Source organism: Coffea arabica, chromosome 2c (assembly GCF_036785885.1).
Source record: "Coffea arabica cultivar ET-39 chromosome 2c, Coffea Arabica ET-39 HiFi, whole genome shotgun sequence".
NCBI classification, from domain to species: Eukaryota; Viridiplantae; Streptophyta; class Magnoliopsida; order Gentianales; family Rubiaceae; genus Coffea; species Coffea arabica.
In genome coordinates this window covers 56558435-56630523 of record NC_092312.1, presented here as the reverse complement: position 1 = coordinate 56630523, position 72089 = coordinate 56558435, and the positions used below count along the sequence as shown (strand labels likewise).

At 40.6% G+C, this 72089-nt stretch overlaps 1 protein-coding gene across 2 annotated transcripts; it reads right to left on the bottom strand.

Moving 5' to 3' along the window:
- Positions 1–35556: 35556 nt before the first annotated feature.
- Positions 35557–48936, bottom strand: LOC113727369 (cryptochrome DASH, chloroplastic/mitochondrial-like). 2 transcript variants are annotated; one of them, XM_027251499.2, is made up of 13 exons: positions 48415–48932; positions 47209–47348; positions 46876–47100; positions 46650–46775; positions 46482–46556; positions 46083–46199; positions 45950–45996; positions 44978–45054; positions 44742–44817; positions 44447–44516; positions 44132–44255; positions 38496–38545; positions 35557–35944 (listed from the first exon to the last, which is right to left on the bottom strand). In XM_027251499.2, exons 1-13 carry the CDS (start codon positions 48851–48853, stop codon positions 35756–35758), a joined length of 1755 nt encoding a protein of 584 aa, XP_027107300.1. In that variant the 5' UTR covers positions 48854–48932; the 3' UTR covers positions 35557–35755. The 2 variants fall into 2 exon arrangements, with proteins under 2 accessions (XP_027107300.1, XP_027107301.1); XM_027251500.2 differs by having other exon boundaries at positions 35869–37215; positions 48415–48936.
- Positions 48937–72089: the final 23153 nt, after the last annotated feature.

The following is a 72089-nucleotide window of genomic DNA, read 5'->3' as shown; positions in this document are numbered from 1 at the left end:
GAGGAAAAGCTAACAAAACACCAGTTTTGTTCATGAAAAACTCCACATAATTTCTGATTTCTTCTTTGCAATTTTCCCTTTCATACATAAAAATCCCAAGCAAAATCATGCAAAATCTGGAAAAATGTTCTCTAATTTCACAACTGTGACATTCTGGGCATACGCAAATAACAAGTTTCAACCAAAGCAACAATCTTTCTCACCAACACAACACTTTATACCACTCTCAGCATCAAACAGATCAAACTTCTTTCCAACGCAAGATTATAACAGAAACATGGAGTTAACAGTAAAAAAAACGCTAAATGCAGAGAGCAAAAGAACGAAAGAAAGTTCAGGAATTACTTCTTGGTAATATGAACAGATTCCAGTTGTTGGTGGAACGCTGCAAAATTTTCCTTTGGGACTGACGGGCCACAGCTTCGAACTCCAATCCGATTTCTCCTTCTCGTTCCAGCCCTCGGTTATTCCTTTCTTTTCCTCCTAACTCAGCCGCCGATTGTTCTTGCTTTCCCGTTCCTCTTTTCTTTCCTCACTTTCTTTCTCCCTCTTGACTGCGTTTCTCCTTTTCTCAAAACCCTCGCTGTTCTCTTCTCTGTTTCTCTCTACAGCCGCCAATCTCGATCCTCTCTACTTCAGTCTCTCTTTTCACCCTTTTTCAACCTCTCAGCCGACCTCCCTATACTCTCTACTCTGTCGCTGTTTTCTTTTCCTTTCCTTTCCAGATTTGCGGCTGTCAACCTCTCTCTATCCCCGTATGCTCTCCTCTAAAGCTGTGTTTTCTGTTCTATTTATACCAAGTTAGCAACCCTAAAACCCTCCGCTATCTCTGCTATATTTGCAGCCAAAGGGCTGGCCGAGTCCTCCTTTGCAAGCTGCGAAAATACGCTTTTTTTTAAGATAAAATAATAATAATAATAATAACAATAATAGAAACAAAATAAAATGTAATCAAAAAATGTTTGTAACGTAAAATAAAACCAACTTTCTCCCAAATTAATTTTTCCTCCATTTTTCTCTTTTTCCTTCTCTCAACTTTTTTTTTTTAAGGAAACATTGAATTTAATTAAAAAAACTAAAGCATATTTTTTGAATGCTTTTCCTTTTCTTTTCGAGAAATTCTATAAAAATAATAAAATAAAACTAAAAACTAAAAAGCGAATAAAACTAACACGACAAATAAAAAAACTAAAAAATAAAAAGTAAATGAAATTACACCAAAAATTTGGTGTCTACAGATTGCAATGTCTCGATTAATTTATTCCGTGAACCTTAGACTTAAACTCCAAAGGGGAAAAAACGGGTCAAATGGATAGGATGAAATTGATGATTTATTCAAAATCGACCGAGCACTAAAAATAGGTAGACTTGGTCAACTGAATTGGATGAAATTGATGATATCTTCAAAATCGACTCTATTGCCCTAAAAATAGGTAAATTGGCCAAATGAATGAAATGGAGTTAATGATTTATTCAAAAATGATTAGATTGTCCTAAAATTGAATGAATTGACAAAATGGATTGGATAAAATTGATAGTTTATTCAAAAAATCGATTGAATTATCTATCAATTGGTAGTTTCAAATTACCATTGTAATACATTACTCTATGAGCCTCCTAAAATCAAGATTTGGCCTCTATATTTATCATTTTAACAATGAGGAATCATTTGTGAATTTTTTCAAATTAATGTCCTTTACGCAAGGGAATTTTTTACCAATTTTGTTTAAAATGACCAAAAGATGATTGTTAGATGCCCATATTCTAATGTGCAAAAATTACTTTGCTGTTTTTGAAAATATCGGATCCTACCTTATCTCGCGCACTACCCCTTTGGATAGTACAGGTAATACAAACGTGCAAACCTCATTGGATTGTATATCCGAGACACAGGGCGTTTTATTCCTATAACGGAACTCCCTAAATGGCATTCCCTTTCTAAAGTGGATGCATGATGCCAGTTTATTAGAGTAATAAAACATGCAATTATATCATGACCAAAAAGGACCCTTTGTATGCCAGGGTAGGCCTAAAATGATGTGCACCTACAAATGCAATACATTGAAATTTAAACGTGCAATAACCTATCTAAGAGGGTAGGTTCTAAAAGAGAATCATGCCAGATCTCTTATTTTCTAGCATTTGTGAATGTAAAAGACAAAAAAACAAAGAAACATTAGTTCAACACATAATCACATAATACGTTGGACAATTAAATGATATAAAAAACAACAAAGATAAATAAGGAAAGGGGGTGGGATCCCTCCCCTCGTGCCTAGTGTCCCTAGTTCAGGATAAGGTTGACTCTACCCTAGGTGTTTCTAATATGGATGCATGAGGTTTGGCTCACTAATGTATCTAGACTCGATTTGGCTTCCGACTCCCAAGCCTTCAGACAAAGAGGCGAATGGTCATCAATCCCAAGACCCTCGGTCGGTGGCTCGAGCGATCCCTTAGACATCGCTATGGGCGCAATGCATACCATCCGCATATCTAAGAAAATCAATTCTAATCCTACAGGGAGATGTGGGATGGCGTTCACGACAAAGAAAAATAGGGTAAAAAATTATGCATGCACGTATGAAGTGCTTCTCTTTTGAGGGGAGAGATCATAATACCATTAAATGCGGTCGACGGTTCTAGGGTAGCTACCCCCCCAAGATCCAAGCGCGATACAAGTAAAAAGTAAATAAATAAACCATCCATTCATCAAATCAATCGTACGCAAATGGGTGAAGGAATGAGTTGATACACGCAAAAAATACAAAAGATCCTAAAACAGAAAAAATGCAACCCTAAACATCCTAATGTAATACATGAAAAAGGTAGAAGAGGAAAAGAATAATTAAATCAAGTGCTTGGACCCACTTAGGAAGTTCCCAGTGGAATCGTAAAACTGTCGCGCCCTATTTTTAAGAAAAAGTAAATTAAAGTAAAGTTGTTTGGAAATCATGATGTGTTGTGTGTGTGAAACATGTGAATGTGAAAAATAAAGGAAAAGACCATGGGACTTTAAAATGCGACGGTTTGGCCAAAATGATAATCTAAAAAGGTTTTTAAATAGGAGTCGCCACTTGGTATTGAGTTGGGGTGTACCAAGTCACCCAAAAAGTAGTTTTTGAAAAAATGAAGTAAAAACCTTTTTAGATGACTCTTAGTCTACGAAAATCAAATAGACGAGTTCGGGGGTCACGGTTCATAAAAGGGAAGGCAAAGACGAAGTTTAATGCACCCTTTTACCCTAGCCTAAGCTAATTGCGTGATTTAGTGACAATTTTCCTAATTTTACCCAAGAGATGTATTGCATTTTTTATGTGTCTAATATGAATGCAATCCTAAATCTAATGATGAATCGAAAGGGACAAATATCTCTTAGAGGCTCAGTTGGACTAGATCACATGAGTTGTGATAGCCAAGGATAAACCCTCCAAGAGGTCACGAATAAATGCAAATGAATGCTCGAGTAATAATGAGAAAAAAATGAGAGTGTACGAAAATGTCTTTGAGTGTAGAAACGAGTGTCAGGTACAAATATGCAAAATGGAAGTGTGTGAATGGGTGTGTAAAGTGCAAGGGCGCAAATGAGTATATAAAAGTGCATGTGTGCAAATGTGAGAGAACGTAAAGTGAAGTGACAATACGCAAAACAATAAAGTGGATAAAGTGATAGTGTGCAAAGTGGTAAGATGGTGAGAGAGTGTATGAAGTGATAGTGGGTAAAGTGGTAAGTGATAGGGGGTAAAGTGGTGATGTGCGAAGTGAAAATGTGCCTTAGGAATGCATGAGCCCTAGAGGAATGCATGAGCCCTAGAGGAATGCAAGCACATCGGGTACGGGGAGACCCTAAATCATGACTTTTGATTTTCCTTTTGGTTAGAAAAAAAACGGGTGTGCTAAGACTATGTGTAGCCAAACTCGTCCGTTTCCCTTACCAGAAGGGTAATTCCCTAACTTACGCAAGCAAACGAGCTAGTCTAAAATGAGAATGCAAACCTAAATATGTAAGGGACGGGTTAGGGGGGCATGCAAAAATGAGAAATACTAAAATGAAAATATGCATGAATTTGTAGTGAGGCATGCAGATATGATACTAACGAAAGGGGGACGGCCTTGTTGGGTCTAACATTGGACTAGCCCTTAACTAACGTTCTCTCACGAGCATTGGACTTGTAAGAGCTCGAGGGGAAGACCATGACTAGAATTGGACTAGCCACGGTAACGTACATTCCATCCACATAATCAGATATAATACTAAAAGCAAATAGACATGCAAAGCACATAGTTTCACATAGCACGTAATACATAAGCATGCTTATCTAGATGCAGAATCTTAGGAAAAGCGATTAAACACATAGGCATATAGACACACACAAACACATAGCGCACAAGCCCTATCTATTACAAAAGGGGATGTCTACTATAATCTAAGTGGGGAAGACTTGGAAAATAAAAATAATATTCTAACTATTACAAATTGGGGTTCAAATGCCCTCAAATGACTTGCTAATTAAAGAAAGCGAAATAAAAGGAAAGCGCAACAAGCAATTAAACCATTAATAAAAATGAAAGGCGCATTAAAGCATGCATATTCACACAAAACATATAGGAGCATGTAGGACAAATAAAATCAAGACGATAGAGGTTACCTCCCTTGAGTTGGGACCCTAATGGAATGAAATCACTTATTTATTCTCCAAAATAAAAGAAATGGTCAAGGTATTACTTTAATCAAGAAATAATCACATGAAATGGGAACAAGCATGAAATTGAATCAATCCAAGGTGTTTAAGGGAAGGTGAACAACCCATGTAAAATTAGAACAAGTAATGACTTGATTGCAAAAACTAAAGAAATTTGAGGGGGTCAATTTGATTGATTTGTCCAATTGTTCGGGCCATAGTAGAATTAGACAAGAAGCAAGGGATTGGAATGCAATGATTGGAAGCTTTTCATGCAACCCATGCAATCCACGAAGGAAAACAAACTTCTGCAACACTTTCTATTAAGTTTCAACAACCAAAACAAAACCTGCTGCACCTTGTTTTCAAATGCAGATTTCAAACCCGAACACACGGTTTTAAACTAAGCCACAAACTACATAATCACTACCATCCAAACAAAGCCAAAAACCTAGAAAGATATCATGCGAAATTCTGGAAAAACATGCAAACATGGTTCGGCAACCTAGATGTTTATTTTTCCAGCAATTATTCAAACATGATTCAAGTGCTTTTTTTTTAGACCCAAACACACAAACTCAACACCAAACCTGCCAATTCTTCCCTTCAACACCAGATTAAACATGCAATTTAACTGTAAAGATTCATTGAGCAGCCATGGAAAAGAAAACTGCACAAAAAATGCAATGGCTTTTTGTTTTGATGCGAATTTTGCAGCTTCAAGCTCGCCTAGATTAAATGCCGAAACATTGCATTAGACTCACCATTTATCCACCAAACTCACACACATATTCACTCACCCATTGATCGATGTTCAAGCATGGTATCTTACCTTAACTATTCCAAACGAAAATGTTCCAGGTCCAAGAAAGCAAGAACAACAACCAAAATACAACAAAAAACCTTATTACTTTGTTTGAAAACGTTTAGCTACAACATTCAAGAAAGCAATCCAACCTTGAACCAAAACCTGAACTCATCATGAAGATATAGTATTAACACGCAAGGGACAGCTTGAAACAAACACTGCTCATGGTATCACAAATAAACAGCAAACAACAACGAGGATATCAAACCAACTATCAAATTCAGTATTCAAAAAAAGAAAAAGAAAAAAAAAGAAAAGCTGCTGCATCAAGTCGTTTGTTTCAATCTTATTGCAGCAACCTGTGGTTCCTCATACCAGCGACTAGAGAATGACTCAATGTATCTAAAAAGCAAGAACATGAAACACGGGAAAGGTGAAACGTCCTATGAGCTTTTGGGGCACCAAAGTACAAAAACGACCTGACCATTTGCCAAACTTCAACCCAAATTTCAAGAAAACAAAAATGTGAATCAGAAAATGTGCATGAAAGGAAACCAATGACTTGTGTCCATGATTTCCATCTAAAAGGTTATAAACACAGCTTTGGCAATGAAAATGCAAGTAAAAGGGCTTCAAACGAACAATCAAAACTAGTCATAACTCCTCTCGCATATACAGGGCTTCACTAGACTCATTCCGAACAATTAAACTAAACTACAAGTCACCCAAACAACGATCATCGAGCATGCAAATCTGGAATGGAAAACTTTGACAGCCAAAATATCTCATGCAACCTACTCCATATCGAAATGGACAAAATTGCAGCAAGTAAACAATGACTTGACACTTATTGGACTCCATATAACCCTTATGAATCACTGCCCAAACACAAGACCAAGAAAATCTAATGTAGAAAGGCAGCATCTTTGGGCAGTATACCATGAAACAACGCAATAAACGACCCTTCAATTCTCGGCCAAATTCACAAGCTCAAAACAACAGCAGCACATACTTATCAAACACCAAACAAACCCACAATTCTCACGGCGTCATAATTTATCGAACAGAAATTATATACAGGAAAAAGGCTAGAAGAAATCTTACAGTGAGTTTTCTGATTCCGTTGAGCAGTGGTTTCACTCGGAGAACAGCCACAGGTGATGGTGGTGGAGTCAGCTTAGTTTCTTGCTTAGTTTCTCCTTTCTCTTGCTCAGCTCCGGAACCTTTGCCACTTGCTTTCTAGTTTCTCCAAAGCCCGTAACTTTCCTTAGTTCCTCTACCCGAAGCCCTTTCTTTTCCTTCCTAACCTATCCAGCAGCTACTTTCTTTAGCCCCGAAACCCTCTCAAAGCTCTCTCTTTTTTACTTTTCTTGTCTTTGTTTCCAGTAGCCTTTCTTGCTCATCTGGTTTCCCTCTCCGACTCTCAGCCGTCACATGGATCCCCTAGCTCTTTTCTTTTCCTTTGCTTTTTCCTGCCCCAGCCGCCCACTCTCCTATTGCTTCATCAGCCGTCATCCGACCCCCTTCTAAAACCTCCCTCATTTGCCTTTTATATTCACTAAACCCTTGGTTGGACGATGTGGATGAACTCTAAGTTCATCTGATTTCAAAACTGTTAGATGATTCTTGACAAACAAGAACTTAGCATTTCTGGATGGAGGCCAAGATAGCTTGTACTATGGCAATCCAACGGAGGTAAAAAAAATGAAGGAAAGCAGTGATAAAGAGCTGAAAAAAATGTAGTTGCAAATTCTCTTTCTACTTCTTGTTAGTACAAGGCTTAAGAGAAGTAGCGCGTGTGCACGTGACTTTCCCCACCCCTCTTTTTTTTTATTTGTTTATAAATTTAGTGCAAAAACATCTTACAAAAATGAAAATGATGAACCTAATTTAATAAATAAAAATAAATAAAAAATGATAAAAATAAAGTTAAAAATAAAAATAAAAATTTGATGTCTATAGTTTGCCCCTCTTTGTCTCGAATTTCGAAGAAATTCGTGACAAAAACATAGACATCAAATACTTACCTGTATTTATTCTGCCTTGAACATGAAAATGGTCAGTGGGATAACACCCGGACTTGCCATGACATCGGCCAGTAGGATAAATACCCGAGTCAGCCGAAACTTGAAATCCAATATGACAAAAATGGTTAGTGGGATACTACCCAACCCTACCGACATTCCAAATTCAGTGCAATAAAACGGTCAGTAGGATACAACCCAAACTTGCCGACATTGGTGGCATAAAATCCAAACCCAATGTGATGTTGGTGGCACAATATTCAAGCCCAATATGACGTGAACGATCAGTGGGATAAAACCCAATCCTGTCGTGGTTGGTGGGATAAAACTCTATCCCAACGTACCATTGGTCGGTGGATAATACCCGAACCGCCTTCAATTGGTCAGTGGGATCAATACTCGAGCTTGCCTTCAATTGGTCAATGGGATCAACACCCGAGCCTACCCTCACTTGGTCAATGAGATAATATCTGAACCAACCATACTATTGATGAACGGAATAACAACCCGGGCCTGCTATAGTATCGGCCAGTGGATAATATCCGAACTGCCATTTCATTGGTTAGTGGGATCCATACTCGAGCCTACCATCCATTGGTCAGTGGGATCAACACCCGAACCTGCCTTCATTTGGTCAGTAAGATAATATCTGAACCAACCGTACTATTGATCAGTGGGATAACAACCCGAGCCTGCCATAGCATCGGCCAGTGGATAATATCCGAACTGCTATTCCATTGGTAAGTGGGATCCATACCCGAGCCTACCATCCATTGGTCAGTAGGATAATACCTGAACCAACCTTACCCTTGATCAGTTGGATAATACCCGAACCTGCCATAGCATGGGCCAGTGGATAATATCCGAACCTGCCTTCAATTGGTCAGTGGGATCAATACCCGAACCTGCCTTTAATTGGTCCATGGGATCAATACCCGAGCCTGCCATTCAATTAATTAGTGGGATCAATACCCGAGCCTGCTATTCAATTGATCAGTGAGATAATATCTGAACCAACCGTACTATTGATCGGTGGGATAACAACCCGATCCTGCCATAGTATCGGCCGGTGGATAATATTCAAACCGCCATTCTATTGGCCAGTGGGATCTATACCCGAGCCTGCCTTCAATGGTTTAATTGGTCAGTGGGATCAACACCCGAGCCCGCCGAAATTTGGCCAGTGGCATCAATACCTGAGTCTGCCTTTACTTGGTCAGTGGGATCAATACCCGAACCTGCCTCAATTAGTCAATTGGTCAGTGGGATTAACACCCGAGTCTGCATTTAATTGGTCAGTGAGATAATATCTAAACCAACCGTACTATTGATCAGTGGGATAACAACTCGAGCCTGCCATAGTATCAGCCAGTGGATAATATCCGAACCGCCTTCAATTGGTCAGTGAGATCCATACCCGAGCCTGCCGACATTTGGTCAGTGAGATAATATCTGAACCAACTGTACTATTGATCAGTGGGACAACAACCCGAGTCTGCTATAGCATCGGCCAGTGGATAATATCCGAACTGCCATTTGATTGGTAAGTGGGATCAATACCCGAACCTATTTTCAATTTGTCAGTGGGATCAATACCCAAGCCTGCCATTCAATTGGTCAGTGGAATCAATACCAAAGCCTGCTGAGACTGATAAAATTCAACAAGAAAAAACGGTCAGTGGGATACAACTCAAGTCTGCCGAAATGATTGGTCAGTGGGATAACACCCGAGCCTGCCTTCACTTGGGCTTGGGTCAGTGAGATGAATACCCGATCCTGCCTTCACTTTTAACTCCAGCACAATAGAACAGTCCTAACGTCAAATTGGTCAAGGAATTGAATGTAATTGAAAAGAAGGGGGAATAGAAGGGTGCACGGTGGACGCTGAGACATCACCAACAAGAATTAAATTTGATTTTTTAAGAAACAAGAAATTGAATTTGATTTTTGATTTTTCTGTTTTTTCTGTTTTTTCTGATTTTTTTTATTTTTGATTTTTGATTTTTTTTATTTGTTGGGATTTTTCTGATTTTTTATCTTTTCGAGAGGATCTTTTCAAAAATAATTTGTCCCAGTGTAGGGCCTTTTTTTTCCTCCTTTCTTCTCTTTTTTTTCTGTATCGGCCTTCCACATCACTAGATGCTTCTTCATCGATTTCAGCCATGAATACCTATACAGGGGGCTTACCGCAGTACAACATACATTTCAATTTCTTATAAAAAAAATTAATGCAACTACTACTCGTGAAAGAGCAACGTGATTGATTCGAAAATAAATTACTTGATTCTTGCGTGAAATCCACAAATGTATTACAAAAAATTTGTCCCATTGTGGGTTTATTCTGCGAAATCTCACAAATTGCAAAAATTTGTTTGGACGACTCTCCATTTATTTGAACAAAGTACGAAACTATGTTTCCTAAAATTTAGGAGATAATCTCATAATGTGAAGAAAATTAAACGTCTTGCTTAAACTCATTCAAAAAAATTTCATGATGAATTTTTCAAAATAATATCAAATTACAAAAGATTTCTTTCTCACTTTAACATCAATGCTGGTAACGGGTCACCACTTCTTGTTAACTCATCTTTCAGGACTAATCAACTTGGTATTATTTCTGATTTTGAGGTGGCTAAAGAAAAATGAGAGGTTAGGATCTGTCTTTTCTTGTGCCCAAATTATATGTAACACATTCAATATCACATTTTAGTGAAAGCAAATAGTTTGTCACCCTTATTTTTTAAGAAAACTTAGTCAACATATAAAGCTTATGAGCTTGTAACATATAGGTAGCAATGATAGCTAAACATGTGAAAACTGATTATGGCCTTATGATCATGAGTGATTGATTGATTCTTTAGAAGTATAATCCTCACTTCAAGTTGTCATGAAAGATAAGTCAGGTATAGACTTTATGAACTTGTAATGTGGCTTGAAAACGATTGTTAAATAAATAAAATTTTTAAGGACATTGCACTAAAGATCACATTTCTTCCAAAAAAAAATTGCTCTAATTTTGGATTCGAAGATCTTGGATTTTGTTTGATTTTTATCATCACTCAACAGGGACTTTCAGCGTCGAATCTTTTTTGCATTTATTTTGCTTTCTTTTTTCTTTCTTTTTCTTTTCAAAGTTGTCCTTCCGGGTTTTCACATGATAAGCAGTGTCAACCTCACACCTAATCAATTCAGAAATACATCTAAAAAATTTTCTGGCATTAGTATAAGAGCATCAATTCCCAATTAATTACAAAATTTCTTGACAGAGATATTGCGAAGAACAGAAGTCAGGACTTTTGGCTTTTGTATTTGGTCTGGTGGGATGCTTAGAAAAGTTAATGCTTAAAAGTGAATTTTAAAAGTGATTTAAATGATCTGATATCGTATTATTGTATCAACCCTCTTTTAGGGTTAAATCAAAACTTGCTCCAATTTATTCTCAACTGAGGTTCTTTTCTTTCATTTTCTTCTCTTTTTTTTCTTTTCGGCCTTCTGCCATTTCTTTGAAATTTTCAAAATTTTGCCCCAATTTATACTTAACCAAGGTTCTCTTTTCTTCTTTTTCCTTTTTTTTGTTTTTGTTGCTTTATCACTTTTCATCTCTTGAGACTTTTCTTTCCTTTTCAACTCAAACTTGCTCCAGTGTGGAACTTGCAATTCTCAAGGGTTGCCAAACGAAGTATTTATTCTGAAGATTCAAAAGGGATAATTAGGGATAAAATATTTGACTAGAAAAGAAGAGGGCCTGACTTTTTATTATGTTCCTTACATTAGCTCTGAAAGGAAACTTTCGTTAATGCGAAATTTCTTGCATGCATCTGAATTAATTGACTGAAAAGACTCCTGTTCATCCATATCTGTGAAACATAAGTGATCCGTTGGACAATACCCTTCCTTTTCCTTTTCTCTTTCTTTTTTCAAAATTAAAGCCCAGAGATTAATGGTAGAATCAAATTTCTCCAATTTGTAATTTTCTCTCTTTTTTTTTCAAATTCTCCGATCTCTTTCCCCAGTGTGGGGTGCGATTATAAGTGCTTCGAAAAGAATCACCCATTTTAACTCAAATGAGGATGCAAGGGGTAAATAGTGTTTAAATTGTAGAAACGATGGCCAAAGCATCATTCTTAACCTTCATGACAACCAAAGTAACGAAACGCTCAATGAGAATCCATTCTCTTTTGATATTTGAAAATTTTTCAATGTAGAGTAGTGACCATTAAGCCTCTTATTTGAAACAAAATTATTCTGTCAAAGGCTCAGATGGGAGAGCAAATGATAAAATCTGTATAGCCAGGGAAACGAACACTTGAAGTATCATCCCAAATTTTCAAAACAAACAAGAATAATGTACATTTTTGCTTTCACTGAAATGTGGATTGACTCTGATTAAACACAGTAGACATTTTCAAATAAAGATTGCCCCAATTTGTAATTTATCAATCAATGTAACTGATTTTTGGGGGCTAATATAAGTGGGCAAAATATGAATTGTACAGTGAAGGAGAAAAGGTATTTCATTGGGCCTTTCGAGTGATCTCTTTTAATTTTGAGAACTCTTTTTGTACAGTTCGGATCGCCAATCTAGTGTACGTAAAGATTTTAGAAAGCATACACTTGTGAATTTTCAATCTAGAGGTTGAAAAAATCTCAATTTGGTCTTATTTCTTAAAATTCATCATGAAATCTTCAATGAGCAAAAATAAAAAATGAAATGTACATGAATATACACAAAACAATAATTGTCCAAAAACTTTATTGCTGAAAAAGTTTAAAACAAAATTTCTCGTTCAATTATAATACAAGTGAGAAGAGAAAAACTTCTGAAAAGCTCCACATATATACGCTTTTTGTCTCCTTTTCTTTTGAAACAAAAATGTATTATCAAGTCAAATATACAGAATTTTTCTTTGAAAAATAATTATGAAATCTCTTAGAGGCTTTAGCCTAATGCTTCCAGATAAATCCTTCATGTTTTCATTGCAAGGCCTGCCCAAAAATCAAGTAATACTTGAAATTTTCATATTTTATCAGACATAGAAAAATATTTTCTCCTTATTAAAGTATTTTTACGAATGCAGAGAAGGGGGAAAAACAAAAGAAAAAATACCCTGATTTAATAAGCAAGACTATAAAATTGGTATGCATGTCCTATGGGGGAACCCTTTATGCCAAGGGTTGGCCTAACATGAAAATGCAATCCTCTAGGATAGGCACCATACAATACCTGATAAATCCGATCAACTAATTGAGTGAAGAATAATTTGAAAAATTTGACCAGTTGGAGTGAGAAGAGACGTTTGCCCTAAAAATGAGGACGATGTCCAAATGGATTGCTTGTTTTGATCAACATATAAAATGATGTGTAAAAGAGATTGCAATGTCTCGATTAATTTATTCAGCGAACCTTAGACTTAAACTCTAAAGGGGAAAAAGCGAGTCAAATGGATAAGATGAAATTGATGATTTATTCAAAATCAACCGAAATGCACTAAAAATAGGTAGACTTGGTCAACTGAATTGGATGAAATTGATGATCTCTTCAAAATCGACTCGATTGCCCTAAAAATGGGTAAATTGACCAAATGAATGAAATGGAGTTAATGATTTATTCAAAAATGATTAGATTGTCCTAAAATTGAATGAATTGACAAAATGGATTGGATAAAATTGATGGTTTATTCAAAAAATCGATTGAATTATCTACCCATTGATAGTTTCAAATAATCATTGCAATGCATTAGTCTATGAGCCTCCTAAAATCAAGATTTGGCCTCTATATTGATCGTCTCAACAATGAGAAATCATTTGTGAATTTCTTCAAATTAATGTCCTTTATGCAAGGGAATTTTTTACCAATTTTGTTTAAAATGACCAAAAGATGATTATTAGATGCTCATATTCTAATGTGCAAAAATTGCTTTGCCGTCTTTGAAAAAATCGGATCCTACGTTACCTCGCGTACCACCCCTTTCGATAATACAGGAAATACAAACGTGCAAGTGTCATTGGATTGTATATCCAAGACACAGGGCTGTTTATTCCTATAACGGGACTCCCTAAATGGCATTCCCTTTTTAAGGTGGATGCATGATGCCAGTTTATTAGAGCAATAAAACATGCAATTATATCATGACCAAAAAGGACCCTTTGTATGCCAAGGTATGCCTAAAATGATGTGTACCTACAAATGCAATACATTGAAATGTAAACGTGCAATAACCTATCTAAGAGAGTAGGTTCTAAAAGAGGATCGTGCCAGATCTCTTATTTTCTAGCGTTTGTGAATGCAAAAGACAAGAAAACAAAGAAACGTTAGTTCAACACATAATCACATAACACGTTGGACAATTAAATGATATAAAAAGCAACAAAAATAAATAAGGAAAAGGGGTGGGATCCCTCCCCTCGTACCTAGTGTCCCTAGTTCAGGATAAGGTCGACTCTACCCTAGGGTGTTTCTAATATGGATGCATGAGGTTTGACTCACTAATGCATCTAGACTCGATCTGGCTTCCAGCTCCCAAGCCTTTAGACAAAGAGGCGAATGGTCATCAATCCAAAGGCCCTCGATCGGTGGCTCGAGTGATCACTTAGGCATCGCTATGAGCGCAATGCACACCATCCGCATATCTAAGGAAATCAATCCTAATCCTACAGGAAAATGTGGGATAGCGCCCACGACAAAGAAAAATAGGGAAAAAATTATGCATGCACTTATGAAGTACTTCTCTTTTGAGGGGAGAGATCATAATACCATCAAATGCGGTCGACGGTTCTATGGTAGCTACCCCCCAAGATCCAAACGCGATACAAGTAAAAAATAAATAAATAAACCATCCATTCATCAAATCAATCGTACCCAAATGGGTGAAGGAATGAGTTGATACACGCAAAAAATACAAAAAATCATAAAAAAGAAAAAATGCAACCCTAAACATCCTAATGCAATACATGAAAAGGGTAGAAAAGGAAAAGAATAACTAAATCAAGTGCTCGGACCCACTTAGGAAGTCCCCAGTGGAGTCGCCAAACTGTCGCGCCCCATTTTTAAGAAAAAGTAAATTAAAGTAAAGTTGTTTGGAAATCATGATGTGTAGTGTGCGTGAAACATAGGCAAAGGCCATGGGACTTTAAAATGCGATGGTTTGGCCAAAATGATAATCTAAAAAGGTTTTTAAACAGGAGTCGCCACTTGGTATTGAGTTGGATTGTACCAAGTCACCCAAAAAGTAGTTTTTGAAAAAATGAACTAAAAACCTTTTTAGATGACTCCTAGTCTACGAAAATCAAATAGACGAGTTCGGGAGTCACGGTTGATAAAAGGTATGGCAAAGATGAAGTCTAAGGCACCCTTTTACCCTAGCCTAAACTAATTGTGTGATTTAGTGACAATTTTCCTAATTTTACCCAAAAGATGTATTGCATTTTGGATGTGTCTAACATGAATGCAATCCTAAATCTAATGATGAATCGAAAGGGACAAATATCTCTTAGAGGCTCAATTGGACTAGATCACATGAATTGTGATAGCCAAGGATAAACCTTCCAAGAGGTCACGAATAAATGCAAATGAATGCTCGAGAAATAATGAGAAAAAAATGAGAGTGTACGAAAATGTCTTTGAGTGTAGAAACGAGTGCCAGGTGCAAATGTGCAAAACGAAAATGTGTGAATGGGTGTGTAAAGTGCAAGGGTGCAAATGAGTATATAAAAGTGCACATGTGCAAATGTGAGAGAATGTAAAGTGAAGTGATAGTGTGCAAAATGATAAAGCGGATAAAGTGATAGTATGCAAAGTGGTAAGATGGTGAGAGAGTGTGTGAAGTGATAGTGGGTAAAGTGGTAAGTGATAGGGGGAAAAGTGGTGATGTGCGAAGTGAAAATGTGCCTTAGGAATGCATGAGCCCTAGAGGAATGCAAGCATATCGGGTACGGGGAGATCCTAAATCGTGAATTTTGATTTTCCTTTTGGTTAGAAAAAAAAAAACGGGCGTGCTAAGGCTATGTGTAGCCAAACTTGTCCGTTTTCCTTACCAGAAGGGTAACTTCCTAACTTATGCAAGCAAACGAACTAGTCTAAAATGAGAATGCAAACCTAAATATGTAAGGGACGGGTTAGGGAGGCATGCAAAAATGAGAAATACTAAAATGAAAATATGCATGAATTTGTAGTGAGGCATGCAGATGTGATACTAACGAAAGGGGGACGGCCCTGTTGGGTCTAGTATTAGATTAGCCCTTAACTAACGTTCTCTCACAAGCATTGGACTTGTAAGAGCTCGAGGGGAAGACCATGACTAGCATTGGACTAGCCATGGTAACGTACATTCCATCCACATAATCAGATATAATACTAAAAGCAAATAGACATGCAAAGCACATAGTTTCACATAGCACGTAACACATAAGCATGCTTATCTAGATGCAGAATCCTAGGGAAAGCGATTAAACACATAGGCATATAGGCACACACAAACACATAGCGCACAAGCCCTATCTATTACAAAAGGGGATGCCTACTACAATCTAAGGAGGGAAGACTTGGAAAATAAAAATAATATCCGAACTATTACAAATTGGGGTTCAAATGCCCTCAAATGACTTGCTAATTAAAGAAAGCGAAATAAAAGGAAAGTGTAAAAAGCAATTAAACCATTAATAAAAATGAAAGGCGACTTAAAGCATGCATATTCACACAAAACATGTCTTCCATGTGTCTATGCTTAAATTTGTGGGGAATGTAACATACAAATTGGAATTGCTGCCGAGTTTATCTCGAATCCATAATGTATTCCATGTGTCCATGCTTAAGAAGTACTACCCAGACCCATCACATGTCTTACAACCAGAGAGTATTGAGATTGATGAGACCTTAACCTATGAGGAGAAACCGGTTAAGCTTCTGGATAGGAAGGTGAAGGAATTGAGAAATAAATAGATACCATTAGTAAAAGTCCTCTGGAAGAACCATGGGTTGGAGGAAGCAACTTGGGAGGTCGAAGAAGCAATTCGAGAAAAGTATCCAGACCTGTTCACCAATTAAGGTAAATTTCAAGGACGAAATTTTCTTAAGGGGGAGAGGATGTGATGTCTCACAAAATTTTATTTATTTTAAAATTCCATTTTCGAGTTTATTTAAACATTTAATCACCTATTTGCCCCGATTATTATTTTCTAACCTTATTAGACTTCAATACATGGATTTACGATTTCATTATATTTTTAAAGTGACTCGTTTAAAAATTTAATTTTGGAAGCTCGATTAATGTAAATAGTGAAAACGTGTCTGAAAACTTTAGCCAATTGGGAGTACAATAAGTTCAAAAAATTGGAGACATGTACAATGGTTCTAAAATAGGTAATTTTAGGTTTAAGTACTCAAGTGATAGTTAGTGGTACGATCGTTATAAGAATTTCTCGAAGGTTTCACTCTATCGCGCCTAAATTGGAAATACGCGTTTTCACGCACGCGATTAATTGAGGGACGTTAGACCATTATTTTAGGACAATTAAAAGTGAATAATATTTGTATGAATATAAGTGTACTAGAGGTTTAGTGCACTAGTGAAACAAATGCGAGAGAAATCGAGCACCAAACGAGCCCTATGCGCACTATTCTCAGTTGACTTTGGAGTGATTTTGCACCACACATTGTATCTTCCTTAGGAAGCCAAATTTGGATCAAACACACTCTCTCCTAGTCTCTCTCTTGGCAGAACCATCAGCTGCAAAATACAACACAAAAGTTGCCATTTTTCATCTTCAATTCTTGCACCAAACCTTCATAGATTCACACCGAAATTGAAGACCACCTAACTTGTCACTTGCAGAGTACATTTAGCCTCAAAAGGAGGAGCTTTTCACGGTTTTCTTGGAGCTTCTAAGGACCGAAATTTCTACCTAGTTCATCAACCAAAGTAAGTAATGATCCAACACTCTAATCTTGATTTATGGAGGTTGTTTAACACTTATGAGCTTAGTTATTCATGTGGGTAGTTTGTTATTGTTGTAAAATTTTGAATGTAGGCTCTATGAACTTCCACTCTTAAATGATGGCTGATGTGATGATTGATGATGGGTTTAATGTTGGTTTAGTGCTCAAAATGGTAGATTAATGGTGCATAACTAATATAAACTTCAAGGAGTGCATGAGGGAAAAAGTTCCAATTCTGCCCCTGTTTTAATCGTGCCCCTTTTTGCGAAATTTTGAGGTTGTAATGAATTATATATGATGTTTATATGTTGTATAGATGGTGTATAAAATTTCATTGAAAAATATTGAGATTTGGTTAGTCAAATGAATTGATTTCACAAAGTTAGTAAACCTGGAATTCTTCTCGAAATGCTTAGACCAGCTCTCTTGTTTTATCCATAACTTTGTGCTCCAACGTCGATATCGAGTGCCGTTAGTGGAATTTGAAACTAGACATTCCCATCTTTCCAACGGTATAAAATGTACATTCTGGTTCCACGTATGTGAGCCGAACCAACCATTTAAAGTTGGCTGTTCTGTTTCTCTGTTTTCCTGGAACGAAATGCTGAGGCTGAAACTTGTGGTTCGAATTCGAGCTAGTTGTGTACCGAATTTAAAAATGATTTCTTCTATGAAATTATAGCTCTATGAATGTATTTTTCAACGCCATAAACTATGCTGAATTCTGAGTTAATTTGAGTGATTTGTGATCAAAATACGAAACCTGCCCTGCTCTTGAAAACCCTAACTTTTGGACAGATTTGATGCAAGGCTTGGTGTAGACTTGCTAACTGAATTTTTTTTTTTTTTTGGTGCTAAACACTTACTAAATGTACCATGAATGTTCCTTAGGCTTTTCCTACACTAATGAACCATGTTTGGAGGTTTTTCCTTGACCAAATGTTTGGAATGGAAAACCAAAAAGCTCGAGGCAGTTCTGCCTTAGGATTTTTGAAACTTTGGTTGTTTGGTTGACTACCTTCCCGAAGGTTATTTTCGATAAAATTTGATAGAGGGATACCTTTTATATAGGAGTATTATACTGCCAAATTTGGTACCAATCCGAATCTGTTTCATTGCTTAACTAAATTACCAAAGTTTAAGACTTGATATTAGAAAACCCTTGTTTAACAAGGAATTTGGGTAACTTTGAGCTACCATATCTTGGTACTCAAAAGTCCATTTCTTGTTCTGCTTCTTTTGTTGTAAACTTGGATTACATCACTCATAGTGTTATGAATTTCAAAGGCTAGTTTCAATCAAGTGAATTTTACGAAATTTTCAAAGTTGGCCAAAAACCAACTTAAAACTACCTTGTGAACCAAAGCAGCGTCTTTGAGCTCATTTTTTAATATTTTTCATTTGGAATCTTAGAAAAGTGTATTCTAGGAACTTTTAGCACATTGAAAGACGTTTCCAACGGTACCAAATTTACCAATTTTTGACAAACAAAGGATGAGTTATGATTTTTCAAAAATTGTACCAAAAATCAAAAATTTTGAACATTTGAAATGAAATCCGCGCGGAAAGCATTTTGCTAGAATCCGGCCGTGAATCCGGCCAGATAGTCGGCCGGATTGCTATTGGGATTTGAAAAAAATTGAGGATGGCTACTGCCTCCAATCCGGCCAAGAATCCGCCCGGATATCCGGCCAGATTCTGGCTAGATTGTGACGTGGCCAGTCCACTTTCGACTTCGGTCATTCGTTTCGAGATTTATTCGCACGTACTCGTTTTCATCCAATGATTTTAAGGATAATAAATCCATTTTCACTCGAGTCTTATAACTCGTTCGAGTTTCGATTTTTAAAAGGAACCCGATCTCGATTTTCAAAGGAACTCAGATTTGATTTTCGAGATACTTCTAGACCGTGTTAGTGTGCAACTTTCCTCATTGTTTGGGAATTGGTAGTAATAGTCTATTGTTAATTGTTCAGGCACCCAAAAGGAATTTCAAGAGAATCCCACGGTGGACGCTTGAATTTCGACTGCCATTTTCTTCTCGTTTTACGTGGTGAGTGTCAAGTGTATGGCTACTTGAACTCTATGGACTTGATTCATGCTTGGCTTACCTGATTACATGTTTAGCCTACTTGATTTTGAAAAATGGAGTCGAGTGTGTACTTTATCGCACTCGTTCTCATTTGAAACAAATGACTCATGCTTAACATGGTTTGCTTGATTTACATGACCTGAAATACATGTTTAAACTTGTCAAATGCTTGAATACATGACATGGTATGCTATGGCTGCATACGTCGTTGGAGTGAATCTCCTCGACACTTATATGATACATGGGGGACGCCCAAACTCATAGACCGACCTTGGGACTCGAACCGGCATGGGTTTGGTCGAGAACCTTGATGAGTCATGAGAATTATATGATAAACTTGATATATTTGAGAGATTTTGCTTGGCATACTCGTGGAGTGTAGCCTTCTAAATGTCGTACGGGCCCGGAGCGGTGTATGGGGACGGATGAGAAATAAGTGGTGATCTACGGATTAGAAATATCAACCCGGTTGACGGAGAGTCATCGCGGGGAGATATACGAATGACATCGGCAAAACAAGTGGAACTTAACTCCTGAGAGCTACCATATCCTTGAATTGTTTCTGTTTACATTTTGTTGGCATTGTTAATTACTTGCAAGTTATCACTTGAACTGTTACTTGGGCTTGTTACCTGAACTATGTGTCTGCATGTGTGTTCTTGGCCTCACGAGCGTTTTGCTCACCCTGTAGATTTGTTTTCCTTAACAGGATTGAATTCGAAGATGTATTAGAGAAACCCTCCTGATGTACTTTTGTTTAGGATTTCTATTATATTTTGACTATGCCCTTGGTTTTGGGTTGTACTTTTGGAATTGAAATATAACTTTTGGGGCGTGATGTATATTTGATATTTATGATGTACTTTGAACACTCGACGTGCGGGTTGGATAATGGATGACTATTGTTAAGCTTGAACGCTTCCGCATTTACTATATGTAAGTTATTTACTTGTGTTGTGTAGATCGATAATAAGTCTGAATGGAATTGCTTGAGTCCTGGCGAGAGCTAGGCAAGCGTCTCGCGGATACCCTTTGGTTCGCCTTAGGGAGAAGTGGGGGCGTCACAGTTGGTATCAGAGCTCTAGGTTAGAGATCTATATGGGCGACATATTAGATATTCTACCCTTAAGACCTGAGACCGGATAATTAACTTACACCTTAAGGGGTATTTAGAGCATACTAGTGATTGGGTTAGGCATGCATAAACGACATCCGAACTAGATAGTGATTTAAATTTCTAACGCGAAAAGTGCTATTATTTTGCAGTGATGGAAAACGAAAATAGAGTTCCGGCAGCTAACAGGAATGGCCATGCAAATGGTCATGTAGCGCCTCCTAGGCCTATCTTCTACCGAGCTTTAGGTAGGGGAGCTCGTGTATGCTACTCGCTTGCTATTCAATACCCCCGATGTGCTTGTAAGGTGACCTTTGCTTACCCAAAGCACATTGTATTGGCGTTGGACGACGAGCGTCGTCAGTTGGTAAATGCCAACTTGGACTTACAGGCTGAGGTGGATGAGTTTAGACAGATGATTAGCGCTCAGGGCGAGAGGATCGCCGAGCTCAAGAAGGTGATTGAGGGCGAGGTAGTTACATCTGCTGTTGTTAATGAGGAGCTCCGGAGCACTAGGACTCAACTTACTAGGTTGAGGGAGGAGGTTCGTGATAGGGTTTTCAGGATCCTAACTGATGCCACTAGGCTAGTGGATGAGGCGATAGGTGTAGTTCAGAGCTCTGAGAAGAAGGAGGATCCGGAGGAGGATCCTGAGGAGGAGGTTTCTCCTGATAATCCTACTGTGGACTAGGTCTAGCCAGATTGACCTCTCTTTTGACCCTTTTGACTAGTATAGTTAGAATTAGCTGGGGTGACGCTAAGTGCTAAGGCCATTGTATTTTACATGACTGTGTGGCTTATTTTTGAAGCACTTGCTCTTACTTTAGTCTTCTGTGACTAAAAGTACTCTTGTGGCACCTGTGTGCTATATTTTTGTGACTACCCCATGACTTGCTAATTGTATGAACTTGATATGCTAATGAATGTAAATTATTACTTTTTCCAATGTTTTCTTGATTGGTTCCTGCTCTCTACTTTGCATCGCATAATTTATTTATTTATTTCTTGTACTAGGCACGCCTAGGTTATGAAAGAACTAAGAGGTGGTCGAAACCGTAGTCGAGGTCGTGGGCGAGGGACTAGACAAACCCAACCTCAAAGGGATGACCAGGGATCGGCAACTGGACCGACCCAAGGTCAAGAAAATATTGAGGGTAATCAAATGGCTACTGCCATTGATAGGATGACTGATATTCTAGAGCACTTAACTGATAGACAAGGTCTTGGACCGCTTAACCAACCTGAGGGTCAAGAAAAAGGAGAGGATAGAGCATTAGAGAGGTTCTTGAAATTTAACCCGCCTAAGTTCCTTGGCGAACCTGATCCTGAGGTAGCGGAGAATTGGTTAAAAAGGATTACCAACATATTCGCTACTTTAGACTACACTGAGAATAGGCAAGTGAACTTCGCTACTTTCCAATTTGAGGGAGTAGTCCGTGCTTGGTGGGATCTGATAAAAGGAAAATGAGAGAGAACTCAAACCCCTTGGACTTAGGAGAATTTCACAAGGGAATTTAATGAAAAGTTTCTTCCGCCCTTAATCCAAGAGAAGAGGGAGGATGAATTTATCAAGCTGAAATAGGGAACTCTTAGTGTAGCTGAATATGAAGGAAAATTTACTAAACTTTCAAAGTACGCTCTCAAACTGGTGACCAATGAGCGAAAAAGGATTAGACGGTTTGTTCAGGGATTTAATGTGGAAATACAATAGGGTTTGGCTGCTGCCCAGATCTCTACGTTCACTGAGGCACTAGAAAAAGCTCAAAGGGTAGAAAATGCAAGGACGCAAGTGAGGGACTTCCACAATAGAAAAAGAAACTTTTCTTGCCATACCTCTGGACAAGCTAGTAAAAGTACACAGCCTTCCAAAATGGGAAGAGGAGCGGGAGGACTGAGGACTGCCGGAGCTTCGAGAGAAACTTTATCTAGAGGAGGTCATAATGGACTGACACAGGCAAGAAGAGCACCTTCTAGTGGTTCAGCGGTGATCCCTCAAGTTACGTGTGGGTACTGTGGAAAACCCAACCATTCTGAAAATGACTGTTGGAGGAAGTCTGAGAAGTGCTTGGCCTGCAGCAGTACCGAGCATCAGCTCGCGAACTGTCCAAACAAAATGAAGATGGGAGGTGATACCCAGAGACCGGAAAAGTCAGCCTCTAAGCAAACCAGTGCCGAAGGGAGCCGACCGAAAGTATCGGCCAGGATTTATGCACTTGATTATCAACAAGTTCCTGAGGCAACTGAGGTGGTAGAAGATACAATTCCAATCTTTCACCGTTTAGTTAGGGTTTTAATTGATCCAGGTGCTACCTATTCTTTTGTAAACCCTAACTTCATGAGTGGGATAGACTTGAAACCAATTAAGTTATCATATGATCTAGAGGTTAAAACGCCTATTGAGGATCAAAGTCTAATTGCTAACTTGGTGTATAAAGATTGTGAAGTCTGGATTGGGGAACGAAAATTATTGGCTGATTTGATAGGTTTGACGATTAAGAGATATGATGTAATCTTGGGGATGGATTGGTTAGCCCGTTATAATGCTCAGTTGAACTGTAGGACGAAAATTGTAGAATTGTGTATTCCAGGGGAGGGAACCCTGAAGCTGGATATAAGGGATAAATTGGCTTCATCTGCTCTTATTTCAGGAATTCGAGTTAGAAAATTATTAAGTAAAGGAGCTCAAGGGTATTTGGCTTTTCTTATTAACACCCCTAGTGATAAGGTGAATTTGGAGGATATGCCTGTAGTGAAAGACTTTCCAGATATTTTTTCCGAAGAGTTAGAGTCTCTACCCCCGGAACGGGAAATAGCCTTTAAAATCAATGTAACTCCGAGAGTGACACCTATCTCTAAGACGCCATATCGGATGGCTCCAGCAGAATTAAAGGAGTTGAAATTGCAACTGCAAGACTTGCTGGAAAGGGATTTTATAAAAGAGAGTGATTCTCCATGGGGAGCCCCAGTTTTGTTTGTTAAGAAAAAAGATGGGAGTTTGAGGCTATGTATAGACTATAGAGGATTGAATGAGGTCACCATTAAAAATAAATATCCACTGCCCCACATTGACGAGTTGTTTGACTAATTGCAAGGGGCGGTAGTATTCTCGAAATTAGATTTGAGACAGGGTTACTATCAATTAAGGATCCTGGAGAAAGACATACCCAAGACTACTTTTAACTCGAGATATGGGTATTTTGAGTTTGCCGTGATGCCATTTGGGTTAATGAATGCTCCTGCTGCTTTCATGGATTTAATGCATAGGGTTTTTAAGCCTTATTTGGACCAATTTGTGGTAGTGTTCATTGATGATATTTTGGTGTATTCTAAGAATGTGAAAGACCATAAGAAACACTTGAGGGTTGTTTTGCAAACTTTAAGGGAGCATCAATTGTATACTAAATTTAGCAAGTGCGAATTCTGGTTAAAGGAAATGACTTTCTTAGGGCATATAATCTCTAAGGATGGAATTAAGGTGGATCCAGCTAAGGTTGAAGCTGTTTCAAAGTGAAAAAGACCGAAAAACCCAACGAAGGTTCGAAGTTTTATAGGATTGGTAGGGTATTACCGGAGATTCATCCAGCATTTTTCGAAAATTGCTAGACCCATGACTGAATTGACCAAGAAGAATGAGAAGTTTCTATGAAGTTTTAAGTGTGAAGAAAGTTTTCAGGAGTTGAAAAGATGGTTGACAAGAGCACCTGTGTTAACTCTACCAAGTGAACAGGATAGTTTTGTGATTTACACAGATGCTTCTAAGGAAGAATTATGGTGTGTTCTAATGCAAAATGACAGAGTGATAGCATATGCCTCTAGGAAATTGAAACCGCATGAAAGGAATTACCCGACTCATGATTTGGAGTTAGCAGCTGTGGTCTTTGCTTTGAAGAAATAGAGACATTATCCGTACGGAGTGACATTTGAGGTTTTTACCGACCACAAAAGACTTAAGTACTTATTTTCTCAAAATGAGCTGAATTTGAGGCAACGTATATGGATGGAATTTCTAGAAGACTATGACTGTACAATTAAGTACCATCCAGGGAAAGCTAATGTAGTGGTTGATGTTTTGAGTCGTCAAGTACATATGACTGGATTGATGATTAAGGAATTCGAATTGTTGGAAGAAGTTAGTCAGTGGAATCCTCGACTGGAACCGAGGAAAGTAATTTTGAGAAACATTATATTGAATTCTCCTTTGATGGAACGTATCAAGGAATCTCAAGGAAAGGACACTGAAGTGCAGGAATGGTTGAAAAAGGTCAAAAGGGGGGACAAATCGGATTTTAACTTGGAATCGAATGGTGTATTGAGATTTCGGAATCGGGTAGTTGTGCCAAACGATGAAGGGTTTAAAAAGGAAATCTTAGAAGAGGCACACCGATCAAAGTTTACGGTACATCCAGGAGGGAATAAAATGTACCAGGACTTGAATAGTCTTTACTGGTGGGAGAAAATGAAGAAGGAGATTGCCCAATTTGTCCAAACATGCTTAGTTTGCCAACAGGTTAAAACCGAACATCAGAAACCGTCGGGACTTTTGCAACCTCTAAAAATACCTGAGTGAAAATGGGAGAATATCACCATAGATTTTGTATCGGGATTACCAAGAACACATAGAGGCCATGATGCGATTTGGGTAATAGTGGATAGATTGACCAAGTCGGCTCATTTTCTGCCGATTAACATGAAGTACCCATTGGAAAAGTTAGCCAAACTGTATTTGGATGAGATCATTAGATTATATGGAATCCCTGTCAGTATCGTGTCGGATAGAGATCCAAGATTTGTTTAAAGGTTCTGGCAAAAAATGCAAGAAGTGTTAGGAACTAAATTGAACTTTAGTACCACTTATCATCCCCAGACCGATGGACAGTCTAAAAGGACAATTCAGAGCCTTGAAGATATATTGAGAGCTTGTGTTCTGGATTTTGGGGAGAGTTGGAAAAAGTTTTTGACTTTAGTGGAATTCGCCTATAACAACAGTTTCCACTCTTCTAGTCAAATGGCACCGTATGAAGCGATTTATGGTCGAAAGTGTAGATCTCCGATTTGTTGAGAGGAAGTAGGTGAACGGAAGATTTTAGATCCGACCACAGTGTCATGGATTGAGGAAGCTAATGAAAAGGTAAAGTTGGTACACCAGAGAATTCAAACTGCCCAGAGCCGTCAAAAGAGCTATGCCGATAATCGGAGAAAGGATTTAGAATTCGTGGTTGGAGATCTAGTGTTTCTCAAAATCACACCGTTGAAAGCAAGTTTACTGTCTGGAAAGGGAAAGAAGTTACAACCAAGGTTTGTAGGACCTTATAAGGTTATTCAGCGTGTAGGGAATGTAGCATACAAATTGGAATTGCCGCCGAGTTTATCTCGAATCCATAATGTATTCCATGTGTTTATGCTTAAGAAGTATCACCCAGACCCATCACATGTCTTACAACCAGAGAGTATTGAGATTGATGAGATCTTAACCTATGAGGAGAAACCGATTAAGCTTCTGAATAGGAAGATGAAAGAATTGAGGAATAAATAGATACCATTAGTAAAAGTCCTCTGGAAGAACCATGGGTTGGAGGAAACAACTTGGGAGGTCGAAGAAGCAATTCGAGAAAAGTATCCAGACCTGTTCACCAATTAAGGTAAATTTCGAGGACGAAATTTTTTTAAGGGGGAGAGGATGTGATGTCTCATAAAATTTTATTTATTTTAAAATTCCATTTTCGAGTTTATTTAAACATTTAATCACCTATTTGCCTCGATTATTATTTTCTAACCTTATTAGACTTAAATATATTGATTTAAGATTTCATTATATTTTTAAAGTGACTCGTTTCAAAAATTTAATTTTGAAAGCTCGATTAATGTAAATAGTGAAAGCGTGTCTGAAAACTTTAGCCAATTGGAAGTACAATAAGTTCGAAAAATTGGAGAAATGTACAATGGTCCTAAAATAGGTAATTTTAGGTTTAAGTACTCAAGTGATAGTTAGTGGTACGATCGTTATAAGAATTTCTCGAAGGTTTCACTCTATCGCGCCTAAATTGGAAATACGCGTTTTCACGCGCGCGATTAATTGAGGGACGTTAGACCATTATTTTGGGACAATTAAAAGTGAATAATATTTGTATAAATATGAGTGTATTAGAGGTTTAGTGCACTAGTGAAACAAATACGAGAGAAATCGAGCACCAAAATGCCCTATGCGCACTATTCTCAGTTGACTTTGGAGTGATTTTGCACCACACATTGTATCTTCCTTAGGAAGCCAAATTTGGGTCAAACACACTCTCTCCTAGTCTCTCTCTTGGCCGAACCATCAGCTGTAAAATACAACACAAAAGTTGCCATTTTTCATCTTCAATTCTTGCACTAAACCTTCATAGATTCACACCAAAATTGAAAACCACCTAACTTGTCACTTGGAGAGTACATTTATCTTCAAAAGGAGGAGCTTTCCACGGTTTTCTTGGAGCTTCTAAGGACCGAAATTTCTGCCTAGTTCATGAACCAAAGTAAGTAATGATCCAACACTCTAATCTTGATTTATGGAGGATGTTTAACACTTATGAGTTTAGTTATTCATATGGGTAGCTTGTTATTGTTGTAAAATTTTGAATGTGGGCTCTATGAACTCCCACTCTTGGATGATGGCTGATGTGATGATTGATGATGGGTTTAATGTTGATTTAGTGCTCAAAATGGTAGATTAATGGTGCATAGCTAATATAAACTTCAAGGAGTGCATGAGGGAAAAAGTTCCAATTCTGCCCCTGTTCTAATCGTGCCCCTTTTTGCGAAATGTTGAGGTTGTAATGACTTATATATGATGTTTATATGTTGTATAGATGGTGTATAAAATTTCATTGAAAAATATTGAGGTTTGGTTGGTCAAATGAATTGATTTCACAAAGTTAGTAAACCTGGAATTCTTCCCGAAATGCTCAGACCAGCTCTCTTGTTTCGTCCATAACTTTGTGCTCCAACGTCGAATTTGAGTGCCATCAGTGGAATTTGAAACTAGACATTCCTATCTTTCTAACGGTATAAAATGCACATTCTGGTTCCATGTATGTGAGCCGAACCAACCATTTAAAGTCGGCTGTTCTGTTTCTCAATTTTCCTGGAACGAAATACTGAGGCTGCAACTTGTGGTTCGAATTCGAGCTAGTTGTGTGCCGAATTTTAAAATGATTTCTTCTGTGCAATTATAGCTCAATGAATGTATTTTTCAACGCCATAAACTATGCTCAATTCTGAGGTAATTTGAGTGATTTGTGATCAAAATACGGAGCCTGCCCTGCTCTTGAAAACCCTAACTTTTGGACAGATTTGATGCAAGGCTTGGTGTAGACTTGCTAACTGAATTTTTTTTTTTTTTGGTGATAAACACTTACTAAATGTACCATGAATGTTCCTTAGGCTTTGCCTACACTAATGAACCATGTTTAGAGGTTTTTCCTTGACCAAATGTTTGGAATGGAAAACCAAAAAGCTCAAGGCAGTTCTGCCTTAGGATTTTTGAAACTTTGGTTGTTTGGTTGACTACCTTCCCGAAGGTATTTTTTCATGAAATTTGATAGAGGGATACCTTTTATATAGGAGTATTATACTGCCAAATTTGGTACCAATCTGAATCTTTTTCATTGCTTAACTAAATTACCAAAGTTGAAGACTTGATATTAGAAAATCCTTGTTTAACGAGGAATTTGGGTAACTTTGAGCTACCATATCTTGGTACTCAAAACTCCGTTTCTCGTTCTGCTTCTTTTGTTGTAAACTTGGATTACATCACTCATAGTGTTACGAATTTCAAAGGCTAGTTTCAATCAAGTGAATTTTACCGAATTTTCAAAATTGGCCAAAAACCAACTTAAAACTACCTTATGAACCAAAGCAGCGTCTTTGAGCTCATTTTTGAATATTTTTCATTTGGAATCTTAGAGAAGTGTATTCTAGGAACTTTTAGTACATTGAAAGACGTTTCCAACGGTACCAAATTTACTAATTTTTGACAATCGAATGGTGAGTTATGATTTTTCAAAGATTGTACCAAAAATTGAAAATTTTGAACATTTGAAATGAAATCCACGCGGGAAGCATTTTGCTAGAATCCGGCCTTGAATCCGGCCAGTTTCTGGCCGGATAGTCGGCCGGATTGCTATTGGGATTTGAAAAAAATTGAGGATGGCTACTGCCTCCAATTCGGCCAAGAATCCGCCCGGATATCCGGCCGGATTGTGACGTGGCCAGTCCACTTTCGACTTCGGTCATTCGTTTCGAGATTTATTCACACGTACTCTTTTCCATCAAATGATTTTAAGGATAATAAATCCATTTTCACTCGAGTCTTATAACTCGTTCGAGTTTTGATTTTTAAAAGAAACCCGATCTTGATTTTCAAAGGAACTCAAATTCGATTTTCGAGATACTTCTAGACCATGTTAGTGTGCAACTTTCCTCATTGTTTGGGAATTGGTAGTGATAGTCTATTGTTAATTGTTCAGGCACACAAAAGAAATTTCAAGAGGATCCCACGGTGGACGCTTGAACTTCGAGTGCCCTTTTCTTCTCGTTTTATTTGGTGAGTGTCAAGTGTATGGCTACTTGAATTCTATGGACTTGATTCATGCTTGGCTTACCTGATTACGTGCTTAGCCTACTTGGTTTTGAAAAATGAAGTCGAGTGTGTATTTTATCGCACTCGTTCTCATTTGAAACAAATGACTCATGCTTAACATGGTTTGTCTGGTTTACATGACTTGAAATACATGCTTAAACCTGTCAAATGCTTGAATACATGACATAATATGCTATGGCTGCATACGTCGTTGGAGTGAATCTCCTTGACACTTACATGATACATGGGGGACGCCCAAACTCATAGGCTGACCTTGGGCGAGCCGGCATGGGCTTGATCGGGAATCTTGGTGAGCCATGAGAATTACATGATAAGTTTAATCTATTTGAGAGATCTTGTTTAGCATACTCGTGGAATATAGCCTTCTAAATGTCGTGCGGGCCCGGAGCGGTGTATGGACGAATGAGAAGTATGTGGTGATCTACGGATTAGAAATATCAACCCGGTTGACGGAGAGTCATCGCGGAGAGATATACGAATGACATCGGCAAAACAAGTGGAACTTAGCTCTTGAGAGCTACCATATCCTTGAATTGTTTCTGTTTACATTTTATTGGCATTGTTAATTACTTGCAAGTTATTACTTGAACTGTTATTTGGGCTTGTTACCTAAACTATGTGCCTGCATGTGTGTTCTTGGCCTCACGAGCGTTTTGCTCACCCTGTAGATTTGTTTTCCTTAACAGGATTGAACTCAGAGATGTATTGGAGAAACCCTCCTGATGTACTTTTGTTTAGGATTTCTATTATATTTTGGTTATGCCATTGGTTTTGGGTTATACTTTTGGAATTGAAATGTAACTTTTGGGGCGTGATGTATATTTGGGATTCATGATGTACTTTGAACACCCGACGTGCGGGTTGGATAATAGATGACTATTGTTAAGTTTGAATGCTTCCGCATTTACTATATGTAAGTTATTTACTTGTGTTGTGTAAATCAATAATAAGTTTAAATGGAATTGCTTGAGTCCTGGCGAGAGTTCGGCGGGCGTCCCGCGGATACCCTTTGGTTCGCCTTAGGGAGAAGTGGGGGCGTCACATAACTCCTCTCGCATACACAGGGTTTCACTAGATTCATTCCAAACAATTAAACTAAACTACAAGTCACCCAAACAACGATCATTGAGCATGCAAATCTGGAATGGAAAACTTTGACAGCCAAAATATCTCATGCCCATGTCGAAATGGACAAAATTGCCGCAAGTAAACAATGACTTGACACTCATTGGACTCCACACAACCCTCATGAATCACTGCCCAAACACATGACCAAGAAAATCTAATGTAGAAAGGCAGTATCTTTGGGCAGTATACCATGAACCAACGCAAGAAACGACCCTTCAATTCTCAGCCATATTCATAAGCTCAAAACAACAGCAGCACATACTTATCAAACACCAAACAAACCCACAATTCTCACGGCATCATAATTTATCAAACAGAAATTATCTACAGGAAAAAGGCTAGAAGAAATCTTACAGTGAGCTTTCTGATTCCGTTGAGCAGTGGTTTCACTCGGAGAACAGCCACAGGTGATGGTGGTGGAGTCAGCTCAGTTTCTTGCTTAGTTTCTCCTTTCTCTTGCTTAGCTCCAGAACCTTTGCCTCTTGCTTCTAGTTTCTCCAAATCCCGTAACTTTCCTTAGTTCCTCTACCCGAAGCCCTTTCTTTTCCTTCCTAACTTATCGAGTAGCTACTTTCTTCAGCCCCGAAACCCTCTCAAAACTCCCTCTTTTTTACTTTTCTTGTCTTAGTTTCCAGTAGCCTTTCTTGCTCGTCTGTTTTCCCTCTCCGACTCTCAGCCATCACACGGATCCCCTAGCTCTTTTCTTTTACTTTGCTTTTTCCTGCCCCAGCTACCCACTCTCCTCTTGCTTCATCAGCCGTCATCCGACCCCCTTCTAAAACCTCCCTCATTTGCCTTTTATATTCACTCAACCCTTGGTTAGACGATGCGGATGAACTCTAAGTTCATCTGATTTCAGAACCGTTAGATGATTCTTGACAAACAAGAACTTAGCATTTCTGGGTGGGGGCCAAGATAGCCTGTACTACAGCAATCCAACGGAGGTTAAAAAAAATGAAGGAAAGCAGTTAGGGATGGCAACGGGGCGGGGTTGGGGCGGGGAACCCCTCCCCCACCCCCGCCCCGTTGCCTATTAATTCCCCCCAACCCCCGCCCCGTCCCCCGCCTCCCACTCCCCCCACCCCGCTTCCCTCGCGGGGGCACCCGCGGGGTTAATAAAATTGTCGTCGCGGGGTTAATAAAATTTTATTATAGCTAAATTTTAATAAATTATCAAATACTAAAATATCAACACATCTTCAAGTTATTATTCATTGTAATTTTACAATTGAAACTCATAAAAACAATTAAACAAAAGTTATTTGAATACAATCCAACATGATGAAATAAATACAACTAAAATAGTCAAGTTTTTACTTTTGGTACAAATACAATCACTAATTCATTATTGTGTTTGTACTTTTTTTTGAGAAAAAAGTGTTATTCTATTAAGTGTAATTAGAAATTTAGTATAAATGTATTAGTAAATTTAGTATAACTAATTAATAAATTCTATTAGTAGACATGTCTAATTATTCATATAATTGAAAATATCAATTATATTATATATATTATATAATACATCTAACTAATAATATCATTATCATAAGTTTATAACTAATTAAATTACATATTATATATATATATACTTTTTTTTGCTGGTGGCGGGGCGGGGGTATACTCCCCCGCCCCCTGCTTCGTTTCTAAACGGGGGGAAAAATTCCCCCCCACCCCCGCCCCGAGACCCCCCCGGCGGGGCGGTTGCCCGCGGGCACCCGCCCCCATTGCCATCCTTAAAAGCAGTGATAAAGAGCTGAAAAAAATGTAGTTGCAAATTCTCTTTCTGCTTCCTGTTAGTACAAGTCTTAAGAGAGGTAGCGCGCGTGCACGTGACTTTCCCCACCCCTCTCTTTTTTTATTTTTTATAAATTTAGTGCAAAAACATCTTACAAAAATGAAAATGATGAACCTAACTTAATAAATAAAAATAAATAAAAAAATGATAAAAATAAAGTTAAAAATAAAAATAAAAATTTGGTGTCTACACCGAACATACGCCTCTGCAAAAGATGGTAATTGTTCACCTGTTAGAATTTGAGATTTGATTAGTTCAAATTCTGGTTTGAGACCAGCCAAGAATTTGAACACAAGCACTTGTTCTCTTTGCCTCTGCATAACCGTAATATCACTTGAGAGAGGCATTATAGCATTTAATTCTTCTGAGACTCACTTAAAATCAGCAAAGTATTCAGTTACTGTCTTGTCATTTTGTTGTAACTGAAAATATTTCAAAGAAATATCATACATCCGTGAGAGATTACTGCAATATAATTAGGGGTGTAAATGAGTCGAGCTCGAGCCGAACTTTGGCTAATCGAGCCGAGCTCGAGTTAATTTTGTGAAGCTCGAACTCGACGAGTTCGAGTTAATTTTGTGAAGCTCGAGCTCGACGAGCTCAAAATATCGAGCTCGAGCTCGATCTCGAGTCAAATTCGAGTCAAGCTCGAGCTCAAAATATCGATCTCGAGTCAAATTCGAGTCAAGCTCGAGCTCGAGCTCGAGTTTAAAAAATAAAAAATTAATTATTATTATTTTATTTTTAAAAAATAAAAAATAATTATTTATTTTTAAAAATAAATAAAATAATAATTTTTTTAATAAATAATAAAATATTAGGGATATATATGTAATTTTACTATTAAAATAAAAAATAAAAAATAAAAAATATATATATAATTGAACTCGCGAGCCGCTCGCGAGCCAACGAGATTAATGTTTTTTATCTCGAGCTCGAGATCGACTTAATTAGCTCGAGCTCGACTCGAACTCGATATTGACGAGTTCGAGTCGAGCTCGTATTCGAGCCGCTCGCGATCGGCTCGCGAGCGGCTCGATTCACGAAACACCCCTAAATATAATAACCGGACATAATTCCAAACTTCTTTTGTTGTCTTACAATAAGAACACATGTAAGCAATTCGTGACTCCATAGAATTCCATATTGCTCCAAGAATTTGGGCATCCTCTTGAATCCACATTAGTTTCTTGCTGAATTATCTGTGAGATAACGTTGTTTTCCAAAGCTTATGAGATAAATCTTAACAGTTTTTTACCACTGTTGATAATTGGTGTCATTCAACTTCCAATTTGTGATTTGAGACATCACCATTGGCATAATATTAGTGGACGCCACAATACCTTTTGATAAACTTTCAACCATAGCGAATAGCACTTCAAACCCAAAAAAGGGTCAAAACTCGAGACGAACAGTGCCGCGTGAACAGGACGGCGTGAACAGTACGCCGTGAACAGTGCTTTGCTAGATGTTTAACCCTAACCCTAGGACTTTAGTTCTGATACCATGTCAACAGGTATCTTAGGAGGAAAACATCTAGTCACCGTATTATGAGTGACTAACTAGTATTTATAGAAGTACAAATCTAACCAACTATTTACAATAATACCCTTACTAATTTATTATCTACAAGAATACTGATATTCTTCTAACACTAGGAATTAGAATTGTCATTGATGGGAAATACCTTGGATTACCTCTAGTGATTGGCAGATCAAAGAAGGCGATATTTACATACATCAAAGAAAGATTGGACAAAAAACTGCAATGGGAAAGCTACTCAGCCCGTAGAAAAGGAAGTCCGGATCAAGTTAGTGGTTCAACTATACCAGCCTACTCAATTTCTGTGTTCAGGTTACCTGTGCAAAGAAGTAAACTCCCAAGTAGCCAAAATTTTATGGGAAAACAATAATGGAGAGGACAAAATGCACCGTATGAAGTGGAGGAAATGTGCAATCTTAAAGGGAGGGGGGAATGGGATTCTGGGATATCCATCACTTCAACTCAGCTCTCGTGGCTAAGCAACTGTGGAGGTTCGTTACCTGTTTGAACCTGCTGGTAACCAAGGTAATGAAAGCTAAATACTTCCCCAGGAGCTTAACTTTTGAAGTGAAGAAGAAGCCAACAGCCTCCAAAGATTTGGCAAAGCTTACTTAGCTCGCTTGATCTACTGGCAAAAAGAGGGAGGAAAACAGTTGGTAGTGGCCATAAATGATGTTCCCAAACTCTACTGATGGGTCCCAAACTCTAATGATGGAAAGGTCCAAGCCCAGAAACCTCCAAATTGCGACCTGGTTTATGTGCTGGAACTGAGAGCTGCGAGGAACTGGAACACAGACCTACTTGCCAACCTTTTATCCACAAAGGAATGTGAGCTTAGTCCAGCAGATACCTCTCAGCCTCTTTGAAGGACTAGATAGCTATTTCTGGAGTGCAAACAAGATGGGAGCATATTCAGCGAATTCCGGATACCGCATGGCAAAAATACGGGCAGATAATGATAAAACAACGTGCTTGAAGGGAGGAAGAGCCCAGTCACGGGAGAGGGGAAGCCAAGGTATGGAAAAAACTACAGAGTTTGAATGTTAAACATAAAATAAAGCACTTTCTTTGGAAATGCCTGAACAATATTATCCCAACTAATGAGGTCATCAGTGGAAGAACAAAGAAGGTTGATCCGATTTGTAGATGCTGTGGATATGAGATAGAAACTATTGATCATATGCTGGTTTTTTGTAGCAATGTACAGCTTGCTTGGAAAATCTTCCCTATCCAATAGGATTGACTTTGGGATGATAGGTGGAATTTTTGGAGATGATGGGAAAGGCAGCAATCAGCAATGGAAAGACCTAATGGTAGGGAACAAGATTGAACCGACTGCAAACTTCTTGTGGCAACTTCGGAAAGCCAGAAATGAGAACTTTGACAGCAAGAGCTCACCGGTTCTATTCTTGGTGGACAAGACATTCAGATAATGGAGGGAATACAGGAAGGCTCTGAAGATGGAGTACAAGAATGTCCAAGAACCGTGGAGAACACCACGGAAGCAACCTGGACTTCCCCACCACCAGCCTTCATCAAGCTAAATTGTTGACACAGCAATCCAACCTCAAATTAACAAAGCAGGTTGTGGGATTGTGGCAAGGGACGGCGATGGAAAAATAATCACAATCTGGGCTAATCAACTCTACTTTAGGCTTGAGGCAACATACCTGGAAGCTTGGGCACTGAGACTAGCAGTTATCTCAATGGGTTGCTACTGGACATTGATCGATTGAGAGAAGGTTTTGAAGTGAGTAGGTTTTCTTTTGTTAGAAGGCAAAGTAATCTTGTTAGTCATAGCGTGGGAAAAGTTGTCTTCAAGCTTAAATATGATGTTATGTGCGAACATTGCTCCCCCCATGGCATACTTTAAAAGCTACTTACCCTTCACGTGTAAATCTTTTGATCCTATATATATATAATTGTCTATAGTCCTTTCCAGAAAAAAAGTCAACAAGCCAGTTCATGAGCAAATTCTAACTCATCCCTTTGTCTTGCAAATCACTTCCATGTTTTTGCACGCCCAGCAGTTCTTGTCTTAGAACTGGTTTTATTGCTGCCCCCATGCTTGAGGCCTACAACCGGTTTAATGTACAAATGTCCTGGGAAATTCCTTTTCTCTTTTGGCAGTGCTCGCAACTCTGGTAACCAGTAAGCTACGAACTCCCCTTCAGGGTCATAATTTTGAGCCTATATCATGTAAAACAAAATATCATATGGTGAACGAACAAATGCAATTAAAAGATTATTTGCATCTATGTCAACCTCATTGTTTCCTAAATAGCTTCCTTTCATTGGTTCAAACCAAAACAGAAGATGAAGAATTGTAGAATTCAGATGATAATAAAACATATGCAAATGCAAATAAGCACATACACAGCTAAGTTTACGCAGACAGGCAGAACTACTCTATTATAATTCTTACAAGTGTTGTAGGCAAATTATATTCTAGTGTATCATTTCACTTCACAATGAATCCAGCAATTAACTTACGTGAAAAGTGAAATTTTAAAGTCCTTTACTTGACAACGAAATTGTGTTTCTAGAGTTAAATAATCAACAAAATACCTATTTCATTAGGATGAAAACATTGAGATTCTTTCTACTGAAATCTGTAGTGAGTATTTAATAATAAAGGTCATGTGAAACTTTTTATCTTTTTTCCCTCAACCCACCAGGAAAGTTCAGACTTCCACTGCAGACTTAAAATTGTTTTTAGATCCCTTGAAACCTGTCAAATGCCCTGAAAGCTTTCCAAAAATTATGACTCAAAAAGTTTGTTCTCTTGAGTCATATAATGAGTTCCAGCCACAATAAGCTGCTAATCCACATCAAAATTTGCTGTTTTAAAGATCTCTGGATATGAAACGTAAGCAAGAATCTCATTTTGATTACATGAAGGACAATAAAGCTTCATATAAAATCCGTGCAAGTATTCAGCAAAAGAATGACTGCAGATCCACCGTAAACAGTTTGGAAACAGAGTAAAACAAGAGGGCCATCTGGTGGGTTTCAAACCAAAACTGCATCGCCAAGTCAACCATTACATCAAATGGACAGTTGAAGCATAATACTTGTGTTAACAAGAACATAAACTCTATAAACCAGCTATGACAAGCTGCAGCTTATGCAGTAGTTACGCAACAAATCATGTGATTTAGCTTCATCACTAAGAGAGCATGATAATTGACTAGATTTCGTAGCCTGAATATCAACTCGAAAAATCTGAAACAGATTCTTTAGAATACTGAAGTTTCCGAATGTCCCTAATGTTAAATCCAAACTGATTTCACCAAAAAAGCTAAAACTATAAGCCAGAAATTCTCTTCAGTATGAATCCTCTTCATATATGGCTTGAAAAGCTATAGACACATTTGGGGAGGGGCATGCATGACATATAAACCTTAATTCACTTTCCTTACGGGTCCTTCAGTTTTGCATGTTTGAACAATAAGTGTCATCTGTACATATGTAGACAATTAGCTAATCAGCATTTATTTGGTAAAATGTTAAGCTAATTTTAGAAGAAAATGACACACCAAAACATATATCTCATTTACATGACCAAACATATGGAAGCCTATAAACAAGATAAAACTGAAATCCAGCTGGATTTGGTAAATATCTAAACAAAAAGGAAAGGTCTCATGATGATGAAAACCCACATAATTTGTCTCATATATATTTTTTTCAAACTAAGCCATGGGTTCAACTTTTTCAGAATGAGATGGCATTTGAACATGTATCTTTGGAGTCTTAACAGAGAAACAAAAGGAAGAGAAATTTAATCAGGAGAAACAATAAAAGAACACAAGCCAGGTGAAAAATAAAAGAACAGGAGACATTATGTGGAAAAAATGAAGGATGCCAAGGAAAATAAAAGTTAAGTTCCATTGTCTGCAACTTGCGGGGGGGAAAGTGAAGAATGAAAATGAAAGGTCGCAACCATCTTAGTTATTGTGTCCTTCATCTTCTGTTCTAACATTTGCTTCCACCAACTAAGAGGATTCACGATTTGACACTTCTCTTCTCTCCTATTCTTTTTATAACCTAAAAGAGGTAACAGCAGGCTTTCTTATCATTTCTTATCCACTCTATGCCTCTCTTCCACATCATTGTGTAAAAAGACCAAGTTCCACAATGTGATTTTACTAATCAGCCACTCTCCACTACTTTGGTAATAGCCCTCACCTTGAGTTTGAAATCTAGAATCCTTACTATATTAGACCAATTAAGCTTCATTTATTGACATTGAGACAAGTTAATTTCCAAATGTCAAGTTTTATTAGTTGCTTGTTGGGTGAGAACGATGCCTCTTCTGCACTAGATGTGAACTATTTTAGAAGCATAAACTTTATTTATTGCCTAAGGTCTCAAACCATGACTTTAACTAAGCTTGTACGCGTCACTGAAGTCATTTTCTTTCATCATGAATATTACATTCAGAAAATTGTAAATTGGGTTTAAATGTCAATTATCTTGGGAAATTTCCCACCAACAAAGAGCAAACTGCGACTTCATTTTGTCAAACGCAACAATGTCATTGTCTGTGAGAGTGTTTGCCATTTTAAGAAAACACAAGTCCCGATACAACAAAAAATATGATAATCAAACTGTTGGCTTTTTCTATTTTTTTCTTGTGGGTGAGACAATTAACACACAGTGGAACAGCAACCCATAAGGCTGAAACACCAGCTATGCATAATTCAACTGAAGTATTTGAAAATTCTGAAGAACTAACCTGCTTGGGAATGCTGAAATAGCGGTCCTCTCTCGGGTCATTCCCAACACCTTAATGAAAAGAATGCAGAAACTAAGCATAAGATTTGCAAGTCTATATGCATAGCAGAAAGAGAAAACCACAAATGTAGGATGCCACTCTAGAAGAATGTTCACAAAAAAATTAAGGGTTTTGAACCATATTAACAAGAAAAACAATTCAAACTTGATGAAGAGATTCAAACTTGATGAAGAGAACCTTTGCCGCATGAAAAATCACAAAAGTTGCCTGCATCAAGAACCTTTTGGCAGCAAACAGACACCTCAAACATGTTCAACGAATGCAGTTGGTAAAGCAGAGGGCGATTGGACATTAACTATACCAATACTACGTACAAATTTTAAAGCTTAGGCAGGAGAGAGGGAGAGAGGGACAGAGGGTCAGAGAGAGACATTGTGTAATAAGAGCACTTGTACAAAATCTTATTTAAGTGATAAAAAATCAATGTTATAGTGAACTGGTTCATCCGAACAGCAGGACACTGGATTCTGACATCAAGAAACTTGGACCCATTAGCCTGCTGAGCACACTGCCAAAATTGTCTCCAAAATGCATGCATTATGGACCAAAGAGATAATTGGGAAGCTTTATGTTAACATCAGTTTCCTTTTAAAGAGAAAAAAGCAAATTCCTGAGGCTTTACAGCATTTGAATCAATGTGTAACTAAGGATAAGAAAATGCACCAGATTAATTCTGTGAAAATAGAACTCAATAAGACTAAATCATTGGAGATTTTCTTTTGTATCCACTGTTGAGAATATAATTTTACAGACTGGATTGCACAGGAAAGCGTTTGCTGTAACCATCCCTCAGTTGTTACCAAATGGATTTCCTATGAGATTTTCTCCTCAGCTCTAAAGCATACAAGGAGGCCCATCTCTACCCTTCATCACTATAGCAAAAGGTTTTAGCAGAATGCTGACAGGGCCAAAGAAAGTCGACATTTGCTGGAATTAAAGGAGACAGGAAAAAAAGAAAACTTTATCTTCCTCTGCTGAAAATACTCCATTGAGTTTCAATGTTGGATGTCTGGTTGGAATATCATAATTAATTTTTCTCAGCTGGTCTTTGTTGTTTGTCAACTAGTAAGCCATTTCAAAGGTTGCACATTCGAAGGGAATCAACCATCGAAAGAGATTTGAGGAAAACAGGAAAAACTCCACCCAGCCCACCTTAGTTGAAGCACAAATATGAAATCATGTCCAATGGTATTTTGAAAAGAATTCACACTTGCAACATGCAAAAGTTTACTTGTCAAAAGGAGGAAAAATTACTTTTCTTAAAACAAATTTGGCAAACTTCCCATCTTGGTTATAATCACTCCTGGAATTTGATCAAAAGTACATATACCTTAAGGACAGATAGCATGAACTTAAAACTTAAATTCCTTTGTGTACTTGAGATCCAGTGAGAAATATGCTTAAAATTGACTAGCTCCTAATGGCTAAGTGGCTATGAAAAATTTGTGAAGAGCAATTATAAGCAAAAAATCATTTGAAGGAAGAAAAGACAATGCCACCATAATTTCCTATTGCAACTATGGAGGCAGCAGGAACTAGAGGAAGTCAAAGCATCACATATCCTGCAATTGAGGATGGAGGAAGCTTCATGTTAGGAGGCTAAACAATGTATTGAAAAAGAAATTCACTGCAGTAATCAAACTAAAGCTATAGGCAGGCTAGAGCAAGACTGTAACCTTCCAAAGATTGGTTGCTTGGCCATCTAGTTTAAGAATTCTTCCCAAGACTGGAAAGTCAAAGGAGCATAAATCAATTCATCACTTATATATGACCATTTTAGTTACTTGTGATGCTGAAAAAACTGATTTGATAATATAAAACCTTTTTTTTTTGGGTAAGTGGGAGGTCTTGAGCCCAAGACCTCCTGCTTACTATCCCTCTCACCTTTCCATCTATATAAAACCATTGGAGATTACTTCTTTCATGATTATGATCTTGCCCCAAGCCTTTGCATAAGTGAAGAAAATAGCTTTTCTCAGGTAAATAGAACAAAAAGAGGAAAAATGCTAGTATAGAAACTTTTTCTTTAGTCACTTGTCATTAGAAATAAAGAAATCTTAATTAATCTTATTAATATGCTACGATATGAAAAAATCCAGGAAAACATTGTTCCAGCACTCACACTCTCCCAATCATGAAAGGATAACAAAATTGAGAATTTTATTCTACTTCAATTTTGATTCACATAGTTTTCCTCAAACTGAAGTCCAAATAAAAAGCATTAATTTTCTTGGAAATGCACTGTACTTAAACTTCTTCAAGACATTGCATAAATACAGAAATTTGATCCATCATCAGAAACCCAGCACCAGTATAGACAACTTTTCTAACATTGTACAGAATTTCACAGAAATTCTTCTATGCTTTTTCGTATAACAAGCATGACATGGGGTTTTGGTTGTGCCACAGTGGGAGTGGAAAAATGGGAAAATCCAGCCTACTTTTAATAGAACTTTTCAGAACTAAAATAGTCAGTCAAAATATTTTGGGAACATCTACCATTGAGGCATAGTGAGATTCTTCTTTTCTTCTTTCAGTGGTCAACATGAAATCACATTTTAGCCAAAGCAGGATTTATTAAAAAAAAAAAAAAGGGTTGAACCCTTGTTATGAACCATAGGCAGAACATTTGCTAAACTGACAACTGCACAAAAGAAAATACAAACCACAAAGTAAAAGAACATAATGTCTGGGTCTGTGTTTGATATTAAGACCGCTTCATCACATAGATGAAATTCCTAAACAAACCAATACAAGATCTATAGGATTATGCTAAAATATTTATGATGCGGGATAATGTATATCCTACACACTATGTATGTCAATGTTTGCTTTGATGTCTCTATCCATGCACGAGTTACATCAAGTACACCAACACGATTTTTGTAGAAATAAAGTCAAACCACTTCAACCTAATTGTTTAATCTCTGTGCAGTATAGGTAGAAGAACATGCTTGTCCCAAGACCCAGTTCAGCTAGTAGGGACATTGGTCAGGTAATAGTAAGGTCCCTGGTTCCATGCTCAAGTCCTCCTCTTTCCCCTTTCCCCTTGTAAGGCTTGGAATCTCCCTTGAACCAAACAATAAAGAAAAAAGGATCCATGCTAATGGTTGGATTTCAAAAGCCACATTCACAAACTTTTTCCATAACACAAGATAACTGAAAGGACAGCAATGAAGTGGAGAAAACATGGAGATAACCATTGTTTTCCTTAGTTTCTAGCAGTAGTTTGATACTTAGTCATAGTCCTTGATGAGAGACTAAATTTGAACCTCACCCACCAGGAGTCCTTGACAATTTAATCTGTAACAACCATGTATAGGAATCCCATATATGCACATCTAGTAGAGGAAGTCCTAATAAGGCTATTGGGCAAGTGATACATTTTGCTCTGTAATATACACCTCGAACGGAGATGTGGAAGAGCTGATATTGTAATTTGGAGAGCCATATTAGCCTGGCCAAGTCTCTCTAGTCTGCAGGTTTGACACCTGATGCAGCCTTGGAAACAGAAACACCTAAGACCTACTTGGCCATTCATTGCTTCTGTAAGATGACCTCTCAAAATGTACCTCATCATCCTTAATTGTAAGAATGCTGCTAAGTGCACTTAACCAATAAAGAATGTATAACTGGAACTGTCAAAAGCTAAAACATCATCTCCAGAAACTAGAAAATATTCTTCCACTTTCCTGTCCTACTTTATATCTACCTCGATGATCCTGTTTTACCATAGGTATGTCTAAACATTGGCCAGTAGGCACAGGTGAACGGTGTCGTACAGTGTTAGTTTTTTTGGAAAAGTGAAGTTTAATAGGGAAAGTGACTAAAAGAAAGGGAAGTAATAAATGAGAGTGTGGGCTTAGATGGCATATTGTATGCATCAACAACTCCCCAGTGGCAAACATCAGAAAAATCCTTTTATCATTGAAATCACAGCTGAGTGAATTAAAATGCCAGAAACTTCAGCTTTTGTCTGAAGAAGAATGCTTGCAAGTTCCTTGCTAAAAACTGTCCTAAATCAGAATAGCTCATTCTATTTTTCCCTTAACAAAGTTAACCTTTTTCAATTATGATGGACACATAAAATATCAAGAGTAAATGGTCAAAATAGTAACCAAACTATTTAAAATGGCACGACTCGTCACTGAACTTTTTCTGTGGCCGAAAAGGTCACTCAACCCCCTAAAATGAGCCTTTAGAATCATTTTTTGGTAAATTAACTGGAATTACAAGTTTTCAGGGGCAAAAATGTCCAAATAATGCCATCTCTTTCTCTCCTCTTACCCCTCCGCCACCTTCCTTACAACTTCCTTCTCTCCTCCCCCCTTGACCACTCGCCACCAACAGAGAATTCCATGACAACAAAAGGAACACGGACAGTTTTGAGCCGCTTCTTAGTTGATTGATATTTGGCTGTATAATTTCAATTGTGGAATTATTGTCATGTGCCACAAATACTGAAAACCTCATCTCCTCCCAACTCTCTCTCCAATTCACCACTCCAATCAGACCACATCAACCACCCTTTGCACAACTGTCTCCGTAGTGCATCATTCTCTCATAAAAATGCTTCAGAGCAGTCCCATCATTAACCAATTTTGAATTTCGAAGATCTGAGGAAATTCTTGTATATGTATCCTCATCAATATGACAACCATTTTCTTTCGTTTCTTTAATAACCACCCAAAATTCCTTCATTGAATGATTTTAAGCATAAATTCTCAGCATGAAACCATAAATAGAAGTACTTGGCCTGATTTCATCAGAAGCTTTTTCTTAGCATAAAATCTGAGTAAATGCTTGAAGCTTTTTCTGGGTCTTTACCTAATTTCATCGGAATATACAAACAGTTTCATGGGTCAATCTTGGATTTAAATTTGATAGCTCTTTTTCAAACTCTTAAGCCCAATCATCGGATAATATTTCATTAATAATTGGCTCTGATTTGGTTGAAAAGAACAGTGGTGGTGGCTGGGTGGGTGGGTAGGTGATGGTGGTGGAGGAGGAAGAAGAAACTGATGTTGTGGGTACTTTTTTTTTTTTGGATCACAGCGACCAGATCTGGTCACGGCGGAAGGGGGGAGGGAAGGGGAAATGGGTGAAAGGAGGGGATGAGAGGGGAGGAGAGAGGGTGCGGTGGTGGGTAATGCAACAGTGGCAGTGGACAGTGAAGGTGGAGGAGGAGGAAGAGGAAGAAGATGATGTGTTGGTGATTTTTTGTATTAATTATATTTACCTCCTATGAAGTTTTGCCAAAATATGGATTAACCCCTAAAGTTTGATTTTTGTTTAAAGAAAAATTATGTCAATCAGAATAGGACATTTTTACCCTTGAAAACCTACAACAGTGGGTCAAGTTTGCTTTTTTCTAGCTGGTTTACTGGCTAAATTGTTCGAAATGATCCTAAAGGCTCGTTTTAGGGTATTGAGCGACCCTTTTGACCACAAAAAAGGTTCGGTGACCAACTCGCATCATCTTAGATAGTTTAGTACTATTTTGGCCATTTATTCAAATATCAAACCACAAAAAAAATTTCATGAAGATAAACGTGTAATACTCAGAAAACAAATACCTGCACCATATGTCCAGTTACCATAATTGGAACAAGGATCATAGTCCAAAAGGCATGATTCAAACCATTCAGCTCCCATTCGCCAATCAATGCCCATGTCTCGAACAAGAAAGGAGCATACAATCTGTGGCAGGATATAAATTGAAAAGATAGGTTCGTAATTCAAGATTGAGTTCAAATGAGAATTTTGTAAGGCAACTGCTACTCTACTATCAAAAGATGGGATGGTCTTTTCGTTTTACTAATTACTACTGTTCTACGTGACAAAGCAGCAATCCAGAATCACTCAACTATAACTTTAGTGTATGTTAGTACCTGCCGGCCTCGATTTGACATGAACCCTGTAGTTGACAGTTCTCTCATATTTGCATCTATAAGAGGGTACCTAGTTTTTAGCAACATTAGAAAATGAGTCAATACAACATAAAAGGTAAGTTAGCATATGTTATCTTGATCAAGATCAACATATCGATTTCCCTGTACTTTCCTTTTATTTTTCTTTTTAAAGGGATGAAGGAGAGAAAGAGATCTGCTGTCCAATTTGAGCATAGAAATGTGATTTTCCACAACATCTAGTGGCCACAACCAAAGCAGTGGATAGAAAGTATACCCAGTATGACCATCTCTCCAAGCATCAAAAAGAATGCTGTCTTGGTTCCAGTTAACCTCAACTTTTCTGGGCCCACCTGAATGCAGAAAAAGTAAACAAACTGCATAACTTTGATTAAATTAGAAAATTTTACACAAGTTTCAGAAGAATGCAGCTACCTGAGCTAGGTTGTAAATTCAAGAACTGGAAGCATTTTTTATTTTTATCAATCACTTAGAAATGGCACCTCATTTTACCTGGATTAAAGAGAGTGTTTCCCTCCTTAATAGACAAAAATCTGAAGTAATCTCTCCATATCAGTTCAAACAAAACCCTGAACACATTAAAATTATATCAGAAAAATGATAAAGAGATTTATTTTCCTCTTGGAATATATACACTATTACAATTTTCAACACGTGCGGACCTTTTTGAGGTACAAATGGGCATCAAGGTAGACAACAAAATAATAAACTGACAAAGTATAACAAATAGTCCTTGCAAGAACACACTGAGTGATGTTAGTGTAGTTAAGGTGCATCTTTTAATTCAAAGACATGTAAGTTGAAAATAGAAGCATACGTCTTTCAAAGACTGACATAATTTAAACAGTAAATAGCGTACATGACTTTACATGAAAGGTAACAAATACTCTATGCACAGTTTCCCCACAAATAATTCTAGGAAGAATATCTTTGATAATTTTTTCTGGTTTTTCTCAATCTAGAGCTTCAGTTTATACTTGAAAGGAAATCATGGCATGGCATTGGCCAAGTCTCTTGCCCAGCCTTTGCCTTCTTCAGTGGTCAAGTTGTTTAACTGACTTTTTGATAGCTGAAGCAGTGAGGGCTTTACTATAACCCCTCAAAAGCCATCAATTTACAGCAATGACTATTTTGTTCTTCAAACCCATACAACTTTTACAAATTAATTAAACAAGTAAAGAAAGTCCACTCTCGTTGGATTGTGGCATTCCAGACCCACGTCAGGTTCCAAAACTTATTTGATTGGACTTGCAAGTTTGAGAATACTAGCTTGGGAGCTCAATTGTTCCAGAGAGAAGTCCCTAGAAACCATTCAGCTCATTGCTTAATTTACTCAAAATAAATAGGAAATCTTGAAAGGTATGATTTAATTTGTCCACATATGTTCATTAACTTACATGCAATTCCCGATGTAATCATTGAAATACACAAAGAAAGGAAGAAATATAGAGGAGATCTAGTTACCAGTATGTTGAATTATTTGATTGCCTCTCAGCTTCATATCTCTTTACCTTAAAATAAATGGAGAACATGATTTTACTATGAATTAAACTGATATTATCACTGCCCATTACTAAGAATGTAAATAATGTTATACCTCCTCATAAATGAAACGAGCAGAAAGGTTTCCCGCAGCAAGCCAAGGAGAGAATTTTGTTGAGTAATCAGGACCTAACATCCCATTTCTAGTTTCTTTGTATATCCTCAGCAGATCCTACAGGAATATACGATGATGTTTGAACACCACACTCTCATAATTTGATTACTTTCACTTACATTCCGTTAGAACTTGAATTTGCAGACAAAAGTTATCAAACTTGAGAATTCAACGTTAGTGGTTTCTAAGGTATTAAGTGCAACATAATAGTAAACAGTGGAATATCTTAAATGACTTCCAATTGATACAAGGTCTTGCTTAGCACCACAAAATAGCCTTGAACTTAATCCTCATAGGAAAAACATAACTCAAAATTCCTATCCAACAAAGATTTCTTGCCTTTTTCCAAAAGTACTCGTGTAGTCTACTTAGAGCTGCACTTTCACCACCCACAAATCTCATTCCTTTCTCCACCTGTATCAGCACAAAATAAAGAATACTGAAGGAACTTACATGTGTGTTAAACATGCTGCATCATCATGTATGTGAAGATGAAAGTAAACATGCCTTTGGCTTCTGAAATCCGAGCTCAGTAATTTCAGGAACAGTGCCCCAGTCACTAATATTTGGTGGAGGTCCAAGTGTTGTTGGAATCTTTAAACAAGCACGCACTGTAGACTTGGACTCAACAGACTACAAGGAAGCATCATCCAGACACATGAAGCAATACATGAGATATTTGTTCTAACAGGCAAAATGTCTCTACTCTAACCTATGAGAAGAAACATGATACCTTACGGAATTGCGTATAGACATCTGGTAAACACTTACAATCAAATGGAATGTCATCAATATGGTACAAACTACCACCCCAGATCAACTGCAATTTGGTACCAGTTTTGGACTCTGGCTTAGTGGACAACCCTTTCAACAATGGCTGGTCAACTTGTCTCAAGTTTTTAGCAACCAATCTCTCAACATTCAACTCCTCACTGCATGTTTCTTTCTGAGCAAACACCTACACACTTGTAAAAATATCAATCAATTGGCACTAGTCGGAAACAATAGTTTTTGAAAGAATTATTGGATGTAGAAAAGAAAACATTGAAGATGGAGACTTATTAACCGTGTGTGCTCCGTGTGCTTTTGCAAGCAAAGGCAGTATATCCTCCGGTTTCCCCTGTTTAATCAACAAGTCCAGACCACGGCTTTTCAAGTTATTTTTCAAGTCAGCCAAAGACTCCATGAGAAATTGAGCCCTCAAAACTGCCCAAAAAAGGTCAAAAGAACTCAAAATCACTAATATACCTTTGCTATCAAATTTCTAGGCATGGAATTTCCAATTACAATTTGGTCAGTCAAGCGCTTACTGAGAAGAACAAAAACAAGTCAAAATAGGGATAGCCTAGAAGTTACTATCAACATTTCCTTCTGCCAACAAGCTGTCCAATCATCTTCTATCTATCTAAAATTAACAAGAAGGTCCTGGTACTTTTGCATTGTTATAGGTTATATGGTTGTTATATTTGGATATATCTGCAAGATAAACAAGTTCTCAGAATATGTAAATGCCCAAAATATTTTTACAAGTTTAAGTATGTCTTTAATTTTCCTAAATCCCTTCCGAATAAAATGTTTACTAATGTAGATTTGCTCCAATCAGGAGGCTGCACACCTTATCCCTATACTGAGTCTTCACACCACTAAGTCATATTCAATCATTATTACTGTGAACCATTCAATTAAACCAGCTAAAAAATCCACACTAGCGGGCCTAGATGATCAAGACATAAGCCCATTTCCCAATTGCACGATTTTGGTTATTTCACATGTGGCAAGGATCTAAACTCTCATGTAAAAGATTTTTGGAGAGGCTAAATCCATATCCCTTCCTCCTAAATCCACACATTTGATGCATTGATGCATTGTACAACTAGCATAGAAAATTGTTCAAGGTGTTGATTTAGTATGGAGGGGCGGGGATTTAGGCTGACATCCAAGAATTTGTTATACTACAGTACTAGTCCAAAAGGGAAATACCAAGACAAGTAATGAACATCTTATCAAATCAATGAAGTATAATTTAAAGTAAAAGTCCAGAGATGCAACATAATGAGCACAAGGTATATATTCTAAGTGCACAATTATCAATATTGGAACCTGGCAAAAATTTAAACTCCTTTTTTTGTCCAAACAAATTGCCATACTTGAATATTGATCCAAAAGGGAGATACTAAACTAAGTATTCAAACTATAATTAAACAAAATATAATTCAACGGAATAATCTAATGGAGAAATTCAGAGGTACAGCCTAATGAGCACAAGGTATACCTCCAGTTTTAGGGAAGCCAAAGTAATGGGTGGAGGAGGTGAAAAGCCTAGGATCAACACAGTAGACAGGCAAGAGAGCTTGAGATGAAAGCCAGGCCTTAATCAAAGCCTCATTGTCCAATATCCTCAAATCACTCCTGAACCAAAAAATGGCCACCCCTTTGCCTCTCCTCTCAGGCAATGAAGAACCAGAAGACGACGATGACGTGCATCTCCGGAAGGTTTCCTGAGCTATGGCGACCATTTCTTGGGGACTTACTCCTGGAACTGAAACAGCCATTGTTCCGGAAGAATTTGAGTGCATGGCTGCAACAAATTTGCAGTTTCTTGGAAATGGTTGTTTGAGAAGAAGCAGTAGAAATGAAACTTTCGTCGCTGATTTTCTTAGTGTGATGAATGGGGAAGCTATGGGATGGGAGAGTGAAGAATATGTGACCATGGTTGGAAAGCTTACACGTAGTCAGTTCAGTTTCTGGTACTACTTTTACGCCGCGGGCAGTCTTGCCGCGGATGTGTACCCAGCAATGTGGATCCCAATATAATTGATGCAGGTATGACATTAATCAATATGTAAAAATTGAGTCAATAATAATATTATAAAAACGCAACAACTTTTGTCACTTGTTAAAATTCATACCCATAAATTCAATCTTAACTACCCAGTTTTAAATAGTTTCATCTACTACTATAAATTGTTCTCTGCAATTACTATTGTAATTCTGGATCTAGGTATTTCATACCCAAAAAAAAAGAAAAAGAAAAAGAAAAACTTTTATTGAATGATAGTACAAAATTTGGCACCTCACACTGGCCATGCACGTGCACTTTTTGTTGCCATTGTGTTAATTAAGAAACAACAACTCACTGTTTAATTATAATTAATTTTTCCTCCTTTTTTTAATGTAAATGAAAAGTTTCAAACTCGGTGATCTCTTAGTTACACTTTCTCTCTTCGTACCATCTCCTTCCCAACTAATTTCTCTCTAATTGTCAATTGTTTGTAACAGTCATCAAATATCAAAATTCTGTTTAGAATTATTAGAACATAAGCTCGATTTCAAGTTAATGAGTTTACGGTATATTCTAGTGATTAATTGCTAGACCAGAATACATGACTACTTGATAATAGTTTGATTATCTGTTAGATTAGAAGAGGTTACCATATGATAATAGCGCATTGGTAGAATGAGCACTTCGTGGGTCACCGCTACTATGAATCGGCTAAAGTTGTAGAATTTATTAGGGATAATTTTAGAAACCTCTCCCAAGGTTTCTAACTATTTCTTTGACTTCCCTCTAAGTTTTGAAAATTACACAAATCTCCTTTGATGTTAATTACCTTTTAATATTTAGGTCCAACTAGTAATTAAAAATTGATATTAGAAATGAGAAGATAATATGATTCTATCATTGCCCTTCATCTATTACATTATTTAATTAATTTAATACCAACTCATACATTAAAGAAAAATACTAAAATTTGTTATTTATCATTAGGAATCAAATCACATATAGCATCAAAATAGTATATCATTCTATATTTTTCATTTAATGCAATATCCAAATTTCTCTTTTCAGTCACATACATGTTTGTCAAATATGATCAACAACAAATAATAAAAAAAAATTTTGCAACCAAAACATTACAGAGAGCAAACTTTAACATCATAAATATCCATGTCAATATATTAAACTTAGTTACTAAGATTTTTATGGTATTAAAGTTTACTCTTTGTGATATTTTGGTTGCAGATTTTTTATTATTTGTTATTGATCGCCTTTGACAATGGGTCTTTAACTGAAAAGAATAATTTAGATCTTATATTAAGTGAAATATATAAAATGACATACTATTTTTTGATACTATATGTGATTTGATACCTGATGATAAACAGTAAATTCTAATATTTTTTTTAATGTGTGGTTTGGTATTAAATTAACTAAATAATATACTAGATGAGGGCAACGATGGAATCATGTTATTTTCTCTTTCCTAATATTGCTTTTTAATTGCTAATTGGACCTAGGTATTATAAGACAATAAACATCAAAGGAGGTCAATACAATTTTTGAAACATACAGGAACTAGTAAAATAGTCAGACACGTCAACTCGAGGGAGGTCTCTAAAATTATCCCTTATTATTATTTCATAAACAAATCACAAGTTGTATAAACAAACGATCATAATAGGAATTTCCTACGGTAATGTAGTGGTTTCATATATTTTGCTAATTAATAGAGCAGAATACAGGCTTCGTGGCCATAAAGTTATCAAAACATTTTTTTGGCCAATTTCGGCCCTTGATTCTCAAAATTACAGTTGCCTACAACAACCATTTGTGCCCTTGCCCTTGAAGGGCAAAGTAGTAATCACAATGATTTGACTTGAGTAATATTAAAAAAAATTAAAAAAGATATACAAACAAAAATATACATACCAGTATTACAACTTAAGTAGGAAAACATTGTAGATAGGTCCTTTTATTTCCAAAAGTAAAAAGAGAGCAAACCATTACCAGGAAGGCCAAGTTTGAGTATCGTTCTGCACCCTCCATCTCACTCTGATATCTCCACTTTTTCAATGAAGATTTCCCAGTTGAAGGGTTCCATAGACTTTCCAAGCTTCATTTGCTGCGACCTTGACTTCTATCTCTTCCAATAGTCTGTCAAACATTTTTTTTTTTCCAAAATGTTCAAGATGGTTTTGGGCTGTTGTGTACCATTGATTTTGCGTGGTGCCATGGCGGAGATTCTAAATTGTTGGCCGGGTAATAAGGGGACCAGGTTGCTGTGCTAGATTCCCAAGTAGAGAAATTGGACGAAAGAAAAAAGATTCGTCCTTAGCTACCACCGCATGATAAAGTAAGGAAAATCTGGCAAAATATCTCTCACATTTCACTAAATAAACATTATCCTTCCCTTTTAAAATAATAATTTATGTTATTTACAAAATTAAGTAAGTAAAATTTAGTTTCAACCTAAATTTTTTAACAGATTTTACTTTAAATCCATCACATTTTCCACCCGAAGTCATTTTTTTATGGACAAAAAAGTTAGATCCCATTTGTAGTTAAATAGATAAGCTGGTTCATATTCATTTTTACCACTAAAAAAAAGTAAGATTTGACCTGAACCGTATTCATATTTTTCCTTAAAAAAAGTAAGATCTGACTCAATTCATATTCAATATTGCTAAAAAAGAGTGAAATCTGATCTTTTTATGTATAAAAATCATTGCATGTGAATCACATGGTGATTTTAGACTAAAAAGTGACGGAAACTTAGGTTAGGACAAAATTTTGCTTACTTGAATTTGTAAGAAATTTAAAATTAATATTTTCAAATGAAGAACAAAAAAATGTATTTGACAAAATGTGTACAGTTTTGAAAGATTTCTCCATGAAACGACAAGTTTTGATTTGCTAGATATTAGATAAAAGTTTTAATGTGCTAGATAACTTGTATACTTTGAGTCTTTGACCAACTCTTGAAGTGAAATACTACCAATTGAAATGGAGAAAACAAATACAAAAAGAAAAAAAGCGATTCCTTGTTATGTGCCACTCCAAGACAACAATCAAACTATTGTAGGTCCTGGGACGTGATTTTTGAAGATGATTTACTTTTTTGTTTTAGTGAGTGCAAGGTTTAAATCCTTGAGGGCTTTTCAACATTATAACAGGTTGTAGTAATTAGTAACATATTAAAGTAGGGATATAAATCAAATTATAAAACTAAACCAATTTATCAATTTCGACTCTTAACCAACATAAAATTTTACGAGGATGGTACCTGTGCCAGACGTTGCAAGGAGATAAATACTACAACGAAATTGCAAGGAAGTTATTACTAAAATTTAACTTATACCGATAATTCAATTTCAAATTTTCAACTAATAACCAACCTAAGACACTATGAACATAGCGTTTCAAATATGTACACCCACAAAAGCCCAAAAATCTTAAACCTCAGGTTCATCTAGTTGAATTGGATATTCCTCTCTCTCTCTCTCTCTCTCTCTCAAATGTTACTGGGCCTGGTAACAGGCCACACAGGCCCATGTCCATAATAATAGAAGGCCCAAGTCGGACTGGTAAAACATGCTGGGCAAGAAGTCTCAATTCTCAGGCCCACAATTACTACGCAGGCCATATTGATCTGGCCCACTTCGTATTCGTCCCTGAACGATGACAAGTGTCCGTGGGTGGCCAAGTACAAGCTCGAAGATTCCAACATCAAGAGTGGAGTCAATTTCTGCAAGATAAAGGCGCATATGAAGTTAGCAACCGCTAAAGTACCAGACAAGGTCCAGTTCCGATCACCGAGAGTGCACATACTGTCCGATCTCTTCACCGAAGAAGACGTGGACATGTGGCACTGCAACTATGCTCCCAAGCAGCCTGCACTTTGTCGTTCCACTTCCGCAATAGTCAGGCCAAGCACCAATCATCTCTTAATTGGGCCTGGAACGTCATTGGGCCAGATCCGTAATGCAATCTCCGAGATTGGACTGGGCCAGCGTGATGACCTTTCAGATCGTGGATCTGACCCAAGCCCATCTGCATCCCAAGTGGGCTACAATATCTCGGCTGAGCAGTTGGGCCATGTATTGGCCCAATCAATATCAACAGTTATGTCGACAAACAAGGCCCAGCCTCAGGCTACTTTCAAGTTCGGAGCCAAGCCCCCATGTAATTAGTCAATTCGGCCGAACCAAATGTCGGCCCATTTATTTTTCTTTTGTTCAGCTGCGCTTGCCATTTTAATAAGGGATTTCTTACTGTGTCAAATAAAATGCAAAATTTTATTAATGCTCGTACATCATACGGCTGTTAATATTCACAGCCACGGGATAACCGCAGAGGCTCTCCCAAACAATGTACAACATCAGAGCATTCTCTTTTACATTACTGTAACGACCATCAGTCAAATTCCCGTAATCCTTAAATTTAGTCACGAATTTATTCTTCCCGAAGAATGCAATGTATCGATCAATCGATATCCTGCTACCATCGTTGCACCCCTTCACGATGATCTTCTCCCTCATTAGCACTTTAAAGCGGCTGAGCATGTCATTGCGAACGTGAAGATCCACCTTGGATCCGTGATTTCCCGTGACATCACCGAATACGTCCTGGAAGGTTGGCTTACGCTGATCACTGGGCTCACGGTCCAGAACAATGAATATGCCCAATATGCCGTCGACGGGCCCACTGCGGTGGACCGCATTGCCGTCGTCCATGAGGGCAGCATCACTGCCGATCAGCACGCTTCCGTCAATGTTAATGGAAGTGACCCTGCACTTGTTTTCATATCTATGCCCCGGTCGCTGGCCTAGTTCCGGGAGCTTCATGTAATCGTACCACACGGCCTCGCAGGCTACGCCTTCATCAGGGTCGAATGTCTCGTCTATCATCCCGCTTTGCGAGAAGGGCCTCTTCCTGCCTCGCAGGAACAGCCTTGCTCTCCTTCCGAAGGTGGGACCCGCACTCGATGCACCACCGGTGCTGCCGAACAGCCTCTTCCTTCGAGTGATGGGTCTGAGAGGAGTGCCGGGACCAGCATACCTCTTCGTTCCTCGACTTCCCATTCTTCCTATCCGGTGAAATGTGAAATCCCTCCTGCCAATTATAACACAATTTCACCGGAGTGCCTTTATGTCAATCAGCAACAGCTTCTTTCCCCGCTTCGACTGTATTTTTCCTCATCCCCAAGCATGTTACAGCATTCTCCGTACATGGGTTCGAATTTCAAATCCATGAACAGTGTACGGAGTCCGGCCCTCGGCGCTAAAGCGCCGGGGTGGGGGCCACATTGCGCATGTGCGCACTGTGGGGGCCCACAAGGTTCGCACCGCGAACCATAATAATCAGACCAGTATGCTCCCGCATACTGTTCTTGATCAGGTAATACGCATTGCATCGATCATCGATGCACCTTCAATCACAGCCGTCTATTGTATTGGGTTGAGCTGATCTCAACCGTCCAGTTTACTCTTGGGGGGTGACGTGGCCCCTCCATCCGCCGTCCACGTGTCCGCCCCGAGCGTCTTTGTGGACCGTCCGATTAAAGGGTCCCACTCAACCCAGTCTACCCAATACAACAGATACTTTGTAATGGGTTGAGTGACGTCATTCTATTGGGTTGGCTGACGTCATATGGGTAGAGGTCCTAAACAGTTCCAACACACATCCTTCTATATAAACGACACCGTTTCACCAACACAACACAAACACTTCCTTCCTCATCATCTATCCTCCATCAACTTCAAGAACACGTGAACATTTCAATGGAGATACCAACTGATCAATCCATTGCTGGATACTACAAATCAGATATCATGGAAGCACGAGCATCATCAGATGCTCAGACCATAAGGATCTCCTTCCCTGCGTTCTCCTCGACAATTATCCAACGGGTGTGTAGGCTCTCCATGCTAATCGACCACTGCGAAATCAGGTATACTCCCCAGATTCCGATCAACAGCACCGGCAAGGTGCGGGTGCTCATTTTCGACACGAGAGTCGAAGGAGAGGATCAGTTACAGGCCGAATACGTATTTCCGGTCACATGTCCGATCATACTTCATTACTACGGCACTTCGTATTCGTCCCTGAACGATGACAAGTGTCCGTGGGTGGCCAAGTACAAGCTCGAAGATTCCAACATCAAGAGTGGAGTCAATTTCTGCAAGATAAAGGCGCATATGAAGTTAGCAACCGCTAAAGTACCAGACAAGGTCCAGTTCCGATCACCGAGAGTGCACATACTGTCCGATCTCTTCACCGAAGAAGACGTGGACATGTGGCACTGCAACTATGCTCCCAAGCAGCCTGCACTTTGTCGTTCCACTTCCGCAATAGTCAGGCCAAGCACCAATCATCTCTTAATTGGGCCTGGAACGTCATTGGGCCAGATCCGTAATGCAATCTCCGAGATTGGACTGGGCCAGCGTGATGACCTTTCAGATCGTGGATCTGACCCAAGCCCATCTGCATCCCAAGTGGGCTACAATATCTCGGCTGAGCAGTTGGGCCATGTATTGGCCCAATCAATATCAACAGTTATGTCGACAAACAAGGCCCAGCCTCAGGCTACTTTCAAGTTCGGAGCCAAGCCCCCATGTAATTAGTCAATTCGGCCGAACCAAATGTCGGCCCATTTATTTTTCTTTTGTTCAGCTGCGCTTGCCATTTTAATAAGGGATTTCTTACTGTGTCAAATAAAATGCAAAATTTTATTAATGCTCGTACATCATACGGCTGTTAATATTCACAGCCACGGGATAACCGCAGAGGCTCTCCCAAACAATGTACAACATCAGAGCATTCTCTTTTACATTACTGTAACGACCATCAGTCAAATTCCCGTAATCCTTAAATTTAGTCACGAATTTATTCTTCCCGAAGAATGCAATGTATCGATCAATCGATATCCTGCTACCATCGTTGCACCCCTTCACGATGATCTTCTCCCTCATTAGCACTTTAAAGCGGCTGAGCATGTCATTGCGAACGTGAAGATCCACCTTGGATCCGTGATTTCCCGTGACATCACCGAATACGTCCTGGAAGGTTGGCTTACGCTGATCACTGGGCTCACGGTCCAGAACAATGAATATGCCCAATATGCCGTCGACGGGCCCACTGCGGTGGACCGCATTGCCGTCGTCCATGAGGGCAGCATCACTGCCGATCAGCACGCTTCCGTCAATGTTAATGGAAGTGACCCTGCACTTGTTTTCATATCTATGCCCCGGTCGCTGGCCTAGTTCCGGGAGCTTCATGTAATCGTACCACACGGCCTCGCAGGCTACGCCTTCATCAGGGTCGAATGTCTCGTCTATCATCCCGCTTTGCGAGAAGGGCCTCTTCCTGCCTCGCAGGAACAGCCTTGCTCTCCTTCCGAAGGTGGGACCCGCACTCGATGCACCACCGGTGCTGCCGAACAGCCTCTTCCTTCGAGTGATGGGTCTGAGAGGAGTGCCGGGACCAGCATACCTCTTCGTTCCTCGACTTCCCATTCTTCCTATCCGGTGAAATGTGAAATCCCTCCTGCCAATTATAACACAATTTCACCGGAGTGCCTTTATGTCAATCAGCAACAGCTTCTTTCCCCGCTTCGACTGTATTTTTCCTCATCCCCAAGCATGTTACAGCATTCTCCGTACATGGGTTCGAATTTCAAATCCATGAACAGTGTACGGAGTCCGGCCCTCGGCGCTAAAGCGCCGGGGTGGGGGCCACATTGCGCATGTGCGCACTGTGGGGGCCCACAAGGTTCGCACCGCGAACCATAATAATCAGACCAGTATGCTCCCGCATACTGTTCTTGATCAGGTAATACGCATTGCATCGATCATCGATGCACCTTCAATCACAGCCGTCTATTGTATTGGGTTGAGCTGATCTCAACCGTCCAGTTTACTCTTGGGGGGTGACGTGGCCCCTCCATCCGCCGTCCACGTGTCCGCCCCGAGCGTCTTTGTGGACCGTCCGATTAAAGGGTCCCACTCAACCCAGTCTACCCAATACAACAGATACTTTGTAATGGGTTGAGTGACGTCATTCTATTGGGTTGGCTGACGTCATATGGGTAGAGGTCCTAAACAGTTCCAACACACATCCTTCTATATAAACGACACCGTTTCACCAACACAACACAAACACTTCCTTCCTCATCATCTATCCTCCATCAACTTCAAGAACACGTGAACATTTCAATGGAGATACCAACTGATCAATCCATTGCTGGATACTACAAATCAGATATCATGGAAGCACGAGCATCATCAGATGCTCAGACCATAAGGATCTCCTTCCCTGCGTTCTCCTCGACAATTATCCAACGGGTGTGTAGGCTCTCCATGCTAATCGACCACTGCGAAATCAGGTATACTCCCCAGATTCCGATCAACAGCACCGGCAAGGTGCGGGTGCTCATTTTCGACACGAGAGTCGAAGGAGAGGATCAGTTACAGGCCGAATACGTATTTCCGGTCACATGTCCGATCATACTTCATTACTACGGCACTTCGTATTCGTCCCTGAACGATGACAAGTGTCCGTGGGTGGCCAAGTACAAGCTCGAAGATTCCAACATCAAGAGTGGAGTCAATTTCTGCAAGATAAAGGCGCATATGAAGTTAGCAACCGCTAAAGTACCAGACAAGGTCCAGTTCCGATCACCGAGAGTGCACATACTGTCCGATCTCTTCACCGAAGAAGACGTGGACATGTGGCACTGCAACTATGCTCCCAAGCAGCCTGCACTTTGTCGTTCCACTTCCGCAATAGTCAGGCCAAGCACCAATCATCTCTTAATTGGGCCTGGAACGTCATTGGGCCAGATCCGTAATGCAATCTCCGAGATTGGACTGGGCCAGCGTGATGACCTTTCAGATCGTGGATCTGACCCAAGCCCATCTGCATCCCAAGTGGGCTACAATATCTCGGCTGAGCAGTTGGGCCATGTATTGGCCCAATCAATATCAACAGTTATGTCGACAAACAAGGCCCAGCCTCAGGCTACTTTCAAGTTCGGAGCCAAGCCCCCATGTAATTAGTCAATTCGGCCGAACCAAATGTCGGCCCATTTATTTTTCTTTTGTTCAGCTGCGCTTGCCATTTTAATAAGGGATTTCTTACTGTGTCAAATAAAATGCAAAATTTTATTAATGCTCGTACATCATACGGCTGTTAATATTCACAGCCACGGGATAACCGCAGAGGCTCTCCCAAACAATGTACAACATCAGAGCATTCTCTTTTACATTACTGTAACGACCATCAGTCAAATTCCCGTAATCCTTAAATTTAGTCACGAATTTATTCTTCCCGAAGAATGCAATGTATCGATCAATCGATATCCTGCTACCATCGTTGCACCCCTTCACGATGATCTTCTCCCTCATTAGCACTTTAAAGCGGCTGAGCATGTCATTGCGAACGTGAAGATCCACCTTGGATCCGTGATTTCCCGTGACATCACCGAATACGTCCTGGAAGGTTGGCTTACGCTGATCACTGGGCTCACGGTCCAGAACAATGAATATGCCCAATATGCCGTCGACGGGCCCACTGCGGTGGACCGCATTGCCGTCGTCCATGAGGGCAGCATCACTGCCGATCAGCACGCTTCCGTCAATGTTAATGGAAGTGACCCTGCACTTGTTTTCATATCTATGCCCCGGTCGCTGGCCTAGTTCCGGGAGCTTCATGTAATCGTACCACACGGCCTCGCAGGCTACGCCTTCATCAGGGTCGAATGTCTCGTCTATCATCCCGCTTTGCGAGAAGGGCCTCTTCCTGCCTCGCAGGAACAGCCTTGCTCTCCTTCCGAAGGTGGGACCCGCACTCGATGCACCACCGGTGCTGCCGAACAGCCTCTTCCTTCGAGTGATGGGTCTGAGAGGAGTGCCGGGACCAGCATACCTCTTCGTTCCTCGACTTCCCATTCTTCCTATCCGGTGAAATGTGAAATCCCTCCTGCCAATTATAACACAATTTCACCGGAGTGCCTTTATGTCAATCAGCAACAGCTTCTTTCCCCGCTTCGACTGTATTTTTCCTCATCCCCAAGCATGTTACAGCATTCTCCGTACATGGGTTCGAATTTCAAATCCATGAACAGTGTACGGAGTCCGGCCCTCGGCGCTAAAGCGCCGGGGTGGGGGCCACATTGCGCATGTGCGCACTGTGGGGGCCCACAAGGTTCGCACCGCGAACCATAATAATCAGACCAGTATGCTCCCGCATACTGTTCTTGATCAGGTAATACGCATTGCATCGATCATCGATGCACCTTCAATCACAGCCGTCTATTGTATTGGGTTGAGCTGATCTCAACCGTCCAGTTTACTCTTGGGGGGTGACGTGGCCCCTCCATCCGCCGTCCACGTGTCCGCCCCGAGCGTCTTTGTGGACCGTCCGATTAAAGGGTCCCACTCAACCCAGTCTACCCAATACAACAGATACTTTGTAATGGGTTGAGTGACGTCATTCTATTGGGTTGGCTGACGTCATATGGGTAGAGGTCCTAAACAGTTCCAACACACATCCTTCTATATAAACGACACCGTTTCACCAACACAACACAAACACTTCCTTCCTCATCATCTATCCTCCATCAACTTCAAGAACACGTGAACATTTCAATGGAGATACCAACTGATCAATCCATTGCTGGATACTACAAATCAGATATCATGGAAGCACGAGCATCATCAGATGCTCAGACCATAAGGATCTCCTTCCCTGCGTTCTCCTCGACAATTATCCAACGAGTGTGTAGGCTCTCCATGCTAATCGACCACTGCGAAATCAGGTATACTCCCCAGATTCCGATCAACAGCACCGGCAAGGTGCGGGTGCTCATTTTCGACACGAGAGTCGAAGGAGAGGATCAGTTACAGGCCGAATACGTATTTCCGGTCACATGTCCGATCATACTTCATTACTACGGCACTTCGTATTCGTCCCTGAACGATGACAAGTGTCCGTGGGTGGCCAAGTACAAGCTCGAAGATTCCAACATCAAGAGTGGAGTCAATTTCTGCAAGATAAAGGCGCATATGAAGTTAGCAACCGCTAAAGTACCAGACAAGGTCCAGTTCCGATCACCGAGAGTGCACATACTGTCCGATCTCTTCACCGAAGAAGACGTGGACATGTGGCACTGCAACTATGCTCCCAAGCAGCCTGCACTTTGTCGTTCCACTTCCGCAATAGTCAGGCCAAGCACCAATCATCTCTTAATTGGGCCTGGAACGTCATTGGGCCAGATCCGTAATGCAATCTCCGAGATTGGACTGGGCCAGCGTGATGACCTTTCAGATCGTGGATCTGACCCAAGCCCATCTGCATCCCAAGTGGGCTACAATATCTCGGCTGAGCAGTTGGGCCATGTATTGGCCCAATCAATATCAACAGTTATGTCGACAAACAAGGCCCAGCCTCAGGCTACTTTCAAGTTCGGAGCCAAGCCCCCATGTAATTAGTCAATTCGGCCGAACCAAATGTCGGCCCATTTATTTTTCTTTTGTTCAGCTGCGCTTGCCATTTTAATAAGGGATTTCTTACTGTGTCAAATAAAATGCAAAATTTTATTAATGCTCGTACATCATACGGCTGTTAATATTCACAGCCACGGGATAACCGCAGAGGCTCTCCCAAACAATGTACAACATCAGAGCATTCTCTTTTACATTACTGTAACGACCATCAGTCAAATTCCCGTAATCCTTAAATTTAGTCACGAATTTATTCTTCCCGAAGAATGCAATGTATCGATCAATCGATATCCTGCTACCATCGTTGCACCCCTTCACGATGATCTTCTCCCTCATTAGCACTTTAAAGCGGCTGAGCATGTCATTGCGAACGTGAAGATCCACCTTGGATCCGTGATTTCCCGTGACATCACCGAATACGTCCTGGAAGGTTGGCTTACGCTGATCACTGGGCTCACGGTCCAGAACAATGAATATGCCCAATATGCCGTCGACGGGCCCACTGCGGTGGACCGCATTGCCGTCGTCCATGAGGGCAGCATCACTGCCGATCAGCACGCTTCCGTCAATGTTAATGGAAGTGACCCTGCACTTGTTTTCATATCTATGCCCCGGTCGCTGGCCTAGTTCCGGGAGCTTCATGTAATCGTACCACACGGCCTCGCAGGCTACGCCTTCATCAGGGTCGAATGTCTCGTCTATCATCCCGCTTTGCGAGAAGGGCCTCTTCCTGCCTCGCAGGAACAGCCTTGCTCTCCTTCCGAAGGTGGGACCCGCACTCGATGCACCACCGGTGCTGCCGAACAGCCTCTTCCTTCGAGTGATGGGTCTGAGAGGAGTGCCGGGACCAGCATACCTCTTCGTTCCTCGACTTCCCATTCTTCCTATCCGGTGAAATGTGAAATCCCTCCTGCCAATTATAACACAATTTCACCGGAGTGCCTTTATGTCAATCAGCAACAGCTTCTTTCCCCGCTTCGACTGTATTTTTCCTCATCCCCAAGCATGTTACAGCATTCTCCGTACATGGGTTCGAATTTCAAATCCATGAACAGTGTACGGAGTCCGGCCCTCGGCGCTAAAGCGCCGGGGTGGGGGCCACATTGCGCATGTGCGCACTGTGGGGGCCCACAAGGTTCGCACCGCGAACCATAATAATCAGACCAGTATGCTCCCGCATACTGTTCTTGATCAGGTAATACGCATTGCATCGATCATCGATGCACCTTCAATCACAGCCGTCTATTGTATTGGGTTGAGCTGATCTCAACCGTCCAGTTTACTCTTGGGGGGTGACGTGGCCCCTCCATCCGCCGTCCACGTGTCCGCCCCGAGCGTCTTTGTGGACCGTCCGATTAAAGGGTCCCACTCAACCCAGTCTACCCAATACAACAGATACTTTGTAATGGGTTGAGTGACGTCATTCTATTGGGTTGGCTGACGTCATATGGGTAGAGGTCCTAAACAGTTCCAACACACATCCTTCTATATAAACGACACCGTTTCACCAACACAACACAAACACTTCCTTCCTCATCATCTATCCTCCATCAACTTCAAGAACACGTGAACATTTCAATGGAGATACCAACTGATCAATCCATTGCTGGATACTACAAATCAGATATCATGGAAGCACGAGCATCATCAGATGCTCAGACCATAAGGATCTCCTTCCCTGCGTTCTCCTCGACAATTATCCAACGAGTGTGTAGGCTCTCCATGCTAATCGACCACTGCGAAATCAGGTATACTCCCCAGATTCCGATCAACAGCACCGGCAAGGTGCGGGTGCTCATTTTCGACACGAGAGTCGAAGGAGAGGATCAGTTACAGGCCGAATACGTATTTCCGGTCACATGTCCGATCATACTTCATTACTACGGCACTTCGTATTCGTCCCTGAACGATGACAAGTGTCCGTGGGTGGCCAAGTACAAGCTCGAAGATTCCAACATCAAGAGTGGAGTCAATTTCTGCAAGATAAAGGCGCATATGAAGTTAGCAACCGCTAAAGTACCAGACAAGGTCCAGTTCCGATCACCGAGAGTGCACATACTGTCCGATCTCTTCACCGAAGAAGACGTGGACATGTGGCACTGCAACTATGCTCCCAAGCAGCCTGCACTTTGTCGTTCCACTTCCGCAATAGTCAGGCCAAGCACCAATCATCTCTTAATTGGGCCTGGAACGTCATTGGGCCAGATCCGTAATGCAATCTCCGAGATTGGACTGGGCCAGCGTGATGACCTTTCAGATCGTGGATCTGACCCAAGCCCATCTGCATCCCAAGTGGGCTACAATATCTCGGCTGAGCAGTTGGGCCATGTATTGGCCCAATCAATATCAACAGTTATGTCGACAAACAAGGCCCAGCCTCAGGCTACTTTCAAGTTCGGAGCCAAGCCCCCATGTAATTAGTCAATTCGGCCGAACCAAATGTCGGCCCATTTATTTTTCTTTTGTTCAGCTGCGCTTGCCATTTTAATAAGGGATTTCTTACTGTGTCAAATAAAATGCAAAATTTTATTAATGCTCGTACATCATACGGCTGTTAATATTCACAGCCACGGGATAACCGCAGAGGCTCTCCCAAACAATGTACAACATCAGAGCATTCTCTTTTACATTACTGTAACGACCATCAGTCAAATTCCCGTAATCCTTAAATTTAGTCACGAATTTATTCTTCCCGAAGAATGCAATGTATCGATCAATCGATATCCTGCTACCATCGTTGCACCCCTTCACGATGATCTTCTCCCTCATTAGCACTTTAAAGCGGCTGAGCATGTCATTGCGAACGTGAAGATCCACCTTGGATCCGTGATTTCCCGTGACATCACCGAATACGTCCTGGAAGGTTGGCTTACGCTGATCACTGGGCTCACGGTCCAGAACAATGAATATGCCCAATATGCCGTCGACGGGCCCACTGCGGTGGACCGCATTGCCGTCGTCCATGAGGGCAGCATCACTGCCGATCAGCACGCTTCCGTCAATGTTAATGGAAGTGACCCTGCACTTGTTTTCATATCTATGCCCCGGTCGCTGGCCTAGTTCCGGGAGCTTCATGTAATCGTACCACACGGCCTCGCAGGCTACGCCTTCATCAGGGTCGAATGTCTCGTCTATCATCCCGCTTTGCGAGAAGGGCCTCTTCCTGCCTCGCAGGAACAGCCTTGCTCTCCTTCCGAAGGTGGGACCCGCACTCGATGCACCACCGGTGCTGCCGAACAGCCTCTTCCTTCGAGTGATGGGTCTGAGAGGAGTGCCGGGACCAGCATACCTCTTCGTTCCTCGACTTCCCATTCTTCCTATCCGGTGAAATGTGAAATCCCTCCTGCCAATTATAACACAATTTCACCGGAGTGCCTTTATGTCAATCAGCAACAGCTTCTTTCCCCGCTTCGACTGTATTTTTCCTCATCCCCAAGCATGTTACAGCATTCTCCGTACATGGGTTCGAATTTCAAATCCATGAACAGTGTACGGAGTCCGGCCCTCGGCGCTAAAGCGCCGGGGTGGGGGCCACATTGCGCATGTGCGCACTGTGGGGGCCCACAAGGTTCGCACCGCGAACCATAATAATCAGACCAGTATGCTCCCGCATACTGTTCTTGATCAGGTAATACGCATTGCATCGATCATCGATGCACCTTCAATCACAGCCGTCTATTGTATTGGGTTGAGCTGATCTCAACCGTCCAGTTTACTCTTGGGGGGTGACGTGGCCCCTCCATCCGCCGTCCACGTGTCCGCCCCGAGCGTCTTTGTGGACCGTCCGATTAAAGGGTCCCACTCAACCCAGTCTACCCAATACAACAGATACTTTGTAATGGGTTGAGTGACGTCATTCTATTGGGTTGGCTGACGTCATATGGGTAGAGGTCCTAAACAGTTCCAACACACATCCTTCTATATAAACGACACCGTTTCACCAACACAACACAAACACTTCCTTCCTCATCATCTATCCTCCATCAACTTCAAGAACACGTGAACATTTCAATGGAGATACCAACTGATCAATCCATTGCTGGATACTACAAATCAGATATCATGGAAGCACGAGCATCATCAGATGCTCAGACCATAAGGATCTCCTTCCCTGCGTTCTCCTCGACAATTATCCAACGAGTGTGTAGGCTCTCCATGCTAATCGACCACTGCGAAATCAGGTATACTCCCCAGATTCCGATCAACAGCACCGGCAAGGTGCGGGTGCTCATTTTCGACACGAGAGTCGAAGGAGAGGATCAGTTACAGGCCGAATACGTATTTCCGGTCACATGTCCGATCATACTTCATTACTACGGCACTTCGTATTCGTCCCTGAACGATGACAAGTGTCCGTGGGTGGCCAAGTACAAGCTCGAAGATTCCAACATCAAGAGTGGAGTCAATTTCTGCAAGATAAAGGCGCATATGAAGTTAGCAACCGCTAAAGTACCAGACAAGGTCCAGTTCCGATCACCGAGAGTGCACATACTGTCCGATCTCTTCACCGAAGAAGACGTGGACATGTGGCACTGCAACTATGCTCCCAAGCAGCCTGCACTTTGTCGTTCCACTTCCGCAATAGTCAGGCCAAGCACCAATCATCTCTTAATTGGGCCTGGAACGTCATTGGGCCAGATCCGTAATGCAATCTCCGAGATTGGACTGGGCCAGCGTGATGACCTTTCAGATCGTGGATCTGACCCAAGCCCATCTGCATCCCAAGTGGGCTACAATATCTCGGCTGAGCAGTTGGGCCATGTATTGGCCCAATCAATATCAACAGTTATGTCGACAAACAAGGCCCAGCCTCAGGCTACTTTCAAGTTCGGAGCCAAGCCCCCATGTAATTAGTCAATTCGGCCGAACCAAATGTCGGCCCATTTATTTTTCTTTTGTTCAGCTGCGCTTGCCATTTTAATAAGGGATTTCTTACTGTGTCAAATAAAATGCAAAATTTTATTAATGCTCGTACATCATACGGCTGTTAATATTCACAGCCACGGGATAACCGCAGAGGCTCTCCCAAACAATGTACAACATCAGAGCATTCTCTTTTACATTACTGTAACGACCATCAGTCAAATTCCCGTAATCCTTAAATTTAGTCACGAATTTATTCTTCCCGAAGAATGCAATGTATCGATCAATCGATATCCTGCTACCATCGTTGCACCCCTTCACGATGATCTTCTCCCTCATTAGCACTTTAAAGCGGCTGAGCATGTCATTGCGAACGTGAAGATCCACCTTGGATCCGTGATTTCCCGTGACATCACCGAATACGTCCTGGAAGGTTGGCTTACGCTGATCACTGGGCTCACGGTCCAGAACAATGAATATGCCCAATATGCCGTCGACGGGCCCACTGCGGTGGACCGCATTGCCGTCGTCCATGAGGGCAGCATCACTGCCGATCAGCACGCTTCCGTCAATGTTAATGGAAGTGACCCTGCACTTGTTTTCATATCTATGCCCCGGTCGCTGGCCTAGTTCCGGGAGCTTCATGTAATCGTACCACACGGCCTCGCAGGCTACGCCTTCATCAGGGTCGAATGTCTCGTCTATCATCCCGCTTTGCGAGAAGGGCCTCTTCCTGCCTCGCAGGAACAGCCTTGCTCTCCTTCCGAAGGTGGGACCCGCACTCGATGCACCACCGGTGCTGCCGAACAGCCTCTTCCTTCGAGTGATGGGTCTGAGAGGAGTGCCGGGACCAGCATACCTCTTCGTTCCTCGACTTCCCATTCTTCCTATCCGGTGAAATGTGAAATCCCTCCTGCCAATTATAACACAATTTCACCGGAGTGCCTTTATGTCAATCAGCAACAGCTTCTTTCCCCGCTTCGACTGTATTTTTCCTCATCCCCAAGCATGTTACAGCATTCTCCGTACATGGGTTCGAATTTCAAATCCATGAACAGTGTACGGAGTCCGGCCCTCGGCGCTAAAGCGCCGGGGTGGGGGCCACATTGCGCATGTGCGCACTGTGGGGGCCCACAAGGTTCGCACCGCGAACCATAATAATCAGACCAGTATGCTCCCGCATACTGTTCTTGATCAGGTAATACGCATTGCATCGATCATCGATGCACCTTCAATCACAGCCGTCTATTGTATTGGGTTGAGCTGATCTCAACCGTCCAGTTTACTCTTGGGGGGTGACGTGGCCCCTCCATCCGCCGTCCACGTGTCCGCCCCGAGCGTCTTTGTGGACCGTCCGATTAAAGGGTCCCACTCAACCCAGTCTACCCAATACAACAGATACTTTGTAATGGGTTGAGTGACGTCATTCTATTGGGTTGGCTGACGTCATATGGGTAGAGGTCCTAAACAGTTCCAACACACATCCTTCTATATAAACGACACCGTTTCACCAACACAACACAAACACTTCCTTCCTCATCATCTATCCTCCATCAACTTCAAGAACACGTGAACATTTCAATGGAGATACCAACTGATCAATCCATTGCTGGATACTACAAATCAGATATCATGGAAGCACGAGCATCATCAGATGCTCAGACCATAAGGATCTCCTTCCCTGCGTTCTCCTCGACAATTATCCAACGAGTGTGTAGGCTCTCCATGCTAATCGACCACTGCGAAATCAGGTATACTCCCCAGATTCCGATCAACAGCACCGGCAAGGTGCGGGTGCTCATTTTCGACACGAGAGTCGAAGGAGAGGATCAGTTACAGGCCGAATACGTATTTCCGGTCACATGTCCGATCATACTTCATTACTACGGCACTTCGTATTCGTCCCTGAACGATGACAAGTGTCCGTGGGTGGCCAAGTACAAGCTCGAAGATTCCAACATCAAGAGTGGAGTCAATTTCTGCAAGATAAAGGCGCATATGAAGTTAGCAACCGCTAAAGTACCAGACAAGGTCCAGTTCCGATCACCGAGAGTGCACATACTGTCCGATCTCTTCACCGAAGAAGACGTGGACATGTGGCACTGCAACTATGCTCCCAAGCAGCCTGCACTTTGTCGTTCCACTTCCGCAATAGTCAGGCCAAGCACCAATCATCTCTTAATTGGGCCTGGAACGTCATTGGGCCAGATCCGTAATGCAATCTCCGAGATTGGACTGGGCCAGCGTGATGACCTTTCAGATCGTGGATCTGACCCAAGCCCATCTGCATCCCAAGTGGGCTACAATATCTCGGCTGAGCAGTTGGGCCATGTATTGGCCCAATCAATATCAACAGTTATGTCGACAAACAAGGCCCAGCCTCAGGCTACTTTCAAGTTCGGAGCCAAGCCCCCATGTAATTAGTCAATTCGGCCGAACCAAATGTCGGCCCATTTATTTTTCTTTTGTTCAGCTGCGCTTGCCATTTTAATAAGGGATTTCTTACTGTGTCAAATAAAATGCAAAATTTTATTAATGCTCGTACATCATACGGCTGTTAATATTCACAGCCACGGGATAACCGCAGAGGCTCTCCCAAACAATGTACAACATCAGAGCATTCTCTTTTACATTACTGTAACGACCATCAGTCAAATTCCCGTAATCCTTAAATTTAGTCACGAATTTATTCTTCCCGAAGAATGCAATGTATCGATCAATCGATATCCTGCTACCATCGTTGCACCCCTTCACGATGATCTTCTCCCTCATTAGCACTTTAAAGCGGCTGAGCATGTCATTGCGAACGTGAAGATCCACCTTGGATCCGTGATTTCCCGTGACATCACCGAATACGTCCTGGAAGGTTGGCTTACGCTGATCACTGGGCTCACGGTCCAGAACAATGAATATGCCCAATATGCCGTCGACGGGCCCACTGCGGTGGACCGCATTGCCGTCGTCCATGAGGGCAGCATCACTGCCGATCAGCACGCTTCCGTCAATGTTAATGGAAGTGACCCTGCACTTGTTTTCATATCTATGCCCCGGTCGCTGGCCTAGTTCCGGGAGCTTCATGTAATCGTACCACACGGCCTCGCAGGCTACGCCTTCATCAGGGTCGAATGTCTCGTCTATCATCCCGCTTTGCGAGAAGGGCCTCTTCCTGCCTCGCAGGAACAGCCTTGCTCTCCTTCCGAAGGTGGGACCCGCACTCGATGCACCACCGGTGCTGCCGAACAGCCTCTTCCTTCGAGTGATGGGTCTGAGAGGAGTGCCGGGACCAGCATACCTCTTCGTTCCTCGACTTCCCATTCTTCCTATCCGGTGAAATGTGAAATCCCTCCTGCCAATTATAACACAATTTCACCGGAGTGCCTTTATGTCAATCAGCAACAGCTTCTTTCCCCGCTTCGACTGTATTTTTCCTCATCCCCAAGCATGTTACAGCATTCTCCGTACATGGGTTCGAATTTCAAATCCATGAACAGTGTACGGAGTCCGGCCCTCGGCGCTAAAGCGCCGGGGTGGGGGCCACATTGCGCATGTGCGCACTGTGGGGGCCCACAAGGTTCGCACCGCGAACCATAATAATCAGACCAGTATGCTCCCGCATACTGTTCTTGATCAGGTAATACGCATTGCATCGATCATCGATGCACCTTCAATCACAGCCGTCTATTGTATTGGGTTGAGCTGATCTCAACCGTCCAGTTTACTCTTGGGGGGTGACGTGGCCCCTCCATCCGCCGTCCACGTGTCCGCCCCGAGCGTCTTTGTGGACCGTCCGATTAAAGGGTCCCACTCAACCCAGTCTACCCAATACAACAGATACTTTGTAATGGGTTGAGTGACGTCATTCTATTGGGTTGGCTGACGTCATATGGGTAGAGGTCCTAAACAGTTCCAACACACATCCTTCTATATAAACGACACCGTTTCACCAACACAACACAAACACTTCCTTCCTCATCATCTATCCTCCATCAACTTCAAGAACACGTGAACATTTCAATGGAGATACCAACTGATCAATCCATTGCTGGATACTACAAATCAGATATCATGGAAGCACGAGCATCATCAGATGCTCAGACCATAAGGATCTCCTTCCCTGCGTTCTCCTCGACAATTATCCAACGGGTGTGTAGGCTCTCCATGCTAATCGACCACTGCGAAATCAGGTATACTCCCCAGATTCCGATCAACAGCACCGGCAAGGTGCGGGTGCTCATTTTCGACACGAGAGTCGAAGGAGAGGATCAGTTACAGGCCGAATACGTATTTCCGGTCACATGTCCGATCATACTTCATTACTACGGCACTTCGTATTCGTCCCTGAACGATGACAAGTGTCCGTGGGTGGCCAAGTACAAGCTCGAAGATTCCAACATCAAGAGTGGAGTCAATTTCTGCAAGATAAAGGCGCATATGAAGTTAGCAACCGCTAAAGTACCAGACAAGGTCCAGTTCCGATCACCGAGAGTGCACATACTGTCCGATCTCTTCACCGAAGAAGACGTGGACATGTGGCACTGCAACTATGCTCCCAAGCAGCCTGCACTTTGTCGTTCCACTTCCGCAATAGTCAGGCCAAGCACCAATCATCTCTTAATTGGGCCTGGAACGTCATTGGGCCAGATCCGTAATGCAATCTCCGAGATTGGACTGGGCCAGCGTGATGACCTTTCAGATCGTGGATCTGACCCAAGCCCATCTGCATCCCAAGTGGGCTACAATATCTCGGCTGAGCAGTTGGGCCATGTATTGGCCCAATCAATATCAACAGTTATGTCGACAAACAAGGCCCAGCCTCAGGCTACTTTCAAGTTCGGAGCCAAGCCCCCATGTAATTAGTCAATTCGGCCGAACCAAATGTCGGCCCATTTATTTTTCTTTTGTTCAGCTGCGCTTGCCATTTTAATAAGGGATTTCTTACTGTGTCAAATAAAATGCAAAATTTTATTAATGCTCGTACATCATACGGCTGTTAATATTCACAGCCACGGGATAACCGCAGAGGCTCTCCCAAACAATGTACAACATCAGAGCATTCTCTTTTACATTACTGTAACGACCATCAGTCAAATTCCCGTAATCCTTAAATTTAGTCACGAATTTATTCTTCCCGAAGAATGCAATGTATCGATCAATCGATATCCTGCTACCATCGTTGCACCCCTTCACGATGATCTTCTCCCTCATTAGCACTTTAAAGCGGCTGAGCATGTCATTGCGAACGTGAAGATCCACCTTGGATCCGTGATTTCCCGTGACATCACCGAATACGTCCTGGAAGGTTGGCTTACGCTGATCACTGGGCTCACGGTCCAGAACAATGAATATGCCCAATATGCCGTCGACGGGCCCACTGCGGTGGACCGCATTGCCGTCGTCCATGAGGGCAGCATCACTGCCGATCAGCACGCTTCCGTCAATGTTAATGGAAGTGACCCTGCACTTGTTTTCATATCTATGCCCCGGTCGCTGGCCTAGTTCCGGGAGCTTCATGTAATCGTACCACACGGCCTCGCAGGCTACGCCTTCATCAGGGTCGAATGTCTCGTCTATCATCCCGCTTTGCGAGAAGGGCCTCTTCCTGCCTCGCAGGAACAGCCTTGCTCTCCTTCCGAAGGTGGGACCCGCACTCGATGCACCACCGGTGCTGCCGAACAGCCTCTTCCTTCGAGTGATGGGTCTGAGAGGAGTGCCGGGACCAGCATACCTCTTCGTTCCTCGACTTCCCATTCTTCCTATCCGGTGAAATGTGAAATCCCTCCTGCCAATTATAACACAATTTCACCGGAGTGCCTTTATGTCAATCAGCAACAGCTTCTTTCCCCGCTTCGACTGTATTTTTCCTCATCCCCAAGCATGTTACAGCATTCTCCGTACATGGGTTCGAATTTCAAATCCATGAACAGTGTACGGAGTCCGGCCCTCGGCGCTAAAGCGCCGGGGTGGGGGCCACATTGCGCATGTGCGCACTGTGGGGGCCCACAAGGTTCGCACCGCGAACCATAATAATCAGACCAGTATGCTCCCGCATACTGTTCTTGATCAGGTAATACGCATTGCATCGATCATCGATGCACCTTCAATCACAGCCGTCTATTGTATTGGGTTGAGCTGATCTCAACCGTCCAGTTTACTCTTGGGGGGTGACGTGGCCCCTCCATCCGCCGTCCACGTGTCCGCCCCGAGCGTCTTTGTGGACCGTCCGATTAAAGGGTCCCACTCAACCCAGTCTACCCAATACAACAGATACTTTGTAATGGGTTGAGTGACGTCATTCTATTGGGTTGGCTGACGTCATATGGGTAGAGGTCCTAAACAGTTCCAACACACATCCTTCTATATAAACGACACCGTTTCACCAACACAACACAAACACTTCCTTCCTCATCATCTATCCTCCATCAACTTCAAGAACACGTGAACATTTCAATGGAGATACCAACTGATCAATCCATTGCTGGATACTACAAATCAGATATCATGGAAGCACGAGCATCATCAGATGCTCAGACCATAAGGATCTCCTTCCCTGCGTTCTCCTCGACAATTATCCAACGGGTGTGTAGGCTCTCCATGCTAATCGACCACTGCGAAATCAGGTATACTCCCCAGATTCCGATCAACAGCACCGGCAAGGTGCGGGTGCTCATCTTCGACACGAGAGTCGAAGGAGAGGATCAGTTGCAGGCCGAATACGTATTTCCGGTCACATGTCCGATCATACTCCATTACTACGGCACTTCGTATTCGTCCCTGAACGATGACAAGTGTCCGTGGGTGGCC

Bases quoted from the DNA above. Each gene is read 5' to 3' on its own strand.
- LOC113727369 (XM_027251499.2), bottom strand. From the start codon at position 48,853: ATGGTCACATATTCTTCACTCTCCCATCCCATAGCTTCCCCATTCATC. The intron at 46,557-46,649 runs GCATGTTTACTT...GTGCTGATACAG, and splicing joins TCGGATTTCAGAAGCCAAAG to GTGGAGAAAGGAATGAGATT. The intron at 45,997-46,082 runs GTATAACATTAT...ATTTATTTTAAG, and splicing joins CTCGTTTCATTTATGAGGAG to GTAAAGAGATATGAAGCTGA.